This window comes from Dermochelys coriacea, chromosome 8, assembly GCF_009764565.3.
Source record: "Dermochelys coriacea isolate rDerCor1 chromosome 8, rDerCor1.pri.v4, whole genome shotgun sequence".
NCBI lineage: Eukaryota > Metazoa > Chordata > Testudines > Dermochelyidae > Dermochelys > Dermochelys coriacea.
Genome location: NC_050075.1, coordinates 19,705,530 through 19,777,618, shown reverse-complemented (window position 1 = coordinate 19,777,618; position 72,089 = coordinate 19,705,530). Strand labels below are relative to the sequence as shown.

The following is a 72,089-nucleotide window of genomic DNA, read 5'->3' as shown; positions in this document are numbered from 1 at the left end:
TACTGGTTTTTGAATGAAACAATTCTTGATATCTGATTTGTGTCCATTTATTCTTCTGCCCAGAGACTGTCTGGTTTGGCCAATGTACATGGCAGAGGGGCATGCCTCGCACATGATGACATATATCACATGGATAGATGTGCAGGTGAACAAGCCCCTGATGGTGTAGCTGATGTGGTTAGGTCCTATGATGGTGTCCTTTGAATAGATATGCGGACAGAATTAACAACGGGGTTTGTTGCAGGGATTGGTTCCTGGGTTAGTGTTTCTATTGTGTGGTGTGTAGTTGCTGGTGAGTATTTGCTTCAGGTTGGGGGGCTGTCTGTAAGTGAGGACTGACTTGCCTGTCTCCCAAGGTCTGTGAAAGTGAGGAATCGTCCTTCAGGATAGGTTGTAGATCCTTGATGATAGGCTGAAGAGGTTTTAGTGGGGGCTGTAGGTGATGGCTAGTGGCGTTCTGTTATTTTCTTTGTTGGGCCTGTCCTGTAGTAGGTGACTTCTGGGTACCCTTCTGACTCTGTCAATCTGTTTCTTCACTTCCCCAGGTGGCTATTGTAGTTTTAAGAATGCCTGATAGAGATCCTGTAGGTGTTGTCTGAGGGATTGGAGCAAATGGGGTTGTATTTTTGAGTTTGGCTGTAGACAATGGATTGTGTGATGTGGTCTGGATGAAAGCTGGAGGCATGTAGGTAAGTATAGCGGTCAGTAGGTTTCCGGTATAGGGTGGTGTTATGTGACCATCACTTATTTGCACTGTAGTGTCCAGGAAGTGGATCTCTTGTGTGGACTGGTCCAGGCTCAAGTTGATGGTGGGGTAGAAATTGTTGAAATCCTGGTGGAATTCCTCAAGGGCCTCCTTCCCATGGGTCTAGATAATGAAGATGTCATCAATGTAGCATAAGTAGGGTAGGGGAGCTAGGGGACAAGAGCTGAGGAAGCGTTGTTCTAAGTCAGCCATAAACATGTTGGCATACATGTGGGTACCCATAGCAGTGCCGCTGACTTGAAGGTATAAATTGTCCCCAAATCTGAAATAGTTGCGGGTTAGGACAAAGTCACAAAGCTCAGCCATCAGGTTTGCCATGACATTATTGGGGATACTGTTCCTGACCACTTGTAGTCCATCTTTGTGTGGAATGTTGGTATAGAGAAAATAGTTTACATCCTCACTAACAAATATGTAAATACTAGGTAGGGGATGGAAGAGGGAGGAAAGGAAGGAGTATTCTTCTGGCCCATCAGGAGGTCCACTTTTATAAGATGGCACCGAACATGCATCAGATGTCTTTGGGCTTATCACAAGCAGCAAGCATCTGGAGCTATCTGTTCTCTTTGCTCCCATGTTGACAAATATCAAGTGCATTGTTATAACAGAAACCCCTGGAGTCACCAGACACTGACCCCATCCTATGACATGGGTGATATCCATATGAACCTCCATCTATGTTTCTGGTGCCTGGGGCTAGGAAATGAAGTTTTAGTTGTTTGCAAGCTCTACTGTGTCATACCCTTATTATAATTGCTGTGAAACCACCAAGTGCCAGGCTCTAAAAAATTGTTGCTGTCAAACAACATGAAAGGCCCACTCTCCCAAAAGAGTCTATTGTGGAGGGCTATTATGGAGAGCCAATGTACTGGTGAATAACTGGCACTATCAAATCTGACTATTTCTGATTAGATGACAAAGGTAAAATAAAGTTCTAGTAAATCCTGCATGCTCATTTGGTATGCCATTGCTGAAACATCTACTTAGCAGGCAATATACTAGTTTATTTACATAGGGTGGGTTGGGTTGTGAAATTCTATATACTTCAACCACACTATTATAGAATATATTTTATCAAACAATCATGCACAACAACTTTAATCACAATCTTACAGTGTTTATGAGCATCTCACTCCCTCTGAAGTCAATGGGGGTGAATGCATGCATATGGTCTTCAGGGCATTAAAGGACGTTGACCATAGCTATGTAAAAATTGTGGGGTGCACAGAGTATCCTAAATATTTTCAAAGACATTACATTTACGGAAGAAATGCAATAGTTAATTGGCTATTTATAATAATTCAGTAGAAAGACATTCCATAAGAAAAGAGCTGGAAATCTTGGACCAGATCCTGACCTCATTTACTAGTATACCAGTGTAATTAAGAGTAATTCCACTGAGAACTGTGCAATTACTCCAGATTCACACAAATGCAATTGAGATCATAATCTGGTCTCAAACATCTTCCTTTATTCCTTCCCACTCAGAAGCATATCTTTATGTTTCAATGTTCTCTTTCAGTCTTATGTTCCTGAGGACTTTTCCCACTAAAGTAGTAAGGCTAAATGCTGAGCAGATAAGATTTGCTATAGCCACCCAATTTCTGCCCTTTTTTGGGTGAAGGGTAAGCTAGCTAGGTGAGTCAAATTATATAAGAATGTTTTTATCAGGAACATCCATACTATATCCATCCCTGCTAGCCCTGTTTGAAAATAAGGCAGTTAAAAAGTAGTACATATTGAGACTCTATATATTCTACTTATTCCCACTTTGATCAAAGATTTTGCTCTGAATCTAAAGCTAAATGGTTCACAAGCATCTTGGAGGCAACCAATTTTATCTAGAAATTAAATGTTCCAGCACTGCAGAGGCATTATGGATATTTGAAAAGGCAGGTCATGTTAACCTAGCTTTTCTTTTCAAATAAATAATAAATATAAAAGTTTCAATCACATGTTGACAATCAATGAATAATGCTTAGCAATTAGACTGCATTTTTTTTCTCAGTGTACAACACAGATATTACCTGACTGATCCTTACAACATCTCTCTAAGGAAGGAACAGTATCCCCGATAGTGTTATGGCAAACCTGGTGGCTGAACTTTGTGACTTTGTCCTAACCCACTACTATTTCAGATTTGGGGACAATTTATACCTTCAAGTCAGCGGGACTACTATGGGTATCCGCATGGCCCCACAGTATGCCAACATTTTTATGGCTGACTTACAACAACGCTTCCTCTGCTCTCATCCCCTAATGAGCCTACTCTACTTGCGCTACGTAGATAGCATCTTCATCATCTCGACTCATAGGAAGGAGGCCCTTGAGGAATTCCACCAGGATTTCAATAATTTCCACCCTGCCATCAACCTCAACCAGTCCACACAAGAGATCCACTTCCTGGACACTACAGTGCTAATAAGCGATGGTCACATAAACACCACCCTATATTGGAAACCTACTGACTGTTATACTTACCTACTTGCCTCCAGCTTTCATCCAGACCACATCACACGATCCATTGTCTACAGCCAAGCTCTAAGATACAACCCCATTTGCTCCAATCCCTCAGACAGAGACAAATACTTATAGTATCTCTATCAAGCGTTCTTAAAACTACAGTACTCACCTGGGGAAGTGAAGAAACAGATTGACAGAGTCAGAAGGGTACCCAGAAGTCACCAACTACAGGACAGCCCACCAAAGAAAGTAACAGAAACCCACTATCCATCACCTACAGCCCCCAGCTGAAACCTCTCCAGTACATCATCAAGGATCTACAACCTATTCTGAAGGACGATTCCTCACTTTCACAGACCTTGGGAGACAGGCAAGCCAGTCCTCACTTACAGGCAGCCTCCCAACCTGAAGCAAATACTCACCAGCAACTACACACCACACAACAGAAACACTAACCCAGGAACCAAACCCTGCAACAAACCCCATTACCAACTCTGTCCGCAAATCTATTCAAGGAACACCATCATAAGACCTAACCACATCAGGCACACCATCGGAGTCTAATTCACTTGCACATCTACCAATGTGATATATGCCATCATGTGCCAGGAATGCCCCTTTGCCATGTACATTGGTCAACCCGGACAGTCTTTACGCAAAAGAATAAATGGACACAAATCTGACATCAGGAATTATTACATTCAAAAACCAGTAGGAGAACACTTCAGTCTCCCTGGACACACAGTAACAGACTTAAAAGTGGCCATTCTTCAACAAAAAAAACCTTCAAAAATGGACTCCAACAAGAAACTGCAGAATCTGAATTAATTTGCAAACTTGACACCATCAAATTAGGCCTGAATAAAGACTGGGAGTGGATGGGTCACTACAAAAACTAATTTCCCCCTGCTGATACTCACACCTTCTTGTCAACTGTTGAGAATAACCCACTTCCACCTAAATTGAATTGGCTTGTTAGCACTCATCCCCCACTTGGTAAGGCAACTTCCATCTTTTCATATGCTGTATATTTGTACCTCCCCACTGTATGTTACACTCCATGCATCTGATGAAGTGGGTTTTAGCCCACGAAAGCTTATGCCCACATAAATTTGTTAGTCTCTGAGGTGTCACAAGGACTCCTCATTGTTTTTGCTGATACAGACTAACACGGCCACCCCTCTGAAATCTCTAAGGAAGGTAAGCGTTAGAGCTGTTTACAAGACATTTTGCAAAAATGTTTCATTTACATTTTGAATTTGTGAAAAATTTCAACCACGCTAAGCTACCCAAAACCCAGCAAATGCTTTTGGCAAAGACAGTCATCCAATTTTCAAAAACTTATGCCCAGCTGTGGTCTCATTAGCTCTATTATACGGATAGGGAGATAGGCTCAGATAGTTGGACGTGACATGTCCAAGCTCACACAGCGAGCCAGTGTCTGAGCTGGATTTAGAATGCAGGAGTTCCTGGATCCTAGCACGCTGATCAGACAACTAGACCACTTAATTCACTCTAAAAATGGGGATTATATTTACACAAAACAGATATAAATAAGATAATTATAAGAAAAGCAATGGCTGAAGTGAGGAAAGGTAAGTGATGATGCCTTCAACTTTTTGTCTACATTTCCTAATTTCCTGTTCCTTTTTCCAATGTGTAGCACTGAAAAATGAGAGCATAATATAAACATAAACTAAAGCACTGTTCCTGCCCCCAAACAGCTTATGGGTAGGATTTCCAAAAATGCTCAGCAGTGGTCTTTTCCTATTGATGTCATTGGGAAAAATTTCCAATGATTTCAGTGGAAGCCGAGTAAGACCAAAGCTGAATACATCTGAAAATCCTATACTCCATCTACCACCACAGTTTTAGCCCTACCTCAAGAAGAGTTTCAAAGCATTTTAATGTAGCTGTATTTATTATCTAGGGGGGAAAGAAGGAGAGAGAAAGATGTGTTGTAAATGGTGAGCGAGCTCTTTAAATACTTGACCTCAGGGATGCAGTAAAAAATGAAAGTCTACTGGTTGTGGAACTCTATCCAGCTATCTTAAAGTGATACTTAGAGGCTAATGGCTCTCAGACATGCAATGAAATAAAAATGTTATCTCTCTTTTAGCTGTAATCTCTGATTAGAACATTTAATCAATTAGCATTGCTGTTGTCAAAACTTGCTTCCAACAAAGGATGAGAGAACCTGCCTGAGGGGATTCTCAACGGCTAGCCAGTTCCAAACCATGCAGTAAGGTGGGAGATTCATCCCTGCAAGACACTTCATGTTTTCCTAGGGTGCAATGCTGAGCTCTGTGTCATGAGATGAGGGCCCTTATCTAGCATTATTCATCTCGGCAGCACTAATAGAACGTCAAATAATCCCCCAGAAAAGAAGAGCTTAATGCCAAGAATTAGAAGCATCAATTTACATTGAAGACGTTGTCTTTTTCTTTCCACTCTTTGAAAGTAGGGGATTAGAAATCTTTTGAAAATGGACTGATGCTGTTTAAAAGCATTTGAGGACTAATGGCAGAACAAACTGCCTGGTATAGTTTTTCTGCTCCAGGAGCCATTTGCAGTTTGGTCTAGTACAGTGGTCAAGTTTTTCTCAGAATTTCAATGAAAGCAGCGGTGAGTTTTTGATCAGCTCTGCTATCTATCTTATTACCCAGTTGTTTATATTTTACAATAGCACCTGAAAGTCCCAACCAAAATCAGGACCCTATTGTGCTAGGTGTCATACAAACACATAGTTAGAGACATTCCCTGCTTCAAATAGCTTACAGTCTAAATAGACAAAACAAAAGCTGGAAGAAAAGATGTCTTATTTGCGCCATTTTATGCATAGTAAAATGAGGCACTGAGAGATTTATATGACTTGCTTAAGATCACTCACGTAGATTAAACCTCAGTTGGAACCCGGGTCTCCTGAGTCCCATTCTACTGTCTTAGCCACCAGACCAATCTTCCTGCCTGTACCTCTGTCGATCTAGTATCACATACCCAGTGCTCCTTACAGTAACATCTGATCACCTTCCAGATTGCAAAAGAAGCACACAAGTTTTCACTTTCTCTCTCTCTCTCTCTGCCCATCCCCCAACTAGAAAGACTCTTTTTGATTTTGACTCCTCAGCATAATTCTTCTTGGCAGCAGTAAGATATCAGCTAAGCTCAGACTCAGCAATGTGCCATTGTGTTGGGTACCCCTACAGCCACCATCCCAGACACTCATTTTATTTGCATGATCATATCATCACTATGATGTAATTGTTGCTACTTGATCAGATGGGTGTATATTAGCTGGAAATATTTCTTCACGGGCAATCCAAGTATAGCTACAGTACACAGACATGTAGAGAGAAGGTTCATTTCCTGTATTTGAGGGAAGACATAATTTATTTGGAAGCTCAAAAAGCTTTTGGTAACATCCCTCCATAAGGGATAATTGCAGAAGAGAAATCACTGTTGGATAAGGGGGAAAATATCATCATGGATTAAAACTGCGTGATGGGAATCAAAGTGCTGTAACCCTTAGATAAAAATGGGGGTTATCTCAGGTGTTAGACTTGTGGATGAATGGTATTTAATGATTTGGAGAAAGAAGCGGACAGTGAGGTGATGAAATTTGCTGAGGTGTTGACATACTATGCTGTTTTTAAGATATTTCCGTGTAGTTGTGGGAAATGCTGATCTGTGCATGTTAATGTATCTGACTATTGGTGGGTGTAGTCAAGCGTGCGGAGTTCCTGGAAAGATGTATATTGTTTTCTTATGCACATTTTTGATATGGGAGTCATTCCTGAGCCCGGAGGACTATGTCTATTAGCAATCGAAAAAGGTGTACAACTGTATAAAATGCTTTCAGAGCAATGCACTAGGCTAGCCTGTGGCTGTTAAAACATGGCCAAGATTAAGAAGAGAGAACTGGAGGGACTTTGCACTGGCGGGAGGTGCTGGGTTGGCTCAGGGGAGCTAAAGTAGTAGATGTCAGTGCAGTGCTTTAATAGGGTGCAGCATGAGTTGATGCCCCCATCTTCTGCACCTCTATGGACAGGTGCAAGAGAAGAAGGCAGCTATATTTGCTCCTTTGATCCTCATTGGATATAGTGCTGACATTGGTGCTAGATTCCTCTAGGTCTTGCTTTTAGATTGTGGCTGACACCTGCTCAGGGACACACTATCTACAGCCTTGCATTCACATGAGGTGAGTCAAAATTTGGTCCAACATATTATCTAAGAAAGAAATGCTGCAAAAAAAAGTTAGTTGAAAACAACAAGAACACAAATCTCAGGTAAGGCAATTTATATAACAGAATTAGAATTGTTACAATTAGAATTAGAATTAGAATTCTAACAATTAGAATTGTTAACACTGACAATGCTCTTTAACATTCGTAACTCATGCTCTAGTATGTACCAGGAAAGATAGGATAAATGAAACACTAACATGAATTAGGGAAATAGGGCTAAGGATTACCTGGATGGCCATGAAAGGTGACAACTAGAGCTGGTCAAAATAAAACAAAATATCATTCAGTAATATTGGCTCCAATAAACGTGATGAGTTCACACCACTCTTGAGACACATTGATCATGAGATCAAATTAGTTGTTTGAGGAACCAAGGGTTCACTCCTGAAAAGGTTTGGAAAGCCTAAAAATGTCACAAAATTTTAGCATAGATAGTGACTTTTCCATAATTTTGAATTAGGCAGTGTTATTTTTGCTATTGTTATTGTTCATCATTTGTCAAATCTCCTTTTTTAAAAGGCTCATTCATCCAAGTCCAGGAACAGGAACGTACCAGGTGATCTACATGTCCAAAGCAGCTCAGGTTTCAGAGTGCATCTGTCAAATAGCCAAAGTGATATTTATGGCAAATAATCTTAGAGTGACCTATAGACTGAAAATATGTCCAACAGTAAATATTTTTTGAATAATTATAAAAACTCATGTTGATGTCATGAACTTTTTGGGAACTATTTACAAACAGACAATAGGACTAGAATTGACATTGCTCTGAATAGCTCATAGCCCTACAGAAGACAAGCACTTTCAGAGGAAAGGCTGAAATTTTGGGACAGGTTTTTTTAAATTCGTTTAGCTGCCCAAAAATGTAAATAGATGCCTAGTGGGATTTTCAAAAGTACCTAACTGCATCTTTAGGTGCCTAAACCCCTTTGTAAATCTGTCCTTTGATCCCTAAACCTCAGATAGATGAGAAAGCAAATATGTTATATCAATGTTGTCAGGTTTAAATAATAAATAAATGGTGGGTTTGTATTCAATCTCTACTCGAAACTTCACTCACAATCCCAAAATAGTTGAATGTCTGTTGTGATAGAACAGGGTGCAATAAGGACAAAGTGTCATAGATGTGCATCCTCTCTTTCTGGTTGTTTAAATCAGAGCCTCTTTTGTTAATTTGAGCACATTCTTGTGGGTTAATAACTTCCCTTGTTTTTTGTGGTGGTTGTATTCAGTTGCCCAACCTGCAGAAGAAAACACAAAGAAAGAAAGACCGAAAGCAAAAGCCAAGAAAACCTCCCATGGAAGCCTAGGTGTTTGGATATGATAGCCTTCTGGCAACTTCAGATGTTCCCCCCCCAAGGTATTTAAAGAAAACCAATTACCTTGGTGATGACACTTAATACACCAAGATTCAGCCTGGAACAAATTTTTACTGCTGAGTTATAAACTCCAGAAAATACAGTTTATAATGGATACAATGAAAGATGTTTTACTGGAGCGGTTCTAACAGAAACACGATGGTTACATTGGCATCTGAATATTTTTTTGAACAAAAGACAAATAAGCACGCAAAATAGAGGATTACACAAAAAGGCTGCATTATTGATTACCTAGATATAGTAAAGGGGTTGATTTTTGTTTCATTTTTCAAGCTTATCTTTGTTTGTTTTCTGAGCAGATTTCCCCCTAATTCTTCTTGGTTTTTTGTTAACAATGAAAATGGCATCCACCAACTGGGAAAAAAGGGAGTGCTGATCTCTCTAAATTGAATTGTGCCATGTGATTAAAGTCACTGAACCATAATACTGTAAGCAACAGCAGTTTATTCTCAGCATTGCTCTGCTTAGCTAAGGGTACAGTGATGGCTGAGGGCCTGATCCTGCATGGTACGTCTTAACGTCACTCCAAATCGAGGGTGCTCAACACCTTTGAGGAAGCACTCAAAAAGCTCCAGGATTGGGTCCTACATCATGGCACGGGTGGCTGAAGTCACTTGTCAGTGCAAGCAGCTTTTTGCTTCCTTGATTCTGGTGGTTGCCAAGGGCCTATTTGGCCCCCAGCATAGGTAGGGTTACCTTAAATTACACCCCAGCTGCCAGAGCTCCTAGGTGCTTTGCACAGCTAGGGAATAGTGAAGGCATAAGGACACCCAGGACACTATCCTCCTGCTTTTAGTATTCATTCTTTGCCTATCTCTGATCCACCCCAGAATGGATGGGGTCCTCCTGAGGGTTGGAGGGGCTTACATCTGCCCTATAGCCCTGGCACAAAAAAAGGGATGGATGAATTCCTATCCCCTAGAAGAAATGACATCAGAAGGGTGGTTCAGAGAAGGATAGCAGTTATACAACGTAAGATTGTGAGGTATTTGTTTGTGGAACCATATTAGCTACTATTTATACCAATGACTGATTATTAATACTAACTCTGTTGGTTCAGGAATTGGGAGCAACACTGAATAGCAACTATATTAGGCCTAGAGGAGGGGATTTAATTTGTTCTGGGGTTGTCCCCCCTACACACACAAAAATTAGAGGTGGGTTACTGTCCAAAATTAGATTTAGAATGGAAATCTCTCTCTTCCATGAAACCATGACCTTCACTCTACAATCCACCCTCCCTGAATATCTTGATCAATATTCCTGACTTCCTTGTGTTATTTTAAGTAACCATAATTACAAATAATCTGTCACTCTAAGAATCCACAAGTTGCAACACTTAATAGCCACTTTTTTTCACCTATGCTTATATTGTTTACTTAAAGGATATATTTAAGTGCATCCTTCTAATTGCTTCACAGAAAAACAAGCTTACTTAATTGTTGGAGAATGTAAGTATGTATATATCATGTTACCTGTATACTCCCATTAGCGTAACTAGCCAAATGGGTGTGATAAGCTACTGAGAATGCAGAAAGAAAAGGAGGACTTGTGGCCCCTTAGAGACTAACAAATTTATTTGAGCATAAGCTTTCGTGAGCTACAGCTCGCTTCATCGGATGCATTCAGATGAGAATGCAGAATTTCTGTTAGATGTTTCTAGAAGCTTGGGCCATCTCAGCCAGAGCAAGGGCATAGTTTTTAAAAGGGATTCAGGTGCCTAACTCACAATGGTTATCTGGAACAGAGGCCTTGTCTACACTACCGTGGTAAGTCTATCTAAGTTACGCTACTCCAGCTATGTGAATAACGTAACTGGAGTCGACGTAGATTAGGTCGATTTACTGCAGTGTCTACATCATGCTGTGTCGATGGGAGACACTCTCCCATTGACTTACCTTACTCTTCTCATTCCAATGAAGTACCATAGTCGACTGGAGAGCACTCTGCCATTGATTTAGAGGGTCTTGACCAGACCCGCTAAATTGACCCCCTCTGCATCAATCACCACAGTGTCCATCTCCGGTATAGACATGGCCAAAGAAGTCATTCCAGATTCAAGAGACAGGCCTTTCTTTTTCCCTTAGCTTAATAAATTACACCAAGCAATTTGCCGCATGAGATAACATGGGATTTAAGCACCTAAATCTGGGCCTAGGTTCTCACACATTTCATAGAAGTGCTGCATCGTGCTAGCTGAAATTTTTCAAATGAAATATTTTTTGTTGAAAAATGGACATGTTTTCAACATCAAATAGTTTTGTTTTGTTAAATGTTCTGGATATTGTAATCTCTCTTTTTTTTTTTTAAATAAAAATGTGAATATAAATATTTTGGAGTTTATCAGTTCCTTTTCAAAAAAATTTTCCTTTTGGAATTAAAAAGTCGCATTTAAGAAAAATTGAAATATATTTTTTAAAATCCCACTGTATGACTAAAGTGAAAAAGTCAATCATAGAATCATAGAATATCAGAGTTGGAAGGGACCACAGAAGGTCATCTAGTCCAACCCCCTGCTCAAAGCAGGACCAGTCCCCAACTAAATCATCCCAGCCAGGGCTTTGTCAAGCCTGACCTTAAAAACTTCTAAGGAAGGAGATTCCACCACCTCCCTAGGTAACTCATTCCAGTGCTTCACCACCCTCCTAGTGAAAAAGTTTTTCCTAATATCCAACCTAAGCCTCCCCCACAGCAACTTGAGACCATTACTCCTTGTTCTGTCATCTGCTACCACTGAGAACAGTCTAGATCCATCCTCTTTGGACCCCCTTTCAGGTAGTTGAAAGCAGCTATCAAATCCCCCCTCATTCTTCTCTTCCACAGACTAAACAATCCCAGTTCCCTCAGCCTCTCCTCATAAGTCATGTTTTCCAGTCCCCTAATCATTTTTGTTGCCCTCCGCTGGAGGTTTTCCAGTTTTTCCACATCCTTCTTGTAGTGTGGGGCCCAAGTACTCCAGATGAGGCCTCACCAATGTCAAATAGAGGGGAATGATCACGTCCCTCGATCTGCTGGCAATGCCCCTACTTATACATCCCAAAATGCCATTGGCCTTCTTGGCAACAAGGGCACACTGTTAACTCATATCCATCTTTTCGTCCACTGTAACCCCTACGTCCTTTCCTGCAGAAAATGTTTTTGAAATTCTTGTTTCAAAAAGAAAATAAATTATAAAATGAATTGATAATCAAATTCATTAAAATATTTAAAAGACAGGTAAATGGTGGAATTTTTTTAAAAAAGCGAAAATGGTTTTGAAATTTTTAATATTTCTGGGATAAAAGAAAATTTAAAACTATCTTTGTGGTGCTGTTGCTTTAAACCAGCCTGCTTCCCAAATATTTTACCCAATTATTCAGGTTTCAGGCTTCCTGATGTAGTCAGACAAAACCAAGCAGGACTCATTCAGCACTTCAGCAAATAAAGCCATTATGCATGAAATTAACCCATTAATCTTCAAGAGGCTTTATTGTCAAATGCATCAGAACAAATGAGCATTAAATGAAAGCAAAGTTACTAACTATTGCATTGCATGAAGAACTCATTCCAGATTAAAGTGGCAGACCTTACTTTTCCCTTTAGGTTAACAATGCATAAATTGCACCCAGTGATTTGCTACATAAAATGTAAATTACATACCAGTGCTGCTAAAACTATGAAGAAATTTAGTCTGATGGCAGAGTACACTTGTAAAATTGCAATACTGTATCAAACTACTTCACTTGAAATACTGTTATTTGACCAAGTGTTGCATTTCCTTTTGGCTTAAAATGCAAACTGAGACTAAATTGGCACATTCTTCTCCTGTTATTGACTGATCAAAGGGAATGTGATGCAGCAATTCAAGAAGAGGACTGGATTCTGTTCCTGTTTCAACCACTGATTTGCTCTGTGACCTTGATAAAGTCACTTTATCCCTCTGTGCCTTAGTTTGCCTGGCTGTAAAATAGATATAATAAAATTTGCTACTCCAGGGTTTTGGTTTCTTTTAATATTTATTTAGTTAACTCGTAATAAATTCATGGTTTAAATGCTTTGAGAGCCTAGTATAGGAGATTCTTTATAGTGCAACTGAAAAATATTTTACAAAAATATTTGGGACCAGGTCTCAGATTGTGTCTCCCATCATTTCACTGTGATTCACACTGAGGCTGTAATACTGATGTCATTTTATGTTCCGTAAATACCAGAACTTCTGACACCTTCTGGGAAACGTTGAACATAATTGGAGATTCCTCATTTGAAGGTAATCAAAGGAATCCTGGAACTATCCATCTTTTAACTCATAAAGGGAGCTTGAACCTAGGTAGCATGGCAAATGTTTGCAGAAAGTGGCCACTGATATTGGATGCCTCAATGTTGAGGTAAAAGTGACTCAAGTTGCATATCCAAAATAAATTCCACTTTTGAAAACTCTGGCCTCAGTTGCTATTATAGTATTAACATGATGGATGGATGGATAAAACTGTCTCTCTCCTCTTTTATATGATCATAAGTATTTTATCATTCTTTATTGCATTGATCCAAAAACGTCAAAGAAACACTGTAAGCTTGAAAAGTATATATGGTAACAAACACATCTTTATTTATGTTTTTACTAATAATGTGAAATAATTAAAACTTTTCACTCTTTATGCTGTCTGGCTTTTTGGCATTTCTCTGGTTTGGATTATGAATAAAGTTGCCTTCATTTGTATTTGTACTTCCTAGTTCTGAATGCTGCTAGATTCCAGTTGCAATTGCAAGCATTTGGGGATGTTTAGTTGTTTAGAAATCTTTCTTTCATTTGGAATCTTAAAGCACAAACATGGAAATATTTCTGAAGTTCTTAGGTTTGGGAAGGAAAGTCTTGTTTTTACTTAATGTGAATTTTGGTCCAAATAAACAATTAGCAAATTCCTTTAATAAATTATTAGAATCTCAGGGAGAAGCATAAATATAAAATTTTGCAGCTCTCCCCACCCCTACCCCTGAGTGACATAAGTTACACCGACCTAAGTGCCGGTGTGGACAGCGCTATGTCAGCGGGAGAAGCTCTCCCACCAACATAGCTACCACCACTCATGGGGCTGGAGTAATTAAGTCAATGGGAGAGCTCTTTCCTTAGAGTGTCCACTGAGAGCATCTGCACTAGCAGCGCTACAGTGGCACAGCTGCATCGGTGCAGCCATAAGCTCTAGTGTTGCCATAGCCTGAATGCCTTCCAATAGAGCAGTAAGCAACATGACAAATATCTATCGTATGTGGTTCTCTCATCCTGTGCAGTGGAGTGTTTTGTTTTGGCAGGCTTTTGTTCTTGGGCTGGTTTGTTTTTCGGTTAGAAGTGAGTCAGAAGACTTTAAAGCCATCTTTGTGCCTTCCATATTCTCAAGCCAGCTATACGTTTACCCAGCCCCTCAGTGTCAATCCCAGAACACTCTAAGGGTATGTCTACACAGTAATGTAAGCCCAGGGTTAGTAGAACTTGAGTTAGTAGACCCAGATTTTGTTAACCTAGGGCTTGACTATCTACACACATTTGTAACCCCAGGTTAGGAACGGTTGAACCCTGAGTCTCAGCCTTGGCCTCCAGCATCTACACTGCATTATTCAGGCCCAAGTCCAGCCACACACATCCCAGACATCCTAGTGCCCTCCCAAAATATGGCCACTCTAGCCCTTTCTTCATGGTGCAAAAACACTTAGCGATTCACCAAACTTCTTTGTCTAGAGGACAAAGGAAGTTGGCCTGTGGGACTGAGGGATACTTTGAGCATAAGTCCAGTCGGGCTGCATCTATGCTGCAAATCAATGGGCTTGAATGCTGAGTCCTGGCTTGACTCAGTCTTGGACCCTCTACCTACTTGGAGTCCTGAGAGTCTGCACGTGAGCCCTAGTTTAGCACAATTTATGTGGAGATGGCTTGAGCCTGGGTTCAAAACCTGGGCTTACACTACAGTGTAGACATACCCTAACATACACTCTGCTTCAGTCAAGAATAGCCAGAGTGCAGCATGCTCTGATCATGCCCCCTTCCCAGTATGCTCTCTGTATTGGGTGCTTTGATTGGAGGAAGGAGGCAATGTAGAGAAATTATAGACAGTACTGTGCTGCCCCCTTATGCAGGGAATATTGCCTAGGGGCCATTTCTACTCCAGCATAATCCTTTTACTCTATCAGAATAGCATAAAGCAGCCAGGATAGACATTAGAATTGGCCCCTTTGTTTCTTTATCCCACGTTGCTTCAGCCGCACCTTAAGCAATAGTCCATGTATTATATTTGGAACATCAGCTCATGTTAATGGGCATTCCATTTGCGAATCAAGGTCACCGTACGTTGTCTGACTCATATTGTTCTGTTTGTAGCCTCACAGCTGGGTGCTTTTCTTGACGTCATAAAAGCTTTCAAACCAGTAAAACAGTTACTATAAAAGAGGACTGTAATGAATTGTTCTCCATGTCCACTGAAGATAGGGCAAGAAGCAATTGGCTTAGAATGCAGCAAGGGAGATTTAGGTTAGATAGTAGGAAAAACTTTCTTGCTATAAGGATAGTTAAGCACTGGGACCGGTTACCTGGGGCGGCTGTGGAATCCCCATCATTGGAGGTTTTTAGGAACAGGTTAGACAAACATCTATCAGGGATGGTCTAGGTGTATTTAATCCTGCCTCGTTGGGGAGGGTGGGTGTGCACTAGATTGCCCTTTGAGGCCTCTTCCTGCCCTACATTTCTATGAGTTCTATGTTTATCACCTAAAAAGGGATTTTGAATTCAGTTGTAAATTGATCAGCTGTACAAAAGGTACTCTTAACAATAAACAACCAGCTTTTATTCCATGCCCTGGTAATAAAAATGAGTGGTAATCCCCAAAATTGTTATATTGCCAGAGAATGGTTTCTAAGTACAATGTTTTTCAACATTTCCCAGAAGGTGTCAGAAGTTCTGGTATTTACTGAGCATAATATGCCCCTTACTTGATCTCCTTTGAATTCTTCCATGCCAACAATAACTCTAACTGTATGATTAGCAAGGTCTCCTCCCAGCTCTCCTTTATTATTAGCTAATAAATATTCACAAAAAGGCAGGCTTCTTCCCTTCCTATAATCATGCATATCACGTATGGATGACATACCTGAAGCATGAGTAAAGAGATCAAAATCCCAGCAAAGAAGCACTAGGCATTTAGCAACACAAGGGGAGGAGATGTATTTATGCATACAACAATAATATTATCTGGAGCATAAGTGAGAGCACTCAGAGATGGACTGTGCACCATCTTTCTGACTACATCTGTGCTATGGCTTTGCAAAGACTGGGGATGTGTTATGTCATTTTTTTCCCACAGCTGCTCATACTGGTCCTGCTCCACCAATACTAGTAAGATTGGGAACTCTAGTGTACACAAGGCCTCTGGACTAGTCTTTTAGACTCTCTTCTTTAGACCTGCTCTGATTAGATTTAAATGAGATGCTGACAAAAATAAAGGTGGGTCTGTGAGCACACACTGTAGGACCTACAGTGGTAATGCCAGAGGAGATGAGCCAGCGTTAACAATGATAGGTAATATATAAAGTAGACCAAGGCTGCTAGTCCAATTCTGGCTAAGCTTTAACCTATTTCTCTCCCTCAAAGTGCAAACATGGTTTCAATATGATTTTCCTGCCCTGTGTAGACCTGACTTTTAAAAGTGTTCTAGAGATGGGTTAGAACAACAACAACATCTATCACTGAAATGAGCCTCTGTACCAAATGACCAAAGGGATCTGATGTAACACTGATTTTTAAAAGGGCTCCAGAGGAGATCCTAGCTGTACCAGGCAAATTGGTAGAAACTATAGTAAAGAACAGAATTATGAGACACAGAGATAAACATGATTTGTTGGCGAAAAGCAACATGGCTTTTTAAAGGAAAGTCATGCATCACCAAACTATTAGAATTCTTTGAGGGAGTCAACACACACGTGGATAAAGGTAATTCAGTCAATATAGTGTACTTGGATTTTCAGAAAACCTTTGACTACATCTCTCATCAAAGGCTCTAAGGAAACAAAGTAGCCATGGGATAAGAGGGAAGGTCCTCACATGGATCAGTAAATGGTTGAAAGATAGGAAACAAAGGGTAGGAATAAATGGTGAGTTTTCACAATAGAAAGAGGTGAAGAACAGGGTCCCCCTAGGGTCTGTACTGGGAACTGTGCTGCTCAACATATTAATTAATGATCTGGAAAAGGGGCTGAACGGTGAAATAGCAAAGTTTGCAGATGGTACAAAATTATCCAAGATAGTTAACTCCAAAGCTATCTGCAAGGAGTTACAGATCTCACAGAACTGGTGACTGAGCAACAAAATGGTCGATTAAATTCAATGTTGATAAGTACAAAGTAATGCCCATTGGGAAAAAAATCACAACTGTACAGGTTCTAAATTAGCTATTGCCATCAAAGGAAAGAAACTTGAAGTCATGGTAGGTAGTTTTCTGAAACTTCTGCTCAATGCCCAGCAGTGGTCAAAAAAGGCTAAGAGTATGTTATGGAAAGGGATAGAACATAAGACAGAAAATACCATAATGCCACTAGCTAAATCCTTGAAGAGCCCTCACTGTGAATACTGTGTCCAGGTCTGATTGCCCCACCTCAAAAAGGATATAGTGGAACTGGAACAGGTTCAGAGAAGGGCTACAAAAGATGATCAAGGATATGGAACGACTTCCATATGAGGAGAGGCTAAAAATGAGGGCTGTTCATCTTAGAAAAAGAGACCACTAAAGAAGGTTATGATAGAGGTCTATAAAGCCATGAATGATGTGGCAAAGGTGTATAGAGAAGTGGGTATTTACCCTTTCATATAATACAAAAACAGTGGTCATGCAATGAAATTAATAGGCATCCGGTGTAATAAAAAAACAGGAAGTACTTTTTCACACAACACACAACTAATCTGTGGAACTCATTGTCATGGGATGTTGTGATGGCAAAAATCATAACTGGATAGGTTTGTAGAGGATAGGTACATTAGTGGCTATTAGCCAATATGGTCAGGGCTGCAACCCTGGCGACCCTAAGCCTCTGCCAGCCAAGAGTGGAAGAGAGGGGTAGATTACTCCATAATTGCCCTGATCTGTACACTCCCCTTGAAACTCTGGTATGAGCCACTGTTGAAGATTATGCTGGGCAACATGGACCATGGTTTGACCCAGTATGAGAGCTCTTATATGTGGGTTTGGAATACCAACTCCAATTCAGATCCAAATTTTACAATATCTATCTGTAAAGAGTCAAACTAAGACTCATGATTCAAATGCTCCTGAGCTTTCCAGTGCTTGAAATCCAGATCTGAATTTTGTGGCTGAGGCTCATCTGTAGTTATAAAACAGAACCTCCATTAACCTAACCTTTATCCAAAACTCCCCATTATCAGAAACAGAGTCATGTCCCCAGTATATATTATGAACACTGAAAATTCCTTGATTACTACAAATATTGATTGTCTGCATGGCATGGAGGCTATTGAATAGGATTGGATAATCAAGGCTGAGCTGTAAACTGTTTTTACAAACCATGGCCCCAGTCCTGCAAGTTGTTGAAGTCCATTGAACATAGCTCAACCATAATGGGTCAGCCCACACCAAATCACTTGCAGAATCATGGCCCAAATTATAATCTAACTTGGTAATATTTGCCAGAGTTCTCATATCCTAATCACAATCTTTAGTTAGCCACTCTGATTTCCTTCACCAGACCTGCAGAAGAGCTGTGAGTAGCTCGAAAGCTAGTACCATCTACCAACAGAAGTGGTTCAGTAAAAGATACGACCTCACCTAACTGCTCTTTCTCATATTCTGGAACCAACAAGACTTCAAAAACATTGTGCAAACCACAATTGGCCTGGGAAGCCCTGTTAGCACCTTTCTGGAAATAACTTGTGTTTAAACAGCACAGTTTTGGCCAGTATGGTATGTCTGTAGAGTAGTCAAGATCTTTGAAAGACAGGAATTGTGATAAATGGTAATCTGAGTCCAAGAAACATTCAAGATAAACAAACTTGGATTGTAGACACATGAAGATTTATGGCAAAAGTGTGCATCAGGCTATCAGAGAGTTAACTGGTCACAGGCCATGTACAATGGAATAGAACAGGGGCTCTCAACCTTTTTCTTGCTGAGGCCCACCCCAATATGCTATAAAAACTCCACTGCCCACCTTTGCCCCAACAACTGCATATAAAAGCCACGGCTGGCATTAGGAGGTAGCAAGCAAGGCAATTGCCTATGGCCCCCATGAAGCTACATGGCTCAGGCTTTGGCTTCAGCCCTGGATAGTGAGGCTCAGGACCCCGGGCTTCAGCCCAATGCAATGAGGCTTTGGCTTTCTGCCCTGGGCCCCAATGAATCTAGTGCTGGCCCTCCTTGGCGGACCCCCTGAAACCTAGTCGTGGCCTCCCAAAGGGCCCCAGACCCCTAGTTGAGAACTGCTGGAATAGAAAACCTTGATAACATCCAAGGTTGAAATAGATCTCTTTCCTAAAATTCCCACTCACAACCCTGCCATGACTTATATTTAAACAAAGATGCAATGGATTTTTTTTTTTATTTTAGAGATCTCAATTTGATTTTTTTTATAAGAACACAGACAAAAGTAGTACTTTCTCCATAAACATGGATATTCTCCCAAGGGAAGTGGTGGAAGTACTGTTGCTTGGGACATTTATAACTAGTTCGGACAAAACACTGGAAAGGTATAATAGGAGGCAAATCTGCATTGGCAGGGAGTGGGTTTAACTAATCAGTTCTTTCCCTCTCTAATTCCTATGGTTTGATGCTAAATAAGACTATAAAATTGCAGCTTGTTTTTTTCCCTCTTGGGTTTAATTTGATCATTTGTTGTATGAATTCCTTCCAACATAAGTCATAGTCCAAAGGATGACTCGTTTTGATATTACAGCACAAGGTTCCCTGAGCTCTCCAAAAATACAAATACAAAATGTTGCCCTCCTTAAAAAGGTTAGGTGGAAAACACCCTTCATCTGATGAGAAACTTCAAAACAAGTATACCCCTAGTAGTTTAATAGTTCCTGTACCTTAATAGTATTCCCCCCTGGATCTAATATCATCACTAAATGTAATGGGTTTTAATTAGTCTATAATAATTGTGAAAATCATGGATCACCTTGAGGGAGTTCTAAATACAATTAAATGAGGAATGGCTCAAAGAAAAATTTTGTAACCTTGGACAGCTGTTTGGAATCCAATCTGTAGGTGCTGGATAATGTATGAACTATACATTTAGCTAAGATACTAAATGGATAAAGGGCTGTCACTGACCAGGACAATAGAATTTACCAGACAGATAACAGGTTGGGATGTAAAAGCAGCTGTGGGGTGTGAATTCTGAGTGCGCCTGTTCCTTGGATGGAAATCAGTACCAGAGCATCTCAGGAGGTTGGCATCCAACCCCTGTGCCACGCAGGACAGCTTCCAGGAACCACAAGAGGGTTAAAAACAGGATCACGCAGGAAGTGAATTCCCCCAATTGGAAACTCAGGCTGAAACAGCCCCGAGAGCACACAGTGAAATAAACGAATTAAACCCCTCCCTTTCCCAAGGCTTAGAAAAGTATTTCATAACAGAATTTAATGTTCATACTATCCCACTTTCCCGACAAGTATGGGAGATTCAGCTAACTTGCATTATTATGCCAATTAATAATAGTCTTTGATTGCAGTGGTAATCATTAAAAAAGCGAGATTTGCTGCTACTTGAAATGCATAAGTGTGTGGGTGTAGATATAGATACAGTTTATGACGAGGTTACAAAACAAGCAATTGATCTGATAGTTTATCCCTAGATTCGGGTTCATTCAGAGTCAGTTTGTGTAAAATTTACTCTGTAGTTAGATATACACACACACACGCACACACGCCAAAAAAGGAGTGGGCAGCTACAGAAAAAGCTGCCACAATCAGGATTTGAATTTCTTTTTGCAAAATGAAGATTAGAAACAGTTGAGGATAATAAAAGGTAAAAGTGCTCGAAAGGGCAGAGACTGTGCACTTAATTTCTGATGGCTGTATTAACCCTGGGATATGTCTCTATATTTCAAATTAAATAAGAAATGCATTAGGACCATTACGTGATCCGAGTGTGAAGGAGGGGCGTTTATTTTTGCTCCAAACCATCCTGTATTTCTAATGTTGAGGGTGGGAACATGCGGGGCGTCTAAAAATGAAAGTATATGAAAACTTGACAGCAAAAAATAGAAAGTAAATATGTATATAAATACACACACGTTTGTGTGTGTGTGGATAGCTATAGCTTCAGCTCGATATAATAGGTTATACGAATCTAAATCAATTCAACGCCTTTTCGCATCGTTTTAAACGGTGGTAATACTTGCTTCGAACAACTTGCTTCGTAGGGTTGTTAATTGCGTAATTTTAATGGTAGAATGTGTCTATACGAGTTAAAAGTGTGGTACCGCAAGTTCGGGTGGAAATGAGCAAATCGCTGGCGTACAGCAAAGTGGAGAACTTTGGCAAACAGCGTATTAGCTTGCACGTTTTAAATGTTTTGGATTTTTGTTGTGTGTTCCTTAAAAGTCATAGATTTAAAAAACTGTAACCGGAACTAAAAGGAAAATTCTACAGTGTAGTTTCCAAGGGTCTTGGTTACATTATTAGCAAAGTTTCAGAGTAGCAGCCGTGCTAGTCTGTATTGGCAAAAAGAAAAGGAGTGCAAAGTTCCTCTGCATCACTGAGCCTTAGTAAGAAGATGCTATGTCGTCGTAATAATGGGGTATTATTACCCCATAATAGGATAAAGGGATATTTAAAATCAGGAGCTGGAAGGGAACCCCATAAATAACAGGGGGACGATGTAGTGCTATTGGCAGACTGAAATCCGCGTTGTGGTTTGGGCCGATTCCAAAGGGCTCTTTTATGGGGCTATCGATCGCCTATTCTAGTACCTATATGAGATGCTCAGGGATATCCCCACCCATTAACTCAATTCTAGCCGGGAAGGCTTAACAGGTGTTCAACTTTATTTTCAAGAGCCTTTTCCTGCTTCAGTTGGACTCAACAACAATTCTTCCATGGACTTCAACGGGATCTGGATCGGGTCCTTGCTCTGGAAACAGACCAAGTGTGGTGCACTAGGCTAGACAAACGTTCTACATGCTGCTTCGCCTTCTGAGCCTTATTTTCTAGTGGGGAGATGGTCGTGTAAATGACAATAGGAGTCACTCTGGAACGCTCCGTCCCATTTGTACATTAGGAAGCAAACGAGTAATTAATATCCTGTGATCAATATCATTATCCATGGCCGTGAGAAATAGAGCATCTGAAAACAAAATCTTCATCTCTTTCCACCCGATCCTTTTTATGATGACTTCTCTCGCTTTACTATTATCTAACAAATAGTGCCCCCCCGCCGCCGCCCCCTTTGAAGGTTTTCCTTTTATTTCTTTTAAAGCCATTACCCTGAGGGTGGGAGGTGAGGGGGGTGGGAATCGTTTGCAGTCCTTAAGGGCAAAAAACTGTCAGCAATTTTCAGGAACCAGACGCCTGATCTCTAAAAACAAGCTATCATCTGACTCTTGCCAAACAGAAAATACATCTCTCATGTTTGCTGATACAGACTAACGCGGCTACCACTCTGAAACATATCTCATTATACATATAATGGGAGAAAATGTCCGTTTGCGAATGGGAGGGGAGAAGCTCTTATCAAAAAAGGTTATTTTGCCGTGACACCGTTCGATAGACAATGAATGTCATTTTTGACTGGCGACCGTCACTGATAAGATTGTTAGACGACAGACCCAGGGAGTAATGGTAGCAAAGGATTGCACTGGATTCGAGATCGAAAGGAGCGAATTTATTAGAACCTCTTCTTTATCATTCGGCTTTTATGTTCAGTAGCGGCCCTCGCCGGTTTGGGTCTGCAAAGACCCTCCCTGGGCAGGCTCTTTCCCAACACATGCAGGAGCCCGATCCTGCACTGGTGAGGCTTTGCGTAGACTCGAACTGGAGGGAGCAATGTCTGGGCCTTAATGTACGTACTCAAAGCAAAGGGTAGGGCGGCTTTTAGACACATCTCTGTAGCTAGACGGGGAACAAGAACAGATCGTTAGCAGGGGTTTTCCACCTTCCGAGAGGGTTGTTCGACACTCACTCTCTGACAGTCAGGGCTTCAGAAACGTAGCCCTAACAAGAACCTAATGAGAACGGCGTTGAAAACGCATCTATAGGATGCTGTGTTGGTAACAGCTCTGACGCTGTGATGTTTTTCATTCCTTTTTCGGTTTCAGAGTAGCAGCCGTGTTAGTCTGTATTCGCAAAAAGATGAATGCATCCGATGAAGTGAGCTGTAGCTCACGAAAGCTTATGCTCTAATAAATTTGTTAGTCTCTAAGGTGCCACAAGTACTGCTTTTCTTATTCCTTTTTCGGTGTCTGAAGATAAAGGCACATGAGCTAGAATTCAGACTCCTTCCTGCTGGCTCCAGTTCTCCCTTGGCAAGGGTGATGATACGAGGAAGATCTCAGACATCTGACAAATTAATGGCTTGCAGCTGCATACACCTAAATTGGAGGTAACGTTTCCACTCTGTGCAAGTCTGAGCCCATTTTAGTACCTTTATTTCCAATCAGAGTTGATGCGTTAGCCTCTTTAAAAAAAACTTTTTAAAAGGGCCGTGTTCCCCCAATTTTTCCCCACCTGCCAGCTGCACAATGCCTTGTTTTAAAAGTCTGTCTCTGTAATGAGATATATTCAAAATATCTGAAAGGGGGGGATTTTGGTGTGTTGGAGCTGCGGGGGCGGGAGTCACTTGCGTTTAACTACGTAGCAGAAGTGTTTAGTCCTTTCACAATAAACTGCTTGTAAATTACATTAGCTTGACTTCGTTCGCAAATGTCCTAGACCCAAGTGATTATTAATGCAATGACTGTTTTCATGACCGATTAGCTGCTGTACAAAGAGGAAACCCGGCTTCATGGAGCACAAACGGGGCCGGATTCTATCCTCCCACCCCTTTCCACTACTCTAGCTCCAGTGGTGTGGATGGAGTTTTTCGTGGTTTACACCAGATCAGAATCGGGCCCGGTACTGCCAAAAATTTAGTGGCATGACAGGGAAATCTGAGTTTGGAGGAGGAACTGGGCGTTCACATATTTCTTATTAGTTATCGTTCAGGACAATAATAAAATAATTATTGTCACTGGTGTTCTTGTTCTTAATAAGGCGGGTGACAACACTGGCACGGTAATTATGATGTTGTAGATCCTTGGCTGCTGCTGGATTCCTCCTCCTCTCCCCCGGCCGGAACAACAGACACCAAGGCAAGATCAGTGGCCAGGCAGCTGCCCCAGGGTAGGCGGGGGGCTGGCGGGGCGGGTCTGCCAGGGACAGGCCGTGGCTGCTGTTGCTGAAGGAGCCGGTCAAACTGCACAGCACTTCCCCCAGGAGCTTCCCTTTCATCTCCCCGCTCCTGGCGCCTTCAAACAGCCTCAGTTTGTCTGCAACGTCTCTTCTCCCCCCCCCCGTCTCCCCCTCCCTGCCCCACTCTCGAGGCTGGGTCCCAGGGCCTAGGTACACCCTTCCCAGCTGGTGCAGGATAATAAGCGACGAGAGGGGAGAGCTGAACCTGCCTGTCGGAGAGTGGGTACAGGTTCTGTTAAGCCCCAGACGGCTTAGCTGGGGCCCAGCCCGTGGGGTTGTTGCTGCGTGGCTAACGATTGCTCGCTCCCAGCCTCCCCTCCAGAACTCTTCGGTCCATCCCCACCCCGCACACTTGGAGTAGGAAGGTGCCCCTGACCGTGGCAGGGTCCCTGTCCTTTTCTAGGATCTCCGAGTCCAGGCTTTCGGATACCTGGGTGGGGGTACGCCAAGGCAAAGGCAGCCCCAGAGCCCTTAAAGCACAAGCAGCGGTTTAGCGGGCACCCCCCCCCCCCAGGTCTCCTTTCTAGAGCAAAGGTTCGTGACATTTGCTTAGGGATCAGGAGATGTGACGTGTGTCTCTGGGGAAAGGAAATTATACAGCTGAGACAGGTTGTCGGGTCTCTTTGATCCCAGCGAGAGCTGGGCGAATAGTCAAATAAACGGACTTGTGATTATTTTCCGGAATGAAAGAGAAGTTTATTTGGGTTCGCAGTGGCTCCTGGGGCTGTATTTTCCATATTTCCATCAGGAGCTGGACAGCCACCTAGCATGCCTGAAAATGTTCGCAAATCCCAAATTCTAGTGCGCGTATTTATTCATCCAAAATTCTGTCCTAGGAAGTTAGTCATCCTCTTCTCCTATCTTCAGAGATGCGGGCATCTAGCCGGGTTGCAGAAACGAATCCCTGTGATTGAAATAAACAATCCGACAAATAAAGAAATGTCTAAACTAACAGTTAGCGAACAACCATAAAAAGAAAAGGAGTACTTGTGGCACCTTAGAGACTAACAAATTTATTAGAGCATAAGCTTTCGTGAGCTACAGCGAAGTGAAGCTACAGCTCACTTCGCTGTAGCTCACGAAAGCTTATGCTCTAATAAATTTGTTAGTCTCTAAGGTGCCACAAGTACTCCTTTTCTTTTTGCTAGAATACAGACTAACACGGCTGCTACTCTGAAACCGAACAACCATAGGCTTCGAATTATCCAGCCAGACCATTTGCCAATAACAGAGTCCTTGGCAGAACATCGGGGATGGGTTCAGGAAGGCTTTGCTAACGCAAGGTGGTACTAAATGGGTAACGAATATCATCACGACAAAAGTTACGCTCGAATAGTAGCAACCGACCCAATTGCTGTTGTGAGACATTTATATAACCAAGCCTTAAATGTGCAGTATCCAAACACCTACAAAGGCATGTTTGCTGCCCCAAAGGGGATACAATCCAGATAATGCACATCAAACACACACACAACCACGCTTGTGATATAATGTACGGGCCATAGCAATGCAGCAGTGAAAGGAATTCGAATAGAATATTCTGTCCAGCTGAAGAAATACACCCAGTGTACTCGACTCTTGAAACAGTGTCACCCTGACCTACCCCCCAGCCAGCATTCTTTCTTTATGGATAGTTGGAAGGTGCATTGACTTTGTGAATACGGTATAATTATCTGTAGCATTTAAGCCAATCGACAATTGTTTACACCGGCGCTTCATTGTTCCCTCGACACACATTGTTTCATTATTTTCATTAATTCTCATTTACTTGTCATAATGCAGTGAGCGGGGGTGAGGGGGGGCAAGAGGAGATACGAAGTAGACGAACTGCAGCAGGATGGTTTGCAAGACCATAAATAGGAAGTCACAGTATGTAATTTAAATTGCTCTCCAACCCATTCTCTACACACTGTGTAACCTGTGGTTTAACTTAATGAGAAAATGACCATGGATCATATGTGCTGTTTACTGAAGTGGCAAAAAAATAATAATTCCAAGCTATTATTAATGCATCTGAAAGCTTCCTCAGTGTTCTTCCCCGTTAATAGTTGCTGAAACTGTTTATGGCTTAATGCGAACCATCCTGATTTTGTTCTTATAAACTAGATCTTTGTTGAAGAGGTGCCGATGAGGACTGTGTGTAGAGGAAAGACTGTAAATGTATTGCTACTCGATCTGAATACCGTGTATATTTTACAGATGCTGGCCGGAATTTAGGGGAACGATTAACAGCTACTGTCTCGAGAGCTGAAAAGGTGGCTAATGAGCTAGAATATCTAAAGTGATATACTAAGGATATTTCCTACCATTTTGCTATTTTTAACCCAAGGGGGGCTGTTTTTTTTACTATATGACCCTTTAAATAACTTGAGTTTAGTTTCATTTTAAACGTTCTATTCTACTCCCTTTCTGAGAAGTGGTAGCCCCTAACTGGGAGACAGAGAAGAGAGCTAATCTAGGCCAGTCCAGACAAGGAGCATAATCTTTTGCTGTCCTTACCCAGGCAAAACGCCTCTTGCCTGATTAACAGCTACAGGATCAAACCCGGGATACCGCTCAAAGAAGAGTGCTCTCTCCTAAAGACGAATACAAGGTACATAGTACATAGGCGCAAGAAACCCAGGTCAAGACCAATTGGTTGTAACAGTCTGGGATATTAATAAGACAGGGATAAAAGCTCTCAAACTATTGAGAGGCAATGGGTCGATAGAACTAATACTACTAACCAGTTTAGAGTCAAAAATAAAACCACCCTTTTAAAAAACAACTTTGCAATATAGTTTTGCTTTGGCAGGTCCCGATCCTATATCCCACCCCTACCCCTATGCTCCTTCTGCAGTCAGTGAAAGTCCGGGCGGAATCAACCACCAAATATATAAATAAATATAGTCAGACTCGTAACTTTTGCAGGATTTGTGTTAGGCTTAACTGCCCTCGCCTATATTTTAAGCTTTAATTTATTCTGAGCGTTTTATTAGCAATAGTTCCCAGCGTGTAATTAAATAATTATCATGATGAAATTACACTCGTTGTGAAGAAAATGTATTTGCTTTTATCCACGAGATGATTAAAATAAATGCTTTTAATTAACACACCCTTATTCACACTAAAGGAGTCAAAAAGAGGGAGAATCACCCCCGCCTCCCCGTAAAACGACGTCAGTATGTTTGCAAACGGAGGACTGCAGAATCGGGTCCCAGGCTTATTAGACCCATATTTAGTCATCATTATTGTGTGTGTGCCATTTATGTGCGCAAAATAATCGTTAAAAATCCCACCTTTGTAGCGAGGTTTTAACTGGCGTGTGTCTTTGCACTAAGAAATAGAGCAAAAGTGCATTTGTAGTGAAAAAATGTTCCAGCTATAAAGATCATATATTGATGTATTTGTTCTTGCCAACCTGTACGGAATTCTCCCCTCTTTGGTACGGGCACACTGAACAAATGGTTACCCCTTCGGACCGCACGGGCACTGGAGCCGAACGGAACTGCGTGTATTTGCAAATCAAATTATTCTTTTAACTTTCCAAAGCGTGTTTGTAGGGTTCGGAGGTGCTGGCGGAGCAGCAGAAAAGGGGCGAGGCACGTGCCATTTACCGGAGTCTCGTGGGTGCGTTTTGACAAAAGACTAAATAGCAGAAATTCACCAAGAAGACAAGGCTGGCTGGTGCCCTGCCCGAGCGGTGACTGTCGGGGTTCAGATGTCACATGTTTCCGTGTCAGACGCAAACACCTGGGATGGGATTGTGACAGTTATGCCACAAGCTAGAGAAAATGAGAGTTTAAAAGGAGGGAGGGGGGCTTAAAAGAGAAAAATCTGGAATCTTAGACTCCTCTTAATTTAACCTGCCTTAATTACCCTACTGACTTTTCCTGCTTTGGCATGATTATAGCCCTGGAAGGCTCCTTAATAACACAGCTCCGTTTGCTGCCCATGTCATTAACTCCTAATTTATTTTTTTAAAGGGCGGGGGGGGGAGGAGAAGCCACTCAGAACCAATCACAAGGGTGTTACCTTGACGTCATCCTCCAGGGCTGCTCTGATTGGCTAGCTGAGTTGACTCAACTTCCCAAAGGAGGAAACAACTGAGCCCCCAAAAAAAGAAGCGGGGGGAGGGGGGGAATTGCTGAGTGGCTGGAGCTGGCGGGTCCCTGAGCAGTGAGTAGCAGGAGCCGCACGGAGTCGGAGGGACACAGAAGCAGAGCTGTGTGTGTGTGCGTGTGTGTGTGTGTGTGTGTGTGTGTGTGTGTGTGCGCGTGCCAGGAGCAGTGCACAGGGATCTGTGGGGCTGCGCAACGATGTCTTCTCCTTCCAAGACGAAGGAGGTTTTCTCCTCGGATGAAGAGGGCCCAGCAGCTGGTGCCGAGGATCATCACAAAATCAAAGTCTCCAGTTTGCCTTTCAGCGTGGAAGCGCTCATGTCCGACAAAAAGCCCTCCAAAGAGGTGCCCGTCACCCCCGGCGGGGGAGGCATGGAAGGAGCTGGCCTGGGCACCTCCAGGAACCTGCTGCTGCCAGGGCACGGCTCCAGGGAAGCTCACAGCCCCGGGGGGCTTACAAAAACTTTGGAAACCTCGTCGGTCAAATCGGAGAATTCCGAAGACGGCAGCTCCTGGATTCAAGAGGCCGGGAGATATTCCCCTCCACCAAGTGAGTGCTGCCCGGCGCTGGGGCTCTGACACGAGCGGGGCTAAATAGAACAGATGGGGGCTGTCCGAGTTAACAAATGCTGCGTCCGGGGGCTGAGTCGTGCGCGTGGGAGAAGGGTCTGTACTGGGGCATGAAACCAGATCTGTGTCCGCCTAGCTTCCAGGGAGGGCGCTGACTCTGCCTTTAGGACCTGACTGCTGCTTCCCGGTTTAATCTATTCCTTCACGTCCAAGAAGGAGTCTTTGAGCGGTAAGATGTGGCTGGAGGGTGGCTGGCCAGACGCTGTGTGGCCCTGTGTAAGTGAAGAGCCGGAGTCTCGCAGCAGTTCCCCAGACACCGCGCATTTGTCAGGAGAGATTTTAGAATGAGGTCGCAAATTGCACTGGACGGAGCGTCGCTTCCCAGGAGAATTCCAGTGTTGTTATGGGTGATACTGGCTCCTCAACTGTGAGCATGAATGAACCCATGCGAGCTGGCTGCGCTGAGTGCCTGCCCTTACGTGTGTGTGTGGGGAGGACACCGTCACGTCTGCGGGATCCTCTCACTAGAGGTGTTTCCACCCCATTCAATGGCCACAGGCGAGTAATGCACGCCAGTAGCACGCATGCCGCTGCCTTTGGTGGGGCGAGTTCTTCAGAGCGGAATTCCATGTGTAGCTACACAACCGTGTGTGGACACTCGTGCGTTTCGCCCTTGAACTTCGCAGCTAGCCCGCTTAGATCCCATCACGCCTTTCAAGAGCCAGTGTTTCGGCCCCTTTTTAACTTCAGGAATCTGGTTGACCTAGTATGACGAAAATATATTTTAAATGGCCATGCAGCTCCATAGTCTCCCACACAGAGAGTCGCCAGTGTTACGCACCTGTAATAATAGCTCGATCAAGACATCTCGAGCTTGCGTTTAAAAATTAAAAAGAGCTGCTTTGCTTTGATCTAATAACTACTTCACCAACATATATGATCTGCTTAGTCTAACTGTCTTGGAGGTGTTCAATTTGTAATCTAGTATCATGAAAAGAAAGTTTTAGCAAAGCTATAGTGCTAACCTTTTCCAGTACCTCTGTATGTTCCTTCCTTCAATTCTCTTTGAGCCCTCAAATTAATCTGATGTCTGGGACGTTCTGAAGAGATTGTGTGACAACAGACAGAACAGTGTAAAAGGCAAAAACAAACAAACAAACCCCTAATAATCTTGCTTCATTCTTGTGCAGAAAAGTCTCCCAGTCTCGATGTACCCCAGGTTTGCTAGGGAAGGGTATGAAAATATCCTAAACAAAACGCTTTTGGGGGTGTGTGTTGTTTTTTCTATATTTTACTAGTTATAGCACACAGCTTTGAACAAATTATGACCTAGAAATAGACAAGGCCAAACATTTTTACCTAGGCACTACTCCACGTATCTCTTTTCCACGATCATAGAGTCACTGAGCTCCCCGCTTTTTTCCTAATTCTATTAAAAATTGCCAATAATTCAGAGGTCACAACATTCTACAACTTTAACATGTCAGGGAAAGTACATACTGGGATTTAGAAGTATTCATGGCTCTTCACGGAATTCACTATTTCGGTGGAAATTTTGTCCTAGGGTCCTAGAATCTGGTCCTAGGTTTTGGTAAGAGAAGGCTTAAGACATCATGAAAATTGGAGCTTGCTACCCTTATTAGTGAGGGTTCCCTTCCTCTCCAGCCTCTATTATCCCTGTCAAATAACTACTGACTCCCGAAACTAGATAAGTCTTAGAGGGTTGTGTGTAGGTCAGTGACTTTGTTTGGGTTCTTACAAGAGATTATATAGATCATCATCCTGAACACTCCTGGCATTTAAAATAGGTTATTTGAAAAGTTATGTTTGGTCGAGGGAGTGATCAGTGGGACCAGAGAGGAGTAGCTTAAAGTACACGGTTGGTTTCTTTGACACAGGTAGCATTATGCAGTCAGGTGACTGTGTCAAGATTTGCCAGAAAATCTAGTGAAAAGCACAAGTGATACCTTTAAAATAAGCCATTTCACCAAATACTGTAGACTGTCCACAGTAAAGATAGTGAGATGTGTTCTAGTGCTCTGTTTATTATCACTGCTCTACACTCAGGTGACTTATTTGAAAGGATGCCGAAATGGTGAAAGCTACATAGATTAAAGTTTGCAGGTATTTGGCAGTAAACCTTTGATTGGGATTTTATTAAAAATAAGTACTTATATGAGGTCAAAAGTCTCTCCCCCCCCCACACACACACACACATACACACGTGGCAGAAATCTTGACTTGTTAGGCCAGTTCCGGATGCCATTTGAAGATTTGCTTTTGATTTTAATGGAATAAAACTATCTCGTTTTCTGTGATTGCAATTTCGAGATAAACCCTTCATCTACCCTTTTAGTCTTCACATGGTTTGTAAGGAGGGAAAAGACATAAGTCTGAAGCCCCTCGTCTAACCATGCCTTTGGAGATCTTTCCTGAAAAGCAAATTCATAGGAACATCTAATCATAATTTCATTTTAAAATGAGGCATAATGGAGTGTATTAAAAGCGTAGCAATTCTATGTTTACTGTGTTATTTTAGGAAGTTCTAGGACTGCACGAAACACCCACACTGGCTGCATACTTATGAAAACGCCCCAAATGTATTAACCACACGTTGTTTTGCATTAGAAAATACTCTTCACTTCAGTAAACAGAATAGGGATTAAGAATTTAAGGTTTGCTGTTATTCTGGGCAATCCTTTCCTTGCTCTACTTTTTCGTTTTCAAACGTTGAACCGTTTTGGGGGTTGTTTTGCAACACACGCATTTCAAACTCGTTGCCCAGTCTATTTTAAAATTCAAAACGTCCTTTGAAAAAATTGAAAGAGGCAAAAGAAAAATATATTAACAAATGGAGTGCACGAACACCGACAAATGTGTGTGAAATAGAGCCAAAAATGTGTCTAAAACGCACCAGCCATTTAGGGCAGGTTGTCATTTTCGATACCGCACTGAAGAACGAGCTGCCTGTTCAAGACTTCGAATTAAAGCCAATTAAGCGTCCCAGGTTTTCCACTTGCTCACATTTTAGTCATTCTTTTCAACCCAAAAGGTTACTACTGAAATGCAAAGTGTTCTAAGAAAAATCAATGATCCTCCTTAACATAACAATGTAAATACTGTGGAACCCGATCGGTAACAAATTCCACAACTTGCTTTGGCCAGAGATGTTGCAGTTATACGGGGTTTTTAATTAGTCTGTGTCATAAAAGCTACATGTTGAAAAAGGACTCGGCTTCTTTCCTTCCTGTGCTTCTCTTTCATTGATTGTTGGGGGGAGGAGGGGAGCAGAGTGAGAGGGGCTGGGAATAATCTAAAAGAAAAGGTAATAAAACTGCCCGATTCCCCCCCCCCCCGCCGATTTCAGTGGAGGCAGGTAGAGGTGTCAGCAAACGCAAAGAATATTATCAGATCCCATTCTATGGCTCTCCGGCAAAACGCCTACTAGGACCGCAAGATTTGGCTCAAGATGTTGTTCCCAATGGAAAAATCCCTGGAGAGTGGTGACGATGATGGATTTATTTCTGTCCCTTGCTAGACATTTTACTTCTCAGACCGTATTTCTTTTATAACACGTTACACTTTGTTGTACACAGAGGGTCCTTGTTCACCCAAGCTATTAAGACATTTGCATGGTACTCTGCATTTGTGTTCTGACCCCCTGATGTCCTCAAATGTTGTTTGCTTTTTGTTGTTTTTGTCACTTAAAGGCTTATAGGGGAATGGGGATTCTCTACCTGCCTTGTGTGAAATGGGGCTGGGATGGCTCTACTTGTGCTGTATAAATCAGCCCACCACCCAGACAGCAATGAGTTCAAGCAATGCTTATAAGTCATATTCTTAGTACTTCAGATTTGGGGGTTCTCTCCAGGAGGGTGTGAATGAAACAAATACCAAACATACTTTCAAGCTTCGTTTTCTTCCCCCTTTTTTCTTAAGCATTCCTCCTCCTCCTTTTTTTTTTTAACTGGCCTTTTCTTTCCTTCCAGGACACCTGAGTCCCACAGCATGCACACTGAGGAAGCACAAGACTAATAGGAAGCCCAGAACCCCTTTCACCACTTCCCAGCTGCTGGCTTTGGAGCGCAAATTCCGCCAGAAACAATATCTGTCCATCGCAGAAAGAGCAGAATTCTCCAGCTCTCTCAACCTCACAGAGACCCAGGTCAAAATCTGGTTCCAGAACCGGAGGGCCAAGGCCAAGAGACTGCAGGAGGCCGAGTTAGAGAAGCTAAAAATGGCAGCAAAGCCCATGCTGCCTTCTGGGTTCAGTCTACCTTTCCCCATCAACTCTCCCATCCAGGCGGCCTCACTGTATGGACCATCTTATCCTTTTCACAGACCTGTGCTTCCCATCCCACCTGTAGGACTCTATGCTACTCCTGTCGGATATAGCATGTACCACTTATCTTAAGAAGATCGAAAGGAAAGCAACGGCTATATAGACTTCCTGGCGGATCTTGTCCAATCCGAAAACGCACTAGAAAACCAGTTCTGGTCATTGTTTCTGCCGGCTTCTATGTGCCATCCCAAGTGTATAGGAGTTTGCATTAGAAAAGTAAAGCAGCCTGTATGCTACAGGTTGGGAACGCAGCCAGGGTCTCCTCTCAGCTTGATCTGAGCACTCAGACTCTGATCCTGAAAGAAAAATATAAAAACATATACAATTAAATAAATATAGTTCTCTTTATATACTGCACATGAGACAAAGGAATTGGTAAACAATAAATCCTGTATTTTGAAGGCATAGTTTCCTTATCCCCTTCCTAGAGGAGCCCCAAGACCTGTTTTAAAGTAGGAGTGGTTCCTTCCCTAAACTGAAGCTTAAGTCTTGTCACTTAATATTTGGGAGGTTAAAGGTATCATCGAGTTTTGTTTTTAAAACAAACCTTAGAAGACAGAGAATCACTGTAAATAGGAAGTAGGCCCCAGCACAGTCAGACTGAGGCCAAAGGCAGCAAGTTCCTGCATTTTCAAACGGGACCATCCTGCACCCAAGCCACAAAGAGCATTCCTGGACTGCAGGATCGGGCCCCTAAATGAGTAAAGTCTATAATAACTTTACCCACCCCATTATCGGATCATTTATTTCCCTTTTTTTTTGTAGAACTTGCTTAAACATTTTTTTCAAAGCACTGTGGGGGAGGAGCGATGCACAGAGAGGGCTCTAGGCAAAGAATTTTGTCTTTATCCCTTCCTGCTTTGCGTGTTTAATAATTTCATCTACAGCCAGGTGTATGTATGCTTGGCTCTATGATGCTATTTGAAGGGGGCGGGGTCGAAGCATACTATAGAGTTATGGAGAGAAGAGGTGGGCTTTTTTTTTCCCAGAGTGTGCAAGGACTATCAAACCATAATGCAGAGTTGTTTTTTTATTTGCAATAATTTGTGCTTTAAAAAAAATCACCTTGTAAAGAATGCATTTCTTGAAAACACCAATAGATTCAGGTACCAAAAAGAAACGTATGGGACAATAGGATGCCACTGCTCTGCAAACTGATCTCCTTTCCTGGATTTCACTGGGGGAGTTCAGCTTACAAATCAATGGCACGATATAGCCCAGGCTTTTTCTTATAATCATTATTGTTTTATTATTATTATTACTAGCGCTAAACTTTGTGGTAAAGTTACTATAGAGGATGCAGCTTGCTGAAGGCAGAACTTCTCCTGGATACATTTTTTTAAAAACATGTTGTGAAAGAAAAAAAAAAGAGCCACAAAGTTTTGACCTACTCCAGGATGTGTCTTCCACTGTAGTTCAGTCCCCCACCTTTCTCCACTCCCATTATATTAAAGTCCCTTTGAAAGGGATGTCTTGTACAATTTTATATATTTTATTGAAGATTTATTATTTCTTATCTCTTTCGAATTAAATTAAAAAATAACCAACCTTGTTTAACTGTGTCTGGGTTTGTCAGTGTTCGGAGTTATTTAAAGATAACTTTTCGCTCTGGTTGTCTGTCCTGGGTAATGATCAAAGAAGTAACCAGAACTCCTCTTTAGGTTGCCTTTATTATTCGTTTTCCCCACCCCCACCCCATAAATCTTAAAGTGAAAAAAAAGCCAGATATGCAGCACACAGAGTTGAAATTGAGAGCCAAAAATTCACAATGGAAAGCCTAACCTGTGAGTTGCCCTTGTTTTTAATAACTCTTCCTATGCGCTTCTGCTCTTTACAACACATCATTTTACATAATATTTAGATCATTTTGGTTAGCGCTTGGTCCCCATTCCCCTCACACTGGCATCTCTATTCCATTCTGCCTCCAGTAGAGTTCCTAAAGATGTACACCCGGGGGAGATGAGAATCAGCCCAGTCAATTCTCCCCTTGTAGTCAGTGATAGGGAAGGATTGAAGGGTGTGGATCTAAAAGATACACACATCAGGGAAGGGTTGAAATAGTCTAGTACACATTTTAATGCATTCACCCCATCTACACTGAAATGATCACCCATAAGTAAGGAGAGCATCTGCCTCTCACTTCATCGGAACAGGTAGTGTGTGACCTTTAGGTCCTAAAAAAGAAAAGGAGTACTTGTGGCACCTTAGAGACTAACAAATTTATTAGAGCATAAGCTTTCGTGAGCTACAGCTCACTTCATCCGATGAAGTGAGCTGTAGCTCACGAAAGCTTATGCTCTAATAAATTTGTTAGTCTCTAAGGTGCCACAAGTACTCCTTTTCTTTTTGCGAATACAGACTAACACGGCTGCTACTCTGAAACCTTAGGTCCTAGTTGACTAGTTAGCTCAGCTGTCTTGGAGATTACTATCTACCCTATTTGAGCATAAACTTTCGTGGGCTAAAGCCCACTTCATCACATGCATGCATCTGATGAAGTGGGCTTTAGCCCACGAAAGCTTATGCTCAAATAAATTTGCTAGTCTCTAAGGTGCCACAAGGACTCCTTGTTCTTTCTGCTGATACAGACTAACACCTCTACCACTTTGAAACCTATCTACCCTATGTCTTTCCTAAGATGAGGTACAATGTTATATTAAATAGCTGTGATAGTTTGGAGGGCCTGTCCTCCACAGTGATGCTTCTGCATTTTGCCCTGGGATTTGTTCTTTTCCTTGGCTAGGGAACGATCCTGCATTCGCGATAGGTAATATAGAGAGGACTGGGAACCTAAGCAATATATTTCCTGTTCTAGTTAAAAAGAAAAGGACAGGGAAATGTCCATTACCTAACAGCAATGACTGTTTTAAATTTTAAAAAGGTAGACAGATGGGTTTCTCGGTTGATCCCGGCCTGAGAGCTCTTCCCCACCTTTGGGGAAATTGACTATTTACGTTGGGAAATACCCGCCCATCATTTTGTAAGCAGGATTCTGCACCCTATGAAGTGAGCTGTACTCACGGGAAAGCTTATGCTCAAATTAATTTGTTAGTCTCTAAGGTGCCACAAATCCTCCTTTTCTTCTTGCAGGGAGAGTTCATCTTGATTATGGATGGGACAATAGAGCCCCACATGTTTTAAACAACCTTCTTGGTGGCTCTTGGCTCCCTTGCTCATTCAGTGCATTTAGGATCCGAGCCAGTGGGAGGTGAGGGAGCTCAGCCCTTGCTAGGAAGTGGCCCGGAATGCGACAACAATCAGGCACAGGACCTAGGTTGCAAAACGAAGGGCACAAAGGTCTAAAATGCCTAGGTGCCTAAATTATGTCACTGAAACCAAATTATAATACTAAGTCCTGATGGTGGAATCAGGACCCCGCGCTCTAGCTGGTGGGAGTTTTACCTGAATAAGGGTTTCAGGATCAAGGGTCTGATCTATACATCTCAATGGAACGCCTCGCATTGAATTCGGTAGACTTTGGATTAGACCCCAAGGCCTTAGCCCTCTCCCTCCCCCCGTCCAAATGCAAGGAATAAAGCTGGAGGAATACAATCTCCAATGCAGACTTTTCAAATTAGCATTTACTGCCACATAAAAACTTGAGACAACCGCTTCTCTCTCTCTAACTCTAACTGCAGGAGCCTCCCCCCCGCGCCCTACACAGTTTTTTTAACTGGGTTGGGAGGGTTATAAATAAAGCAGCAGTATTTTGAACCTTCAGCATAAATCATCAGTGTCAGGGATTATATTTAAATCGTTTCACTGGAAACTCTTTGAGCACCAGAGCTTTGTGTGTGTTACGAGAGATCCTTTAAAGGGCTACAGATTTATGGCAGAACACAAGGGTGTTGAAGGAAAAGCCTCCAAAACATGGGTGCTCCCTTATGATGATAAAGCAAAGACGGCGTGTGACACTCCCTGAGAGCGAGCTGGGGAATGGGCCATTCACCCTGCACCCACTATTCACGTGTTCAAATTAAAGCCTTCAGCAAGGCCAATGTAATGGAGTATTCTGTTTTATTAGAGGGAGGTGTCAAGCTTTGCTCATCACCGGCCTAATGGGAGCTGCCCTGCGGGTAGATCTGTAACCGAATCAATTACAAGACGTCAGGGAAATCAGAACGCTGTCATTAAATGCGATGCACGCCCCCGCCCCGTTCGCAAGAGGTGTGTCTTTAATGAGTTGCTCTAATGCAAAGTTAAATTGCTCTCGAAGTATTTTCTGACACAAAGCAGGTGCGATGAGCAGAAACCAGCGAGCTGGCAACTGTTCCGGTTGCTTTTTGTTAAGTGAACGATAATTGCAACAATAAATAACAAACATAAAAATGCTACCTTATAAATTATCCCGATCCTTGAAATTCCAACTTGCGGGACGGAGAGGCAGGCCGGCAAAGCAACGAAACCCGTCTGGGTCTTTAATTCACCATTGGATTTGTTGACATAAACAGTTATAGGGAACGCTGTTTCTGACACGGAATTCATTACCCACGCCATAGGCACATGGAGTCTGTATTTCATATTGTCACATTTCCTTGCCAAGCCCGGGAGTTTCCCTGGCTTGCCTGCATTTTATTAGGAGCAAGTTGTTACTAGCGGGCATCTATTAGTCAACGTGTCAGCGTCCAAAAGTTTTATTTCAATTGTCCGCTTTGTTGCTATCTTTATTCCGCAAGCCCTTACGCTCGTGAGTAAACGTTGCTCAAGCGAATGATTATGGGATCGGGCTCCAAATTATTTTAGTTGGATAGGCAAACAGCTCAGAAGTCGGCTGGTATGGGAGATGGTGAGAAAGAACCCGATCCTGCCTCGAAAGCCAGTAAGATCGTCAGGATCGGGCCCTAAACAGGTTCAACTTTTTTTTTGTTGGAGAAGAGAAATAACACGCTAGCTAAATAATAATTGAAACCCAGGGGCCCGATCCCGATCTTAATAACATCACTACGCAGCCATTCAAATGAAAGGAGTTTTTTTCGGGCTGACCTGGTGGTGGTACTCAGAACAAAATCTGACAGACCATCTCCTTGTCTTCTTACTCCCAAGGCACTGTGCGTTATTTAAAGAGGGGGCGTTTAGGGATTACGCTACGGTTTATAAAGCATGTGTTCCTTTTAGCTTAAACTAGTTAATATTTGCAGTATTGGCCACCTGCTTTGTGACGACAAAGAGTTGGGAGAGAAGTAGGGGGGAAGTCACCGGTGATTTTCGTTTAAGGAGAGTAAAAGTGTGGCCTGTTTTCAGGATAAAATGATAGCTATTATAGAAAGAATTTCAGGATCACAAAACGAATCAAGTTAGACTCCATTAGGCCAACATTTCTATCCTGAAAGGCCTGAATGTATATATCTTGCTGTCATAGTGCACGTCTGGATTATGCATTTTATAGTATACATACACATATACCTGGTATATACACACACATACATATAATATAGATATGGAGAGCGACAATGTGTATTTGTCCCAATGTATTGTATTTCTGAACCACGTGTATACTCTCTCTCTCTCTCTCTCTCTCGATATACATTCATTTTAATTTTCAGAATAAATTCTATATAGCTGATGGGAATTGTGTATGTTAGCATTGGAGTTCTGGATCCTATATACACGCACAAACACGCACAAAGCAAGCATTGTGCAGAAATGGAAACACAATGGCAAACAAGAAAAAAGATACAATCGAGAAAGCATAGTCCTCGCCACCCCCATGGGTCAGAGTAAAGAGGAAACTTGCCAAGTGAACACTTGCGATATTTGCTCACAACTCCAAATTCGAGAATAAACTTGCTGTTGTTTTCTTTTTCCCTACCGGGGCCGTTCAGCTGTTGGAAGAAGTACTGAACCATCAAGAAAATAAGGTCCTGGCATCTGAGGGAGCTAATTCTGAGCTCACTTACACTTGGTATATCAGGAGTAACTCCTTTGAAGTGAATTGAGTTACACCGGTGAAATGAGAATCAGGCTTAAATTTTAGAGATTCTTTATGGTAGTAAAGTTATCATTTCTTTCCCTAATCTATCTTTTGTACTCATCTCTGATTTATGCCCCCCTCCTTCACCTCCAAACTAAGATATCCCTTAAAAACTTTCCTCTCAACAGGACAAAATCAAGGCGGGCTTGTTTCCATCCTGCACATTATTAATAACAAACATAATCATTTACAGAAGAAGGCGCATCTATATGGGTTACTTTTTAAAAACAAAGTTAACCCATATCCATCATTCCCAACGCTTACAATTTGGGTGCAGAAATTCCCCCTACAAAAAGTCATCTCTGTAAGTTTTTTCTCCCATCATCCCTAGAGCAGATGATGAGTTTTCAATTCATTTATAGATCAGGGTACCAAAAAATGTCGAATGAAGTGACATTTACAAGTGAAATATACTAAGGTTCTCAAGAAGCCTATACATCACACATTTGCATTCGGAAATCAAAAGGGGGTGGATTACAATATAATTTATGTTCGCTTTCGATGTCAGCACCACAATATAAATAATTCCCCTCCTCCCCACCTCGATGTGTGTTTCCCACTCTCTTACATAAGGCATTTGGCTCCGAACGTGCTGCAGTTCTCAGCTAGTTGCGGGAAAGGAATAAAAATCTTTCCATCCCCTTATATTTCACTCTCTTTAACACCACAGCAATTCTGTCCCTGCTGTTTTAGTGGAAATACCGGTCTATAAAGCTACAACTGCAACATATTTTTAAAATACTACCATTTTAAAAGGGGGTTGGAATAATTCTGCTCTGCTTGGGAAGGAGAGAGACTTACAAATATATGTTCGATTAATATTTTATAAGACTGTTCAAGGAAATTAAAACGTTCTGTGACAGCCTCACTGTCAAGTCAGGTCTTTCTGGCAAGCGTTCTGTATGTATTTTTTAGAGGGCTATGTTTTGAGTTGAATAAGCAAGAATCTCGTAAAAAGGAGGGGGGTACCATGTTCCCTAAAAATATGTCCATTTTATTAAACTGATTATGCCAGAGTTCAATTCAAAGTTTGTTTTAAGTAGAAATATTTTCCCAGACGTGTAATGCATTGCTTGAAAACAGATTTTTTTTAATGACTTGTAATGGCCAATCCAATCCAACTGCGCTATCAAGGTGCTGTGTTAAATAACATACTGGTCCTTGAAAACAAAAACAAAAAAGTCGTAATGAAAAATAAGCAGTCAGAATAATCTTCCACCGCCAGCCCCTCCCCCCAAACGGCAATAAAATTAATTTAAGACTGTCAAAACATCAAAGCTGAGAAAAGGAGCTGCTAAAATAAGTCTCTTGATAAGGAAATAATAAAAAACACTCAAAAAAGTCTACTCAATAAACTCCAGTGGATTTGGGGGTCTGTGCCATATTTTATTTGGTGATGAAAGCACTTTGATGTCACTGTATTCCAAACAATTATTATTATAATTTTAAACAACCTGGTGTTTTCCATTACTAACGGCTTACGCTTTGAAGTTACACCTCATAATTTCTTAAATTAAATAAATCATTTTAAGTTTGCACTGGGAGCCTTTTAATAGCAGAGAAAGGAATATCATTATCTTATTGAGAGGCAATTGCAGTGGCTCCAGTTTGGCTGTAGCTGGGGGCGAAGTGGTGCACTATAACAGACATACTTTATTAGCCTCCCATAACTCTTGAAAGAACATTTTTATATTTTCTTTGATTCCCCCTCCCCCTCTTGTTTAAAAGCTGTCCCAACCTTTAATTACTGCCTAATATGAAAAGCATTATTTTTTAATGCTGTGTAATTTACCAGAGGCAATAGGCCAAGTTAACAATTGTTTATGAGGGTTGCTGTTTCACACAGGGCAAAGAATGCTGCTCCAAACCCAACTTTGCATGGGTGGTTGCACTAATTAATACAGTGTCTGAGACTCCTAGGGGTTTTTTAATATTAAAGCCTATGGGGCGGAAGGGTTTTAGAAGTCCAGCTCCTGCTGCCGCCCTCCTCCCTTCCCCAATGATTTCTGCTTTCATGCTGTTCTGATCCTTGTGTAAAGTCAGCACATACAGGACGCGTGCTCTCTTCACATCTCCTGGGGCCTAAGTGGTGCCAAAAAGAAAACGAGACACTGTGCAACATCAGAATCACGCGTGGGGAAGCCGATTCACCCTTGCAAAGTATAGAAAAATAATGGTGAGTGGGGACAGTTGCTATATTTTTATGTTTTTATATTTTTAAGTTTTTAAAGGAAACACACCTCCACAACAACAGGGCAAATTGTTCATTATAAAAGAATAAGATTGAAATCCCCCTTCCTAGATGGATCAAGTCTTATCAATGACATACACTTTTCGTTTAGTCTGATTTTCCCCTTGAATTCCCCTGTCCCTATTTATTAGAGGAGAGGATGTAGGCAACACCAGTCAGTATGCACTATTAACCATTAATGCAGAGTTAATTATATCTGGCATAAGGGAAGTTCCAGTCTAAATAATCACATAGCGTGGCCTTGACAATTTACTCCAGCTCGGTATCTGCCCCAAGACGTTTAAAATATAGGGCTGAAACTTAAACACTGGCGCTAAAAGGGTTACATTAACTCATTCGTTTTGAAATGAAAGACACTAAAGCTGCTTTAACCAGACCAGCAATTTATAAAGGAGCGCTGTTGCTGAATTAAATCTCTCTCTGTTCCAATATTTGCCATTTAAAAAAAAATCTTCTATCTAGTGTCCTGTTACCACTGGAGAGAAAGAGAACGTGTGGGCATGAGGAAGGACAGAAGGCACGAGGTCTTTCCCCTTATTAACCACTAGTGACAAGCTGAACTTTCAGAAATTTACTAGGAAGCGATGAGGAAATTGACCAGGAGCCAAAGGTGCCAAAGAACTGTGTCTAAACACACACTCCCCTAGAAAATCAATAACTTCTCCTGCCTGACAATGGCTCTCACAAAGAGGGGGACATGGAAGCTGCACATTCATCACTTTGATAAATGGTGGTTGCTCACTTCTGTTCTTTCAGCCAGTTTATTTTCTTAAACTACCGGGCAAAAGATCTAATGATGGAGCAGACAAACGCACTAACAAACAGACGACAGCTTTATGGATGGAGTTCAGTTCCCAGGGGATGATGGGTGTTAAAGACACAGCTAAACAGACTTTGCCTAACTTCGTTCTTTGTATATTTCAGTTTCACTTTAACCTGGTCATTTACTTGAAAATTACAGCGAGGGCTCTCTCCCCCCGCCCCCCCTCCTTTAAAGGAGAAGACACCTCGAGGTTTGTTTTATGGGTTGATCGGGTTTGTTCTCTCTCTTTCTCCTTTAGTTCAGCTCCTTTACAAGTCTAATCTGCCCAACTGCATTGCTATTTTTCATGTTGGACCCGTGCATTTCTCGGCTAAGCCTTTTTCCTTTTTGATGTAGCGAGTCAATTGAGGAATGCAGGTCTCAGTTATCAATCACCCAGCTGGGTCTTAAAGGGCTCTGGCTAATCAGATTTAATTGCTCATGTAGCGCCACTCCTGCCCTGGGCCACGACCGACTTGCTCAATTAAACCCCAAATACCTGCAATCAATAAATAAGGAATGACAACGCGTTTAAGGGCTTTACCCAGCAAAAGAATTGAACTGGAAACAGATTACACTCAAGAAGCCCTTTTTATAATTAAACATACACCTCTCCCCAATGGAAGAGGCATATAAAGGACAAGTCTTGGAAAATCAAGGTACATGTGTTTCTGTGAGAGAGCTTTTCGACAGCTATAATCATATTTGTATTCTGGTAAACCTGGAAGCCCCAGCTGAGGTAAGTCTCCATTTTAGGGGCACTGAACGCACATGTAATGAAAACACCCCCTGCCCCACGGAGCTCACATTCTGTTTGACTTTTATTTGAAGGTAGAAGTGAGCTATTTTAGCTCCCTATCACTGTAATATCTGAGCTTTAGAACCAAGTTTCTCAGGCCCCTACGTGCATTTAAATTTTCAGCGGTGCTAAGCACAACCAGTGTCCAGTGTTAGAAAATAGCAGCCCGGAACTGCAAACATGGAGGTCCTTCCCTCTCCTGTTTCTTGTATTAAACGTGGTAGGAACCGACAGTGATCTAATCATTCTGAAGATTCACAAGTCAGAATGATACACAGCACTTAGGGCATACAGACTTGCAATATAGTCATTGGTTTCAGAGTAGCAGCCGTGTTAGTCTGTATTCGCAAAAAGAAAAGGAGGACTTGTGACACCTTAGAATGTATCCGATGAAGTGGGCTGTAGCTCACAGAAAGCTTAGGCTCAAATAAATTTGTTAATCTCTAAGGTGCCATAAGTCCTCCTGTTCTTTTTAATGTATATATTGCAACCCTTTTGCAAGTGACTGGCGGGAGAGAGCCTTATCCTTTACATAAGGCTGTTTGGGACAATCTCTGCAAGATCTTGGCCAAGATTTAAGCAGCAGCCTTTCTCCTTATTTATTATTCGTTTTGTGAAAATACTCCCTCAGCACTTTTGCTGTCAGGATTCTTCAACCTCCTTTATTTTCAGTTTGTCTTTGTTGAAGGGGCAACAGAAAATAACTGAAATGAAGAGTCAAGTGGAACATGATCTCTAATGTGAAGGGGTTTGAACTAAGGTTATAATATACTGGGAAAGGATATGCCAGGCTTGTGATTTACAGATAGTCTTGTTCCCTTATGTAATGTTACTTAAAATGCAAATGATTAGACCAGGGACCTTGGGGGTTCAGTGAGTTAATGCTTGCTCCTTGCACCTTTCTTGGGGCAGAGAACCTTGCCAAGATGTGCTAGAAACCAAGCTAGAATCATGTTTAAACATTTTTTTTAAATAGTGCTTAAGTCCCCATGTCAGAAAACTACAGCAGAATTCAGCAATATTTGAGCTGGGTGAATAGTTCATTGTGAACAGCTTATTTGATGATTTTTGCCTCTCTCCTTTCAGAAATAGTCCAGGAAGAGCTTACCACCATTGCTCTAATTCAAAAGTTTTCGCTAAATAATTTCCACAAATAACTTTTGGTATGTTGATTATTCATGAGCAGTTAATTGCAAGTATTGGATATTCACACTTCTAGCTGTGATGAGTACATTTGACAGGACACGTGTTAAATAGTATTATTTCTGCTGCCCGATTGGGTGGGTACTGGTATATAGTCATGTTTTGAGTCCAAATGCTACTATTTATATTTTGAAAATTTGCTTTCTGTAAAGATTCCATAACATCTGCTTAACAGTTTGCTATTTCCATGGCCATTCCTGGCAGTAAACTCGCGCAACAGAATATTTGTGGAAAGTGAACATAAAAAAAAGGTGCAAATACAGCTGAAGTGAATGTGTTTAAACATTGCAAATGGCTATTTGGACCATTTAATTTTTTTTGGCAGTATTCACCCACCCTTTGCCACTCTCTGTATCAGTTTGGCTTGGGCTGTGACCTGTAGATTTAAAAAGAACATTACAGGTCAAATCTGTACATTGGCAGAGCTGCATGGGATGAGTTTGTACAACACATGCTTTCCTGACTCCTGCCACTGTCAGTGATGTTTGTTTCAATCAGAAAGGCCCCTCCATGTCATGTGTATTTAATGGACTAATGATTAAGCTCAGTGAAATCGGTGGAAATACTCATTCATACCCATTCATTTCAATGGGCTTTTCATCAGGCTCTTGTCCACTTTTCTTTTTAAAAAAATGTAGCTGGTCAAAATTTGGGGGGAGGGATAGCTCAGTGGTTTGAGCATTGGCCTGCTAAACCCAGGGTTGTGAGTTCAATCCTTGAGGGGGCCATTTAGGGATCTGGGGAAAAAAAATTGGGGATTGGTCCTGCTTTGAGCAGGGGGTTGGACTAGATGATCTCCTGAGGTCCCTTCCAACTCAGAGATTCTATCTCTCTTGCTATTTAAAAAAAAAAAAAAGTTAAACAACCAATTACCAGTATTGAGTCATCTTTCTTTCTCCCCTTTACTCCAGCTTTGGAAAGAATTGTGCTAACTAGGGTCTGATACTGTATGTTACTTGGTGTTTTCTTTGAAGTTAGACTGTATGTTTTGCCCTTATTCCAAGGAAAATCTAAAGGCATGTACATTTGATGTTGTTAAAAGGTAGCTGGAACAGTACGCAGCCAAACAAAACTATTCAAGGTAGAGCCACAGTTTCCTAGCCCAGAGAAGGAAAGATCAAGAATGCCGTAGTGAGAAACAGCAGCCACTCTTTTGTCTGACCCATTGCTACAAAAGTAATGGGCCCTTGGTGGGCACAGCAGACCATGACCTGTTTCCTCCTCACACGTGCTAGGTCAGACTGGGCCAGCTTAGCCAGACAGGTTGCTATCTCTGCCTTTCTCTCACAGCTGTGTCTTATGCTTCACAGTCTAAACAGTAAATTTCAGGGGTTTTGTTTTTGTTTGTTATGTCTCTAGCACTGATGTTTATGAAAATCTTTGCCATGTATACAGATTCAGTGATACCTGGCCCAATCTGTGCCTGAAATGATAGCTCTGCGAGAGGTGTGGCCTGTTCTTACTCATGATATGAAATGTTAACTCTGAAGCCCAATGTGGCACTTTATAGGTCAAGCTGTTAGCCATTTCAGTGCTCATCAAAAATGCACAAAACAAAAGATAATCATACTTGAAGTTCTGAACAATTTATGGTAAGTGGCATCTAACTTTAGCATTATAAGCAAGTGAAGCCTGACATGGGTTTTGGGGGAAGGGGGGGACTCTAGGAGAATACCGTAATGTATTTGTTTCCCAATTTGATTCATTCCAGAGGACACCTCTGCCCACACTCACACCAGCTATCCCCTTAGTTCTGTTTCATTCTTTCCCCAAAGCTGAGTGTTTTCCCAATGCTATAGGCAGGGCGTCTTGTTATTGGAAGGGCCTTGGGAGGGTAAAAAGTGAGGATGACCTAAAACTCTGCTGCCTGGAAAAACTTAGCTTCATTGAAAGCCCTGAAACAGTAATACAGTGTTATGCACTGAGAGAATAACTCAGAGTGCCACCTATGCTGGTAGTGATAAAGGGAGTCATGAGATTCTGACATCCCCGTACAACGCTGTATATACTACATTGTGTGATTGTAAGCTCCTGGGATGGTAGGAGGTGAGGAAAAGACTATTTCCCAGAATACTTTCCTGCAGAAGACAGATCAATAATAATAACTCATGGTGCAGCCCATAGTGAATGGTACTGCTGAGCTCCATCACCCAAGAGAAAGCAGCATGTGCTGCCCTGCCTCAGAGAAGCAGAACATTTCCCAGACCTCGCAGTGCACAACCTTCCTGAATGCCCTCTTAAGAAGGGCAGCTTAATATCCTCCTCCTGGATATGGCTAGCCAGCTTCAGTGTCTGGTGCATAGGATTCACCTCCTTGCTGCTTCTCCCTTTTGGGTGCCATGTGCCTCTGAGGAAGTAGAGAGGAGGCACTGCTTGAATTCTTCTGAGCAGAGGGACTGGACATTTGCCTTGCTCTTATATGGGCTGCACAACGGGGCTTGGAGACTCCTTTCTACCTGCCCCCCACCCTGTGCAACTGAGTAAGACCAAGGCAGATTCTAGTCCCAAGGGACTTGCCTAAGTCCATGCAGTGGCGGAGGTCCAATTAGAATGAAGGACTTCCTGCACTGCAGTCTGATTCTCACCCCATTGCTTCTCAATTGATAACACATTGCATCTTAGCCAAAGGCCAGAGGTGACTGGCATTCCTCCTCCTGGAGGCAAGACATAAAGGAAGATTCTAGGTATACTTGGTTCTGCCTCTGTGCAGGGGGCTGGGCAAGATGGCCTGTCAAAGTCCCTCTCAGCCCTATAATTCTATGATTCCTCTGTGTATAACGTCTGTTAACGGGAAGAACAGGAAAATAGACCCCCAATGTATATTTGTTAATTATAATTCATGAATCTCTATTTACTTATTATTAGAGTTAAATACATTAACTTGATAGTAAATTTGGCACCTGCAGAATCTGAACTGAAGTTACTACACACCATCACAAGATCATGGGTTTCCAAGGGTGTTTTTGGGCATGTATTGAAACAAAATGAAGTTAGTCACTCCATGCAGTTCTCTGACTTTGTGCTGTTAGGGTTTTCTCTAGTGGACTGGAAGTTAAGTCACACCCCTTAGAAGTTGAAAGAAAATGCTAGAAATAATTAATGGTGCACCTGTTGCCTTCACTCTAATGAAAGATCATGTATTTGTTCTACGGTAGCACCAAGAGGCCCCAGCCAAGATTAGGTGGCCATTGAGGTTGGTACTGTCCTTACCATAAAAAAAAAATACAATCTGAATAGATGAGACAGATGAAGTGCAGGGAGAAAGGAATATCATTATTCTTGTTTTACAGATCTGGAACTCAGTTACCGAGAGACTAAGTGACTTGCACAAGGCCACACGCAAAATCTGTGGCAGAGATGGGAAATGATCCATCCTCCTGAGACCCACTAAACAAAATACCAGATTCTCTTTTAAATCTCTTTTAAATAGCTAAATAAATACACAGTGGAACCTCACTGGTCCACACTTAATCTACATGAAAACTTTCCCCCATGCTCAGCAAAGACTTAATAGCTGAAAGCCTGTAATGAATTGTCATATTATGAAGACTTCTTTGCTTTTACTACAGTTTATTTCCTAGCACATCATGAAGTGTCACCATAAATAATTAAGACTGAACTATAACTGTCAAAACAAAACTAGCACAATATGTTTGGTCTGATGTATTATCGTTTCCTTTTTTATTGCGTTCATTCATTTAGGGGCTCAACTTGGCTTCCTAGGTCAGTTCACCAATAAGAGCTAGATCAAGCCTATTCTCACTAATTTGCCATATTCAGTAATTCCCCATCGTTAGTGTGAATTAATGAGCTCCTCCTGGAGCTACACTTTGGCTGGGGGTGAAAGGAAGCAAGCCTGGCAGCCATATAAGCATGAGGAGAAGAGAGGCTAGAGAAAAAGGGGCATGGCTTGAGGGGATAAGCAAGTGGAAGAGGCTTAATTCAATCCAGCTGGAAAGAGTTGACCCTGACTTCACTAATCAAGAAATGGCCCTAACCAAGCTGTTTTGGAGTGAGGGGGGAAAAAACTAATAGAGGCTGGAATAGGGGATAGGCAATCGGTTTAAATAAGATGCCCATTCCCTCTCCCCCAAAATGATCCTTCACCCAAAACTGGAAGCAAACACAAACCACCTTCCCCCCCCACCCCCAAAGTTGTTTTGTTATTTGCTGCTATTATTTTGTTCTCTTTTAAAATGTACGATTCTAGAAGCAGAAATCCCAAAGCACAATGCGGAAGGCTTGTTCTCATTGTGTTTCCAGCCTCATCCTAAAACCAATCATACTGGCAATTTCAAGAAGAAACCTGTTTCTGCAAGCTGACTAGATGAATTTTACAGCCCCAAAGGGTCATATAAGCCTTGGAGAAGCATCAAAACATTTATCAGATGGAACTTGTGAGCTTAGTTGAAGTCTGCTGTTGTCACTACATTGTACGTATCACTTTGAACTTGATTGATCCTGCCGAACCCAACAGCAGATGATCTGCTGCTATTTCTCTCGGTAGTGAAGGCGGTTTACCTGTGCATGAGTCACAGGGATAATAGCTATTACTTAAAAGACTGTTCAGGTAGAAAAAGATCTCATGTTCTCATCTGAAGTACATGTCTGATTTGGGGGCCATCACAGAGATCATTCCAGGTTAACTACACAATGAATGCAAGTTCTTAATGATGTCAACTTTACTGCCACCTATGGAAGTGAAGTGGCAACTTTCTAATAACTAGAACATTTGCCTTTATTTAGTTGGTGGTTCGGTACAAGCAAGTACATGTAGAGGTAATCAGATAGGTTAGGTGGCCTGGAAATTAATAGCTGATGTTGGTAATTCTTTTTAAACATGCAGATGTATCAGTGAAACAACAGTTAGTTATTTAACAGGATGCTAATAATAGTAGTGTAGTGGCTTTGACAGCATATTTACCTACTGCATTTGGTATGGACCTCAGTGGGAGTAGAGACTGCTGAGCTTAGAACTCAGAACCTCCTGACCCTACATTTATTCCTCCAGACTATGCTGCCAAGGTTTCTATTCTGTTCAGAGCCTTTTCCAAAATGAAACCACACGCTGCTCCATGCTTCATCGAACCACACTCCAGTTGTGAGAAGGGTGGGTTCTACTCGCACAGTGGAAATGGAGACCTGATCAGTAATGGGTCCAAAGGAGAAACATGTCAGCCTTTCCGAACATTCATCATTAAGGGCCACTAAAGCCTGGATTATACTGAATGGAATGGAAAACAAAACAAAAAAAAATGGCACCTCTGTAGTATTTCACTGGAGTGAAATGCCAACACATAGCTGGCACTTAGGGATATATTCTGCAAGGTGCTGAGTGTCCTCAACTCCCATTGGTTGAGGATGTTCAGCACCTGGCAAGAGGCATTTAAGCATTTAACAAATAATTATGGACCAAACATTGTTGGATCTTTGAATAGTCTCATACATCTCTGCCAACGTGCCAATGATAGCCTTAGAGAACCATCTATAAATGAATAAGTTATCATCTACTTGTCTCATTATATGAAATACCCAGGAGTAAAATGGCTTGCACATTAAATCGAAGCTGTTATTTAAAATGTCAGTTCCGTAAATCTGCATCCATTTGTTTCCATCCATAAAATACACCCCCTGGGAATGTTGTTTTGTCTTTTCATTGGCAGGGAGAAAATAAGAAAATAAGTTTGTCATTTTAGTAAAAAAACAAAAACAAACAAAAGAAAAACCACCCCCAAACCCTGTAAACATTAAAAACTCTTCATCTAAGAAGCCCCAGCAGTTAGGGTATTCCAGGGGTAAGATAAGAAATACTTCCTACACAATCCATTTACTTTGTAGTTCACTTCTAATGGGCAGTTTGGTGAAAGGCACTTTCCAACATGCGTTTAAAATGATCCATCCAAAAGATAAGTAAATTGAAGCTGCTCATTAAACCCAGCACTTCATGGTGAACTGCAAACATATATTTAACTAGGAAACACTACTGTAGGCCTGCACTTTTTCCTTTGAGATCTAGAAATGCTATGATTCATCATCATTTCCAAAAATGCCTGAAAATTACAGGCCAACCACGATTGCAAAACACTGGGGGATCGGGGAACTGAATACACCAAAGAGCATTGCAAACATTTTCCATCCAGCTAACATTGCTTGTTCCCTGATCACTTTATACGACAGTAGATTTTGGGTTTTTTTTGAGGAAATGAAGCTTTTGAATTTAAGCTATTTCAGGATTTATGTACTGCAGCAAAATAACTCATTTGCTAGGAAGATATCTCAAGAGTTAAGTAGGGGCACAACCGGACAGCAAATGTGAAAAATCAGGATGTGGGGGGGGAGGGTAAGAGGACCCTATATAAGAAAAAGACCCCCAAATCAGGACTGTCCCTATAAAATCGGGACATCTGGTCACCCTAGGCACAAACCTAAACTATACTGCATGGAGCCATCAATGGTTTACGCGTTCACAAAAAAACTCGAACTTTAATAAAGTTTCTTTCAAAGTCAGTTTGGTGCCTATGCATAAATGCACACTCAGGTTTTTGCATTCATGTTTTTTCAGTTTCACTTCTTGAGTATGCAAAATCTCAGATTTTGTGTTCTCAAACTGCAATTGCAGATGCTTGGCTGCCCAATTTGCATGCACAGATGCATTATGTGCAACCGGATCCAGTTTTCTGCATGCGTGAAAACATACATGTGCAAAATGTGACCATGCACTAACACTTTTGGAGGCCATTTTTAAAATGTTAATGTTGTTATCTTATTGGGGGTTCAGATGTGCTCATAGTAAGGATGCAGGGCCATATTGCCCTAGAGGAAGCAGTGGGAGGCATTCTCTCTCTGAAAGTTCCTGGGAGTGCAGAGGCAGATTGCTATCTGCTACATCTCTTTATGATGTGCAAATTCCTACCCCTTTAGCAGAGAGCTAGATCCATTGGAGGAGGCCTGGAGGGTATAGAGCCATGGTGCCCTGTGTCCCCAAGCATAGGGACTGGAATATTACTTGGTCCTGATGTGGGCCACACAATTTGGGGCCAGCCCTTTGGTATAAAGAATGTCCAGAATCTGGGTCCCAAAACAATTGCACAATTTTATAGTTCAGTGTTCTTCAGTTCTGTCATCTGTTAGTAACGTTTGTGCTAGATGACATTAGCTTTTCAAAATCAAATGGCGGAGAACCAAAACTGATGTGAACTATTTGCATTTTTTTCAATGACTGTCGAACACCACATTTTAGGAGGTGCAACATATCTAATTAATAGTGATAGCTGCCCCCTAGCTGATCTGGAGATTTGAATATGAATCTTGAAGCCTGGATGCTAGTTCAGAGCTCTGGAATCTGCAACATTAGACTTTCTTCATGCGATTTAATGTTTTCTACTTCTGGCTGGGATGAAAATACCATGAAAAAAGCCATTTTCAGGTATCAAAAGGTATTTTGATATTTCCATTTCTATTTCCTGCCCAAAACAGGAAGTACAGAGGGATACAACAAACATGAGCAGTAATGGGGGGGGGGGGAAGTTACCCAAAAGAAGAGTTTTTGGATCTGATTTTGCATAAAGATGCCCCCAAAGTAAAACATTATAAATTCATCTCTCTGAATGTTTTGGTGAGAGGTGGTTTCATAATCAGAACTTGAGTCTGGCTCCAAATTTCCCCTATTTCTGTTATGCGGCAAACAAAGACCCTAAATCTGAAAAATCTCAGTTTTAGGGGTGTTGAAGGTTATGATGGAGACCTGAATTTTGTGGCTCAGACCAAACCTCTAGGCCAGTTTTAGCTAAAGGTTCATATCAGTTCTTGCGTTGTTTGAGCTGATTTACCCATTTCCTTAGTAACAACAGTCTCTAGAAAGTCTTTATTTAAAAGAAAGAGTTTCATTTCTATGACCTTTGGTTATTAAAGAAGATACCTTAAGCTGTGTAGAGAATTTCACAGCCATCAATTCCATGCTACTAGAAGTGGCAAGTAAGCGTAAAAGAAACTCTAAATTAGACCGCTCATGGTTTGCATTTACTTTACTCTAATTTTTGCATTGGAGTGAATGACTAAACAAGGTGTCAAGCAACCAAGAAGGCTGTGTATGACCCACATTAAACCACACGAGCTGTGGCCATCCTAGCAAACCTCATAGCTGTAATTCGCCATCAGTGCAATTCCAGCAGAGGAGTTGGAGACTGTAGTGTAGGGAAAACTTAATCCATTTGCAACCATTGTGAGATAATTAGCCCCTTAGCATCTGGATTAACACTGCCAAGCCCATATTTAAGGTAGGAATATCAAAACTCTTTCCTCACATTAACATTGTGGAAGGGAATCATTTTTATTTTATTTTATTTTATTTTTTTTTCAGGTTTGTGGTTTTGAAAAATTTGTGAGGCAATTTAGGAGGATGAGAATGTGACGCAGGGCTGGCCGTGTTGATGTGAGGCATCTTAGAGACTGTGGCACTCCGTGCAGTTGCAGAGGTGGGGAGTTCTGGACTTTCTATCACCAAATAGTACCTTGCAATTGTCTGCTTCTTCTAGACACATTGGTCAGAGGGTCTTATTTCATTGCACATGGGAAGTTTCTCACAGCTCCGTTATCTTCTGAAGCTTTAAGCCCCAGGAAATTCAGCTGATTTTAGGTTTTGTTACAAATTAACAAGTAAGGCCATGTTGCTTGAAAGGTTCAGTAGGGTTTGTGAACCTCCTAAGGCTAAGTTTCAAGTGGAACTGGGGCTGGTTTATAGTGTTATAGTTTCAACTGAGATTCACTTTGAGTTCTGGACTCTTCAGAACTCTGAAGGTGCAAGGAGAAGCAGCTCAGAAATGAGGAAAAAAGATTCCCACAAATCTGTGTAACTCAGAACTGCTGAGGTTTGCCCTGCTCTGCTCTGCTCTGCTCATCAGCAGTCATTGCAGTTTTTCATGCATATGGGGATTTTGCGCAAGCGCTTTGTTCTCAGCCATGTTTCATGATAAGACCTGCAGACTGCTTCTGTGCTGGGAAGTTCACACTCTACTTGGGATGCAATGAAGAAGGGACAATAGCAAGTTAGAAGTTACTGCCAACCGTGACTATCATGGACCCTGATGCCTTTAAATATCAGCTGAAACAGTAGCCACCTTTGAGCTGGAGTACAATGTTCAAAAGTCTTAAAGGTCCATCATCTATAGGATATATTTAGTTTATTTAAAATAGATGGCTAGTGTGCTCTGGCAACCAAACTGTACTAACTAAATGCTCTGGCTCTTTATATGCAATTACTTATTCAGATAATGTGTTCCTGATATACTTAGCTGTATATATGCTACTTTTTATTCATTCATATTATAGGCCTGATTTTTAGAACTGGACTATGGCTTTTGCTTCCACGGTTTTGCATCTGTTGCTGATTGTGGGCATTATTAAGTATTGGTGCAAATGATAATGCTTAGACACCTATTTGATTTCCAGGTGGTGTTAAGTAGTTTTGTATCTGCTCTTAATGGCACCTAGATTTTTGCAATGCACAACCAATTAAAGGTGCAAAATTGCAGGCTGGCTTTAAAAATCAGGCCCTTCATAGTCCGATATAAGCCATTATATATGATTAATCACTTCTCCATCATGCATATGACTTGTGGAATAACACCATGTCTATTTCAGGACACCAAGGCATTGTTGCTTGTGCTTATAGTAGAAATGACAATATGGGCCAGGAAGAGTAACTATATCAGGAGTCTGTTGTACTCTGCTGGCTGAAAACTAATCAGATTCTCTTTTAAGACTCTCTCCCGCTTGTTACTGTTTTCAGCTACTTGTGAAGGGTAACTTGACTCTGAAGGTACATTAACAACCCCGCTAATACAGCCTATCCCCAGTCTGAACTCAGGCTGAAGCCACCCAACCTGGCCACATAATCTTCTCAGCTCTTACAACTACCAGTAAATAGGGCTGGGTTGGGCCAGGCCAAAACGAGGGAAGAATTCTAAGGAATATCCGCATGCTGCAGGAAGGGGCAATTGTGATTGAGCGGTAGTACTGTTCATTTTGACTTGGTACAGAACCAGCATAGTGCTAGGGGGCACCGGGCTGTTATAGTGGTTTGGTTTAGGATGAGATGTGACATGAAGGCCTGTCTTGGCCACTTGTGGTCATTAAAGGTGCCATCACACTTCTTGTAAGAGTAGAGGCATTTGCTCCAGCATCCTGCCAAATTCTAACTTGTATAATTGCATTCCACTTACACAAACCTCCCCAGTAATTTAAATTGGATTTATTTTGGATTACAAACTCGTTGGGGCAGGGACTATACCTTCCTGTATGTTTGCATAGGAAACTAATCATAATATAGTGGTGTTCTTCCTTGTTTGTCCTAAACTCTTTTGAAATGTTGCTGTCACTGTAAAGCAATCACCCTAGAAGTGGTTGGATCCCAGCAGTGGATGAAGCATCTTTTGTTTTCCATAGTTCTTTGGAATGAAAAACCCTAACGCAAATGTGCAGTAAATTGTTATTGTTACAGGAAAACGCCTTGCTCTTCTTCCCCCACCACCCATTCCTTTGGGATAGTAACATCGCCATGGAGGTGACTGTACCTGCTTCCAGACTTGGATTAATAGGATGGAGAAAATGGAACAAAATGGAGGTTTTCAAATTCCACCCTGATGTCTGGCTGCCGAGGGAGCCTGCCGTGCTCAATTCAAGGGCTAATCCATGACCATCACTCTACTTCAGTAATTATGGAACATTAATGAGTCTGTTTCCTTATTACAGAGCTCAAAATAAGAGCATTGGCATTCCTTTAAGCAGGGAACTTTTAAAGTCTTAGCCCAAGGATTGTAAGAGGAATGGATTTTTTTTAATTAAGTTTGCATTCAAAACGTTGTATTAAACCATCTGTTCTCATGCAAGGCTGGGGGGTGGGGGTGGAGGAGAAGGGAGGAGAGAGAGCTAACCACAGATTTTCATCAGCGAGCTGTTAAATTAGTCTCTCTACTTCACAGGGCTTGTTTTATTCAATCTGCCTTTATTAAGAACACAGGTTTGATTCTGAGAGGAACAAATTCTTCTGGTTCTTTAAGGAAAATGGTTTTAAGCAGGGTTTTATTAGGCTGCATTACTAGCTAAGTGATACAACATGTTACCAGCGTGAATCATCTGATTTAGAGTGACAAGAAAGGAACTTGAAAAATACCCACAGCCAAAACATTGGCAGGGAAGGGCTAACAGGGCCAGATTTGATCTGCTTTTGGAAAGTTTTCTGTTGCAATTGGTAGTAACTGTCCAGGGCTTTTAGATATTTTGACTAAGTCTATCCACCATCCCTAAATTAAAAATCCGAGATGTTCGGGCCAGATTTTGATACTCTGACTCACGTTGAATAGTCTTGATGAAGTCAGCGGAGTTGCTGGTAGAATAAGGGACTTCTCTGTGAATGAAAGTCTCCCAATCTGGCCCATTGAGAGGAAAGAGTAAATCATCTTGCCATTCCTGGCAATACAGGATTGTTCGTTGCAGCGTGTTCTCAAGCGCCCTGTATAGTCCAGTTTAATCGTAGCACTTCTTGTAAACCTCTCGTCTGAGATTGGGAGCAAAAATAAAATTCATTGATCTTGAGCATTGAAACGCTGACATTTTAAGCTAGATCTGGGTGCAACTAGTGCAGCAAACTCTACAAATATTTTTTCACTATTTTCAGCGAATTCACTTTGCCTGCATTTGTGCCCCTTTTGTGTTGGCAATACACAGCTGTTCCCCCACATGAGCTTCTGGCAGTGGCAGGCATGTTCCGAAATCAGCAAATACAGAGAATATTTATGGAAACTGGAATATTTATGGATCCATTACATGACTATTTATATTAGATTTTGAGAGTTATGTTCAGCCAACCGGAGGCAAGACTTTGTCATCTATGTGACTCTGAACAGCAGCTATCGCACTACAGTCACAGTGTGGGAGCTGTAGGTCATGGACTCAAGTGCAGTGCAGGGGAAAAAAGTAGAAAAGCCCACAGCACAAATGGGATTTTAAATTAAAAATATTGTAGCAAGCATGTTAATTTACAATTTTAGTTGCGGCTTCATGAGAAATAAATACCCCTGTATGAGTTCTTTGAGGGGGAAGCTTCTTTGCTTTTATTCTCAGTCTTGTCTTTGCTTCTAAATGAAGTCCACCAGCACTGGGGCCTAGTCTGGTCTGACCGCCTAACCAATTATGACTTCTAAAACTGGAATGGGCCTTCAGGGCTGCAGCAAACTCCTAAAGCTGGAGCAGGCTCCAGAGCCAACCGAACCTGCCAGCTGAAATCATCTCCTGAGCAATACTAAATAGCCAAGCTGAAATAAGCACCACATGGCTGGAGCAGGTTTCTATCCAAACTGGAGTGAATACCTTTTGGTTAGTGACTATCTTTGTAGTCTTAGTTCTCCCTCCTTCTTACTGATAGAGTATGGCCAATCCGTCCCCTCTATCTGATCCAAATTGGAATCTCTCAGCCAACAGCAATACTGCAGCCTGTCCTAGCTCCCAGAGAAAACTCTATGAACACATCACCCCAAGGTAAAATACCTAAGACTATTTTTTCAAGATGGGAGGAAAAGAGAAACCATCTTTGCAGTGCAGACCCTGGAGTTGGGTTCTACTTATTCCTGGGACTCAACAAGGAACTTTCATATAAACAGTATGCACCACCCATTTAACCCTTTCACAAACCTGCCCCCAGTTGGATTTGACCATGGAATATTCCCAGGAGCTACTCATGAGCAATTACAGGCTGAGAGTTATTCCCTGAAATTATTTGGGAAAATTTAATCTAAAAGAATGAATAAATTTGAGACAATCACAAGCTCCTTGGAGATGTTTTGAGACAAGAAGCACAAAATTAATCAGAGAATTATTTTCTCTAAACTATCCACTCAGCACCGTTTTCAAGCCTTCATTCTGCACTCTCAGATAGAAATGTACATATTGGGGGTGGGGTTTTTTTATTTTGATGTCTTATGGCACAGGGGAGCTCAACCCTCTGGCTGAACCAAATGGGGACAACAGCACACATATTAAAAAAAAAGTGCTGTTCAAGATATCCATGAAAAACAAAAGTCAGGTACCTCAAGCTGACTGTGATGTAGAAAGATTCATATATTGGTACAGAGGGCAGAATCCTGAAACAAATCTTCTTTGAAAACATCCACAATGGGGACTTAACTGCATTCTTTTCAGTGATATTCACACAATCATGCTTCAGGCTTGGGAGAGAAAAAAAAATTTAAAGCAAAACAGCTCCCATTTTGGTATCCCATTCTTTCATTACAAGTGGTACTCTGTTTCATGACTTGGTGATGCTTCTATAGTATTGACCATCCAGTCTTCCCTTTATGGTGGGTATCCCTTCTGCAAGGTGCCTTGGAATACAGGTTAGTCATCTGTTATGTCCAACTTCTTTGCACCTCCAGGGAAATGGAATAATCCCTTGAAATTATTGCAGGTCCCCGGTTCACCTAGTCCAGTTGGCCAGGATCAGTTTGAAGTTGGTGACCTTGTCCTTCTGCCACATACTACCAAGAAATGTCCACTAGTCATTCTAGGAATCACTGGGGAGATCCAAAGATACCTAGGAAAGAATACCTACCAAAGAAGAAACCAATGTTGTTACAGCTATCAAACATTTCAATAGAGGCATGGTTTCTGAGTCCTGCAGACATGCATCTCAGAGCTGTGATTGGGGTGGTGTGACTTCAGTTGGAAGATAGTTTTGGTAGCCTCTCTAAGGCTGTCTGAGGTGTATGTTCATCCTTTGCACATGAACATCCTTTTAATCTTGTCACCTTCTTCCTACCGAGTCACTTTTCTTCCATTGAAACCTTCACTCTCAGTGCAGTTGTGGTTATGACTTTCTCTTTTGTTCTGTAACATGCGGTGCAGTGTAGCATATTAGAGCTGCTCTATAAATATTAGACATTTGGTTCGGATTAGGTTAAGGTTCAGGCTGGGGCTTGAGATTGAATCCAGGGCTAGGATCTGTGTTTGACTCTGAAAACTTGAGAGCTCTTCTTGCAATATTTTTGATCCCAAATAGCAGAAATCTCCTGAAATCAACTGTCCTCGTGAGAATTCTGCTATACTGGGCTGAATCCAGTCTGGATCTGTACAATTGATCCATCCAGTGGATAGAATCATAGGGATGGATTCTCATCTGATCTGGGGATTCTAAACTAATCCCCTGTGATTTTTTTTCAAAGGGGTCATATACCTGAAGTTCCAGTTCTGGCCTAGCTCTGAAAATGTAAAATGAACACGGTATCTTGCTGAAAAGTCCTTTCTCCCATCTGGTCTAGAAGTGATAGAAATGTCCATATCTGAATGCTTCCAGAGTGGATGAAGTATGATTTATACATAGAGTATAATTCTAGGAGTTTTCTGGCATTCCCTGAAGACTTTGGCTCATATTCAGGTCCACCAATTCTTTCATTTTATTTCCATCTCAGAGGGATGATGATAATTTGAGTGTTGTAGCTGTAGAACTTTTTTTTTTAAGGATTTTAATCCTTTTCTAAGTTACTTTTTTCCAGTGGTGGATCTTGATTCAGGGATCTTGACTTTGATGCCTTACACAAAGAGAGCTGGGGGTTTCTGTCCCATTCCAGGTGAAACTCAATGTGGTGGTGTAGTTTAGGACCCAGGATATGTTAGGGCCTGATCCTGAGGCAGTTTACACCTCACATAGAAGCTAATGGGAACTGCAAATGCTAAGCAAGGCATCTCTTGGGATCAGGCTGTGCAAGCTTGCCTGGGACTCTGGGTACATATTTTGGTAGCTAACCCATGTTGAAATCTGTGCTGTCACAGCTTCAACACTATTGTTGCTCGTGCTAGCTAGATTAACTCTATGGGTATGTCTATGTGTGCTGCAATCACACCTCCAATTGTAGGGTAGACACTCTTCATATTGCCTAATGTGTCCCATCACAATAGGTGAGATTTTCTTGGTAACTAGGCATTGTCATCTCAGGAAGTTCCCCAGCCATACCATTTTCTCTATCTCCCAGCCCATGTGAGCCAAGGCTTGGAGGCCTTCCAGGCACAACACAGGGCAAACCTTTCTGGTCTTTTCTGATAATTGATGTTGGAGCAATAATAATAATCCTTGCTCAATGGATTAAACTGACATGCCCACAAAGGGAAGGATAAGCCTTCCCATCCTATCACCATGCTTGCTCAATGAATGAGCAAGGATGGTGACAGGATGGGACGGCTTATCCTTCCCTTTGTGGGCATGTCAGTTTAGTGTTTACCATTTGCTTGTCTTCCTGACACCACATGGCAATGGCACCAAATACATCTGTCAATAAATACATGAGTTAGTGAGGTATTGGCATTCTGCCTCCTACATAACCTTCATTGACCTGGATAGTCAGCTGCTGAGAAACTGGGGATTCCCATCAACTATCTGTGAGACTTGAGATGGTTAGCAGCTTCTCCACATATGTTTCCACCCTCTTCTTGAGTCCTACTCCTAAGAAGCCATTTATTCTCCAACTTTCAGCAACATACAGTACATAACTTCCTTTTCAGGGTTAGTCTACACTACCTTGCTACACTGATGCAGCTGCAGCACATCTGATGAAGATGTGCTATGCAAATGGGAGTGCGCTCCCCACTGGCATAATTACTCCATGTCAGTCAGAGGCGGAAGCTAAGTCAGCTGCTTTAAATCATTGCAACTTGCTTTGCTCTGGGGGGAATTGTGGCTTTTTCACACCCTCAAGAGATGTAAGTTGCATCCACTTATGTGGTAGCATAGATGTGCCCTTAGATGGCATCCACAGAAACAAAGATAAAGCCATGTCAGACTTTGCTGTGTCTCTGTATCGTCCACATTTTGACATTTTGTTGCCTACGTTGTTTGTCTTGCTTATGCAAACCCATGGCAATAATATTAATAATAAAATCACTATTCAATATCCTAACCAGCCTCATTACTAATTAATCAGACTTTACTTTACTTTTGCATTATTGATAAGCATCAGTCAGAAAAAGGGTCTGCAGGTTAAATCTGAATTGCTTTGAATTTCTCTTCTGTGCCTAATATCAGATGCTACTAGCACATCTTGAACTGATTTAATGCCCTAGGGTGTTACTTACTGCCATTCAAAACACAGCAAGCCACTTTCCATGTGCTGGGGCTACTAGGGCTTGTTAGAATGGCATTTTTAATAAAAGTTAAGTGTAACTACAACGTTTTGTGGCTCGACTCTCCAGATAAACCACCAAGTACGTCATTCCCCACCTCGCCTCCCCATTTGCACACCCTACAGACTTTTGATTATAGGGCCAAATTCATTGCAGGTGTCAATTCACTGACATCTATAGCATGCCACCCATGAATTAGGCTTATATTAGCTTGAAGTTTCCACAATGTTGGTTTAGGGTGTGTGGGGTTTTTTTTTTAAAAACTTCTATAGAGAATTAAGGCCTAAAACAAAATTATGGGTTCTGAGATTCAGGTAGGACCAAACAGGGACATGTAAAAATAGTTTGTTCCCAGTTATTTGCTGTCCTGAAAAAAGCCTTGCTGGCTGAACAATTAATGGTGTGGGTTTTTTTTCCCCCCTTCACTTTGTTTGAAATTAATACACACTGAAGTAAACATAATGACCGTTGGATGAAGATTTGTTTAAGGTGTGCAGAGCAGCACGCTGGTGCCATGGCATGAGAGCGAGAATTACTGAACATAGAAGCAATGGGTTAATTCACCTAAAGCAGTGGGCCATTGGGGAGGCTTGAGTGAGCGACCATGTTTAATACAATAGCAGCCTGACCTTGAGACATGCTGAGCACCTGCCACTTCAGCTGACAATCAAAAATAACCAACACAGCGCAAAGTTTCCTGCTCCTATTGGAGTCCATGGGCATTTTGCTAAATAGCAAGTGTTGCTGCTGTCAGTGTTGTCATTCTTATGGTGGAAAGGCTTTGCTAAAGAGGAAGGTTTGGCAGTGTTTCCTAGAGATGGTCCGACTTCGGAGTCGCTTGATCGCTGGAGGTTTGTTTCATAGCCTGATCCTCTTGACTAAGAATCCTTTGCCCCACCCAGGTCTCATGGCCTTCATCCTGTACCATTGTCCTTTGCCTTTGTCACTAAAAACTCTGTGTGTCAGACAGAAATTCCCTTCCCCCAGAAAGTTTCAGTTAAATAGATTTTTTCTTTAACACTGGACAGTGTTTTCTGCCTGTTGATTATCAGAGGAGTTTCTTGTGTAGGCCTCCGTGTAGGGTATTTAACAGTCAGCAGCCAGGTTCAATTAGCAAACTCTATACTCCATCAGAAGGCTGAACTTATAGGATGCGTGCATCCTGCATGGTACCATGGTAAAGGCTTAAACGTGGACTCTCATGGTCTGTGCATTGCATCTCTATTAGGGCAGCATAAGCCAAGGGTTTGAAGCAGGGGAGTAAGTGTCAAGAGACCTGTGTGGCCTTGGGAAGTCACATGAATTCTCTGTGCCTCAGTTTCTTCACCTGGGAATAAAAATCCAGACCCTCATTTGTAAAATACTTTGTGGTCACCTGCTGAAGGATGCTGTATAAGTACTGTTAGCAGTTGTTCCTGAAGGGAACCTCCCTAGATCTAGCCAGGATGAAGCCATGCTGAGAGTGTCTTGATATGCCCCCCTTTTGAATATTTGACACTGCCATCAGTAATGCCTGTTAAATTGTAAGTTCTTTTGGGAAGGGAGTGCATCGTTAGCTATATATATATGTGCCCCACCTAGTACATTTTGAATGCTGCTATAATATAAATACATGATAAGAATGAATAGTTTGTGGGCACTAAGTTCCCACCTCTTTTTCATTCTTCTCCTATGAGCAGCCTTCCAACTTGCATCCCATTCATGCAAAGCAGAAAGAGGGGGGGAGGGATAAGCTCCTGACTGAGGGGTGATATACCATGAACAAAGTAAAGAGCCAGGGCTGTAGCTCCCAGGTTACACAGTTGCCATGTGATGCTGTTTAATACCAGACCAATAAGATGAATAAAACCTACAAAAGTTTATGGTGTGTAAATTACTGCTGCACCCTGCCCTCTGCCTCAGCTCCAAAATGCATGCTCCGGAGGTGCGTAACTAAAAACAGTCCCTTTCTGCGCTTGGGCAGGAGGAGTTTTAGGACTTGTGGAAAATATTCAGGAGTTGTCAGGATGAGAAGTGGGGGAAAATATCACATACAGTTGGGTTGTTTCTAATACATACATTGACACATTTGAATCCTGGTTCTTGATATTCTAGTCATTTGCTATTGCATTTGTTTGGAAGCAGACACCTATTTACTCCCATGCTGCTTGGACTGACCATGCAGATGTCCCAGGTTCCCACAGCCCAAATACATGTTGATTGCTCCACGTTATTTTAGTCTCAGCAGCACGTTCAGCTTTTGGTGCCAGGCTTCACTCATCTTTTGAGCCAATTAAAGAGCTGAAGCTGCTCCCAGTTGGTAATGGCTGTATCAGGTGAGTGTCCTGGTCTCAGCTACCTCCAAAAGAGGACCCAGCTTTGGAGACAATCTTGAGTTTGGCTAGCACTGGAGGGAAACGTATCCAGTCTTCATCAGCGGGAGTAATTAATGGTGGCTACAGTGCCAGACCCGGAATGTAGGGCATGCAAAACCATTCATATTGGGGGGCAGGGAGATACTGTATCATTCTGAAAAGGCTATAGGGGGTAAGGAAAACTTCTCTCGGGGAGCACGGGGTGGATATTAGAAGCTCAGCAGTTTCATATATCTTGTTTGCGCACTTCTAATCTTTCAAAAATGGCACCGTTGTGTAACCTGAATAGCTGCCGGCCATTTAGTAAATTACATCTTTAAGAATTTTGGGGAAAAAATGTATAAAACTACCGAGGAAACCTGACATAGTAGACAGGAAGCAACATTTTAGTCCAACATGTGCGAGTCCCTGGCAGCTGCCTTGTTGTCTTTGGAGCTATTGCACAGTCAATCAAATCAAAAGTGCAACAAAACATTTATAGTTAATGCTTAACTTTTATGATCTGTTGGGAAAAATTAAGTGTCTGATACAGTAATGCGATGAGTGTGTACAGAGGGATAGATAGTCTGTAATTATTAGTCATGCTAGAGTATGCATATGCATGTTAGAAATTGTGTACAATGTATGATCCCAAATTTGCATTAGCAACTACTAATGCAGACTCCTTTAACCATACAAAGTCTCTTTGAATCAATGGGACTCTGAATAGGTACATTTTCATGAATAGTGGACCGTGATGCAGGATCAGGCCCCACAGGATACGTCTACACAGCCTGTAGTGGCTAGCAGCAGCCAGTCTCCCAGCCTGGGATGATGGACCTGGTATTGTGGGGCTCACGCTAGCGCTCTCAAAATAGCTGTGTTGACAGCTCAAGTTGCTCAGGTTTGGGATAGGCATATCTCTTAGGAAGTTGGTGTGGACGTTTTAGGCAGTTGATGTGCTTTGAAGCAGTTGATATGCTTTATATATGCCACATCACCGCTCTGTGTTTGTTTCCCCATCCATAAAATGTGGGTAATGAAACTGATCTGCTTTCTAAAGTGTTGTGAGCTGCACTCATAAAAAACACTATGAGCAAGGTGTTCATGTTGTATACTATATTCCCATTGCAGGTCTATAGAAACTTTTCCGGTCTGTTGGGTAAAATAATTTATATTTTAAAAATCCTCAACCCAGAATCTTCCAGGGAATAGGGTTTTAAAATTAATTAATATCAATTTATTGCCATTAAAAATTCAATACTTGACAGTTACTGCACAGTGGTATTGGAAAACCCGCAGGGCCGGCTCTAGGTTTTTTTCCACCCCACACTCAGGTGGGGCTGGGGCTCGCAGGCGGTGCTGGAAGGAGAGGTAGTGATGTCACCTTCTCCCAGTGCCTGCAGGGGCTTTCCCCTCTCCCCTGCCTGGCCGTGCAGAGAAGCCCCGATTTATATAGGGTGGCACAAGGCAGCACAGCAGTCAGCAGCTCCCCGGCAGGACTCGCCCTCTCCTCTCCAGGTAGCGGCTGGGCCCTGGCAGCTCAGCATCCTGGGGCTGGAGCTTCAGCTTCCCACTCCAGCTGGGGGTGTGGTGCCTTCACCCCGTCTAAGTGGCGCAGCTCCAAGAGTACAACTGCACCCCCCGCCCAAAAAAAAGGATGGCCAGAATGCCGCCCCTGGAAACGTGCCGCCCCAAGCACGTGCTTGCTTTGCTGGTGCCTAGAGCCCTTCCTGAAAACCCTGCAGCTAGGAACAGTCCTACTCCATCAGTGGGATATGAGGATTCTCAGTACCTTTCAGGATCAGGCCCAGGTTTACTATTCAAAGATACAATATCATTTTTTTGCCTATCTCACCTACTATTGCAAATGTAGCCTGTTTAATGGTGCCAACTGTATATGTAGTAGCATGAATGTGCACCCGTACACAACCTGCGTTGAAGCAACTTGTCCTGTTTAAACAGAACAAAGGCAGGAAAATACAAAGGCCCTCTCCCAATGACGTCATCTGCATACTTTTCTCACAGCACGATGCCATGCTCATATCCTATGGTTTTGGTAGGGCCTTACATGAGTTATGTTGCTGTGCATTCTAAGATACTTGCATGTGTTTCTGGCTGCTCTGCGGTGGTAAACAAAGTGGTTCCCGTATAGATAGTTTGCACACTTAGTTACTTGCTCTCCTTTGGGATGAAAGGTGTTACAGAAATGGAAGATCATTATCATACCATTATCATTACATACCATTCCTAGGAAGCTGAAGGAATGCAATATGTCAAGGTGCTATGGGGTTAGGTAACTCTGAATGTCCTGCTTTTCCTAATTTAGAAATTACTCAACATTATTTTAAAGCCATGTTTTACACGTGCTACTTTATTGCATTTATAACATCAAAAAGATGTTTCACAGGACAAATAAAAAGACTAAGGTCACTCACCTGAACAATTGCAATGTAGTGTTAGAAATGGCAAAATGTGTGGGAGTAACACGGCATAGGGTTGAGGATTTAAGATGGCTTGACCAAAATACAGTCATTATTATTGACTCGGTTCTCATGGGTATCGTGGGAGAAATTAGTCTTTAGGAGGGAGTTGAATGGAGGGAGGTTAGTTTCTTGGCAGACCAGAACTGCAAGGTATTCCATGTAGATGGGTTGGCATGGGGAATAGGTTGGTTACATTTATGGTAGAAGTAATGGATCTCTATACGTAGTACCACCCTGCCCAAAATGAGAGGACAGAACTGAAATGGATACCACTCCTTCCATCTGGGAGCATCCTAGTCAATATCTTATGCTGAAGGCTGTTCATAGACCTTTAGGTTCAGGTTTTTAAAAGAACTCTGCACATTGGATGAAAATCTGTCAGTAAGTGTCACAATGGGAGTTTCTGGGTGCTGTGCACTTCTGAAAACCTAGCCCTTCATTTTAAATGCCTTGCTGAGAGCTGAGCTGTTTTGAAAATCTGGTCCAACGGAGGGAGCTGAGCACCTGAAAATCTGGCTCTGCAAGTCAAATGTTTCAGGATATGTGAAGCCTGCCTGTACTAGTGTACTATTCCGAACTTTGGAATTGGACAGTCTGCATACAACTTTGACATCCTTCTCATATTCTGAAAAGTGTCAGGTAAAGATAAGGGAATACAGAACTAAATGTGACCTTGGGAGTGGAAAAAATAAAGACTAATGTGAGCCATTGTGGAGTTAGGGAAACAACATCCAACTCAAAAGCGCCCTCTTGTGGTCACAACATGCAAATACACCTTTCTTCCCAGAAACAAAACCTGCTTTATAAATTACATGGTGAAATCCAAAGGTAGAGGAATGAAGGAATCTAATCTGGTTTTAAATTCCAACGAAAGTGGATTTTTCTATCCCTTTGTCTAAATTCTAGACATTTATTTTGGAAATTATCAGTCTCTGACTCTTTTAGGGCTAAATTCTATTCCTTGGGGAAACTCCCATTAGCTTAAAAGAGAGGTTAAATTCTATTCCTTGGGGAAACTCCCATTAGCTTAAAAGAGAGGTTAAATTCTATTCCTTGGGGAAACTCCCATTAGCTTAAAAGAGAGGTTATTTTTTCCAATAAGGACTGCAAATTTAGCATTACATTTTAATATGTTTTAAGAAGTAGAGGAAATGTTTCCAATGGTAATCTTTATGTTGTGATCAAATGTGCAGATTCCATTTACAAAGGTACTTTTTCTTTATGTGGAAAAAAATGATTCTCTGTACTCAGACACAGTGGGTGGACAATTAGAACATTAGGAACTGGAAGGAAGTGCTTCTATAGAACAATGCACCTGGAAAGCAAATTGCAGACCAAATTAATATTCAACCTCCCTGCCATAGATAGATAAATAAATAGATAGATATCTAACATACACACATGCATAAACAGCTGCAGTGACACACACAATAAAATGGATTCCTAAATAGTATTTTTTTTAACTGAATGCATCTGTATGTTTATAAATGGAGTTTTCAGCTCGTGCAAGTCACAAAAAGTTTCCATGTTGTCTCATGTTAGTTCAGAGGTTTATTGCAGATCTGGATCCAAAAGTATCTGAATCTCTTTGATCTCTGGACTTGGATTGGGATTCTCATGGGATTGGGGTTTTCTTAAACAGGATCGAATGTCAAGTGAAATGGAATTAACTGTTTTCAACCCCCCAAGAATATCTCCCAGGGCTTACAAAATCTTCCAGGCCGTGAGCCACAGTCATCCCTCCTCTTTTAGCAGTAACAGAGGTGAAAATATTCACATACCTTTTCCCCTTTCCTTATGTCTGTCTTGTCTGCTTGGATCATAAATTCTTTGGGGGCAGGCACTGAATATTACTCTCTGTTTGTACAGTGTCAGGCACAATGGGTCCCCATTTTTGGTTGGTGCCTGAGCACAACTGTAATAATAATAAAAATAATAATAATACTAGGGTGAAAGTTCTTCCAAAGGATTTAATCATGGATATAAATGTCTTATTTTATGCAGAAAAAGAAGCCAGCTGGGAAGGAAGAAGAGCTCCTGTTTATACAGAGAAATCTGCTATAACAGTAAACAATAACAATTTATTATTATAATACTTTGTACTTTTCTAGTGCCTTCCATTGCAGATAGAGGATCCTAAAGCACTTAACAAACGTTAATGAGTTTAGCTTCACCCCCCAAGGATGGTATAGTTGATTAATTCCCATTGTATTGTTGGGGAAACTATGAGAGAGAGGGTACGTGACCTGCCTGCACTCTCACAGGCTGTCTGTGGCCGAGCCAGAATACAACCCAGGGGCCAAAGGTGTCCAGCATAGAAACTGAGAGCAAGGAGACTGTTTCTTCTATGCTCTCAATGCTCCCCCTGCTGGTGTCCAGGCAGTGTGGATGGGCAGGAGGAAGCTGCCTGACTGGAATGTAGCGATATGAAGAATGGGTGGCAAGAGGGGATAATAACCTGTGGAGAGGGCACAAGGGATTAGGAGCCAGGCATGGGGGAGGATAGGAGTGCAGGCAGGAACACAGGCTGTAGCTGGGTCAGGAGCCTTTGAATGTTCCTTTTTTTTTTTTCTGGTTGTAATTTTAGTATTCTGGGTCAAACTGGTCAAAAACTGTAAAAACAATGTTGTTAATTTTGAAAATTTCTGTTCTGAAAACTTCTGTTAATTTTGAAAATTGTGAAGTTCAAAATGAAATTTGAGATATTTTTGGAAAACATCAAATTTTGAAATGTCCAAACTTCCAGAGTTGACCGCTTTCTCTCCCTTTTTGCTACTGAATGCAATAAAAAGAATGCTGACTAGGGTGTTCCCCTGCCCCCCAACAGACACACACATTTTCCTTTGGATGCTTTATAATATTTTACAACTTCTCCAACTTTGGAAAAGTTAGTGACATAAGGAAACATGAAAAAAGGCCCCCTGTCTCCCCTGAACATCACTTTCCTATTGCATGCAGTGGCAAACCAAACCCAACACCCTCACCCTCCCCAAAAGAAAACCCCAGAAGAAGAGAGAAATAGAAATTCAAAACGTTTAGGTTTTGACCAAATTCCCCTCCCAACCCAAAAAACCCCTCTAAATTTCAAAAAAATAGCAAGTTTTGTGTGTGAAGTTTTTCAGTTTCTAAAAAGGCCATTTTTAATTGAAAACATTTTTTGGAATTATACATTGTGACCCCTCCCTCTAATTATGGTTTCACTTCATCTTTGTTCAGGAGAAAACAGTGACTCAAGGAGCTGGATTTTGAAGTGAATGGAAGATTTGCTTGAATAAGGACAGCAGGGTCAGACCCCACACTGTCTTGTTTTGAAATCTGTCCAATTGTGAAAGTGGTTTTAAAACATTAATTGAAACTAGTAAGTTTTATTTCTTCATTTTATTTAAAAACAATAGTAAAATCATTTGCAGTAAGATTATAAAATGACCACTGCAAAGACTGGGACAGCTGGTCTACTGGATGAATACAGACACTTATGATTGTTTTGGAACACACTCATCATTCACCACAGAGGAACAGTTTTAAAGATGTGAATGTTTATTTTAGGGTCTCGTCCTTGTGACTGGTTGTTCACAGCTGCCTCAGAGCTCCTTAGGAGTTGAGGGTGCTCACTGCCTTGCAAGAAGTAGTGCATCTTCCTGCACGTGGAACCCTTTCTATTATATTGATCCAGACTGCAGCACAGATGATCAGGAATGGTTTAATACACAGAAGCCCAGCAGTGGGGTTATGAAAACAAAGTTAACAAAAATGTAAAGAAGAAAAATGTTAGCATTGCTGACTCATTTGTTTTAAAAATAAAAGCAGAATTGCATACTTAAATTCATTTACAAAAAAAAAATCAATTAAGGAAACCACCTTGATCATCACACTCTTACTAGGTTTTTTTTGGATACCTGCTATTTAAAAGCATTCAGAGAAAACACTTTATAAAAAAGTGTTATGCTCTTTTACAGTGCTCAGCGTGGAGGGTCTGATCCACAACTCATTGAACTCAGTGGAAATATTCCTATTGTCTTTTGTTGGTCTTTGCTGCCACTGCAGCACAGACGCTTGCTACAGCAATGGAAGGGAGTTTTCTGTCACTAGTAAATCCACTCCATCGAGAGGTGGTAGCAAGGTTATGGGAAGAATTTTTCTATCGACCTAGTGGTGTCTACACCAGGGATTAAGTTGGCTTAACTAGATCTCTCAGGGGTGAGAATTTTTCACACCCTGAGTGATATAACTGGGTTGACCTAAGTTTTATGTGTAGACCAGGCCTTAGACATTAGGGCAGTGATTCTTAATTACCCCATTCCCAGTGCTTGGGGCAGGAATAGAGGGAGCTCTGTATTTGTGCTTCTCCTACTTTAGGCTCTTCTTAGGTTCATGAGGTCTATGGTATACATTAGAACTCTCTCAGCACTGCACTAATGTATGTTATGCTTCTCAGGGCCACCTGTGAGGCAGAGAACAGCCATAGATCAATGCAGCTTGATTGTGTTCAATGTGAAGTTCTGCTTAAAAACTGATAGCACAATATGGCCCCTGGGTGAGCGTGGACGGATGTGCAAATACATTTACTGTAATAGTATGAATGCATTTTTGGTCCTGATCTAAAGGCCAAAAAAATCAACTGGAATCTATATGGGTAAGGCCATATATGCCATTTGGAGTTTTTTTTGTGATTTATTATTGTAATTACAAAGAAGGAACCAAAAGAAGTTGTTACAGCTCAATGCCATGGTTTTCAGATTTAGAAATACACCTCTGTTCCCCACTTGGAGTATTTTTAGCTCACCTTAGAAGAAAATCTCAAACTAAGCAAGTCTAATTTTCACAGGAAGTAAGTGATTCATTTAATAAGATCTGACTGTTACTTAAATTGTTTCATGAAATATCTATATAATTGTCCTGGTGTCATTTTACTTGGCACCACATATGGGAATAATTGTGAACGGCATTGTTATCCTGTACAAGGGTTTTTTAAGTTATTACTGCATATGAGACCTGATTTTACTTGTAGTCTCACGAGCAGTCAGTAGGTACCTTAAATTATTTGGTTTCATTTTTCAGCTTTGTATGGAAGAATATATAGTTTATATATATTTAAAAAAACGTTCAGTTTTGTCATAAGAAACTGCAGATAAGTAGCTTTAAGGTTGGGGACATGCAGTTTGAAGTGAATAGTAACGTTGTCTTCAGCTTACATAATTGTTGACAACAGAAGGACTTTCAGAAAGCCTTTGACAAGGTCCCACACCAAAGGTTCCTACGCAACGTAAGCAGGCATGGGATAAGAGGGAAGGTCCTTTCATGGATTGGTAACTGGTTAAAAGATAGGAAACAAAGGGTAGGAATAAATGGTCAGTTTTCACAGTGGAGAAAGGTAAATAGTGGGATCTCCCAAGGATCTGTACTGGGATAAGTTTTGTTCAACACATTCATAAATGATCTGGAAAGGAAGGTAAGCAGTGAGGTGGCAAACTTTGCAGATGATAAAAAAATTACTCAAGTTACTTAAATCCAAAGGTGACTACAAATGGGATCTCACAAAACTGGGTGCCTGGGAAACAAAAGGGCAGATGAAATTCAGTGTTGATAAATGCAAAGTAGTGTACATTGGAAAACCCTATAATCTATACATACAAAATGATGGGGTCTAAATTAGCTTTTACCACTCAAGAAGAGATCTTAGAGTCATTGTAGAGAGTTGTCTGAAAACATCTGCTCAGTGTACAGTGGCAGTCAAGAGGTAACAAAATCTTAGGAACCATTAGGAAAGGGATAGGTAGTAAGACAGAAGATATCATAATGCCACCATATAAAGCAGTGTTACATCTATATCTTAAAACTGCATGTAGTTCTGGTTGCTCTATCTCAAAAAAGATGTATTAGATTTTGGGCAAAGTACAGAGAAGGGCAAATAAAATAATGAGGGGTACGGAACATCTTCCATGTGAGGAAAGTTTAAAAAGACTGGGGCTGTCCATCTTAGAAAAGAGATGGCTAAGTGTGGGGGAAAGATATGATAGAGGTCTATAAATTCATGACCAGTGGGGAGAAAGTGAATAATGAAGCATTATTTACCCTACAAGTGCTCACCCAATGAAATTAAGCAGGTGTAAGGCCAAAAGTATAAATGCGTTCTAAAAAGAATTAGACAAGTTCATGGAGTATAGGTCGATCAATGACCATTAGTCAAGATAGTTGGGGATGCAACCTCATGCTATAGAAGTCCCTCAATCTCCAACTGCCAGAAACTGGGCCTGAATAACGGGGTGGATCACTCAAAATTGCCCTGTTCTGTCTCTTCCCCTCTTCCTCCCCCCCCACCATCTGAAGCATCCAGCACCAGCCACAGTCTGAAGACAGAATATTGGCTAGATGGACCATTGCTCTTACCCAGTATGGTCATACTTATGTTCGAATGTATGAAAGGAAGAGTGAGAAAGGGAATATTTTTGGAGTGGGAGTGGGACAGGAGCAAATGAGTTTCAGAGTAGCAGCCGTGTTAGTCTGTATTCGCAAAAAGAAAAGGAGTACTTGTGGCACCTTAGAGACTAACAAATTTATTAGAGCATAAGCTTTCGTGAGCTAATGAGTGGCTTTGTGATCTGACATCACATGGGTTGCAGCAATGCTCAGGTTTGGCCCCGGGGGTTTGTTAGTTTCAACAGGCTCAAATCCTTCCTTTGCCACAGACTTCCTGTGTTACCTTAGGCACTGACAGAGACTAACCATCTTGCCCATCTGTAAAATGGGGATATAGTGGTTTCCTACTTGTGAGGACAAATACATTAAAAATTGTGAGAT

The 72,089-nt window shown here is 41.6% G+C and overlaps 1 protein-coding gene and 1 long non-coding RNA gene across 2 annotated transcripts; both read left to right on the top strand.

The window, feature by feature from the left end:
• Nucleotides 1-28,417: 28,417 nt before the first annotated feature.
• MSX2 (msh homeobox 2) lies at nt 28,418-34,823 on the top strand. The gene is made up of 2 exons (XM_038413933.2): nt 28,418-28,920; nt 32,930-34,823. The coding sequence occupies exons 1-2, from the start codon at nt 28,569-28,571 to the stop codon at nt 33,352-33,354; spliced, it is 777 nt and encodes a 258-aa protein (XP_038269861.1). The 5' UTR covers nt 28,418-28,568; the 3' UTR covers nt 33,355-34,823.
• Nucleotides 34,824-42,780: 7,957 nt separating this feature from the next.
• On the top strand, nt 42,781-70,341 carry LOC119860407. The gene is made up of 4 exons (XR_005294528.2): nt 42,781-42,965; nt 67,296-67,357; nt 68,508-68,649; nt 68,838-70,341. It is a non-coding gene; the product is annotated as an uncharacterized LOC119860407 (long non-coding RNA).
• The last annotated feature ends 1,748 nt before the right edge of the window (nt 70,342-72,089 follow it).

What these genes read in the sequence shown, in the direction of transcription:
- MSX2 (XM_038413933.2), top strand. Translation starts at nt 28,569, where the DNA reads ATGTCTTCTCCTTCCAAGACGAAGGAGGTTTTCTCCTCGGATGAAGAG. An exon ending in GAGATATTCCCCTCCACCAA is followed by an intron (nt 28,921 to 32,929) that starts GTGAGTGCTGCC and finishes CTTTCCTTCCAG; the next exon opens with GACACCTGAGTCCCACAGCA.